Here is a 72,089-nt window from a genome sequence, read left to right on the forward strand (position 1 = left end):
TTTCCTAAAGCATAGACAGGATGACAACTCTCTGGCATTAAGTAAACAAAAACCCGCATAACACATTCAATGATACATACTAGACTTCAACACAGAGGTGGGATGACAGCCCCTCTAATGCTAAATATCAAGAGCACATGAACAAATGCATAACAGGCACAACCTAGAATAGAGTAGAAATGGAAAGTGAGCAATTAACAACAAAAGAAGCTTGTATTAGCTGAAAATGAAGACCAGTATCCAGAAGTTGAACCTTACATCAGAATAACAACCATCAACCTTGATTACATCTGTTTCTTGGGTATATGTAGAGTTTGATTACAAAAATGCTCTGCTATTCTACGCGTGGAGGGGTCATAATGGACCACCAACCACTTTAACTGTCTAATATGGGTCTCTGCCACTATCTGGCTGTGTCTGCGAACAAAATTGATCTTCTCGGATGCTCTGTTGTACTTCTTGAGCAGGCAGAGTGTAATATGGATGAAGCTCCATAACTGATAAATGTTTTATCTACTCGAGGCTGGTCCTTTCCCTTTTCGGCCATACTGTTTGTTGAATGCGGTGGTTGAAGATGAAATGCACCAGGTACGGGTGAACCAGTTACCTTCATTCTTCGGGAGCATGCAATGATGGGAGCGAGAGGAGTGCATGGCGGAGGAGCGATATCAGCCATTGGATTGCGCAGATGGACAACGGAATACACCATCGGGAGCACAAAAGGCAAAAAGACTGAGTATAGGAAAATACACTATCAGAGGCGGAAAGCGGACTTGAAACCTTATACAAGGGAGTGGTGAGTCGTATCGGGTCCAGCACCTGATATCGCATCAGCAAAATGGAGTGGTCTACATTAACAACAAGCCCTGACCCCGCGACTTGTGATCGTCGATGAATATCACATCCGTAGTTCGGAAACGGGCACGAACAAACGTGGGCCGTTGGATCTTGCGAGATTGATCGGACGGCAGAGGAGAGATCGCAATATCACAATCGGCGGAAGACAAGGGGTTTGGGTCTTTATACATATGCGATCGTCGATAGCGATTAAAGCCCGGACCCGACTACACCATTGTAACATGATTTAACAGCAATATCGCATCCGATATGGGCAATGGGTAATCAGACATCAGCAATGTTAAAGGCATGACTTATAAAAGACCTCCTGAAAGCCGTGATTGCGATTGTGAATGGCGACTGTGAAGTGGCATGTGGGACCTGAGGGAAAGCGAGTTTATTCAGGTTTTTTAGAAGAAAACAGAGATAGCGGGGCTATGGGGGTATTAGTGAAAATGAAGGAGAAGAAGGAAATGGACCACTGCGAGCTCCCTTTTAGCATAATCACACGACCAAGCTGGTATTTGGTCCTCCAAAAGCTGAAATATGTGGCAGAGCTAACACTGGCTCCTTCTGGGGATAAGATCCTCCCTGTGAGGTCTCAAGAACTTGCAAATCAATGCCTTTCCTATGAAAAACAAATTAGCAAAATTTCCTAGTGTTCCATTGGGCATCGAGTCTACTTTGCTTACACTAAATTGATAAAACAAAATATTTACAACTTTAAGGCCAAAAGACCTTAAACCACATAAATTTTCAGAACACGCCCATTGACCGGGCCATAAAAAACTGCTTCTCCTCCCATACTTTTCAGTATGAAGGTGTTGTTCCCTTGAATCTGAGAAATGATAAAAGGCCCTATCCAGAAAGCACCAAACTTACCATGATTGCCTTTCTTTTCTTTTAGTGCATCCCACTTCTGAACCAAGTCTCCAACTTGAAAATTATCTGTCTTTGTCCTCCTGTCAGAAGCTTCCTTGATCTTTTTCTGATGTGCTACAAACCTTTCAACCAGCTGTTCTCTGATTTGGTGTACCTCTGCTAAATTAGTGATCCTTTTTGCCATGTCTTCCTCCAGCTTTTTTATTTCTTTTTCAATCAGAGGAAGGAGCAAAGGGCTTATTGGTCTCAGCTTCTACTTGAAAGGTATGGTGTCTTTCTCTAAAGGAATCTTATGCGGAATTATATTCTTGTCATATGTTTTCAGGTCACTATATTCCCAAGCAAAAACATCAGCAAATTGCTTCATTAAATTGCAGTATTCAACATTTTGGTCAGTAGACAGATGAGTGGTCAGATTTATGTATCTAGGCTGACCTGGACTCCCTATATCATGCTTACAGACTGCAGACTGATCTTCATTTTGGACAGCTTTATAAGGCACATCATTCTGGTCAAACAGTCTTTCTAGAGGAATTAGACCCTTAGGAATATGATTGCTGGGAAGTTGGACAATGCCATCTTTGCCAATTTTATTTCTAAGCTGGAATTGGGGGCTTTCTTGCAAGGCTTCATTCTCTTGGTCAATTTGCATTTCAGAAAATTCATTAATGACTTGCAGGAATCTATTCACTTCATCATCATCCTCAAAAACTTTCCAATGGTGGACGTTATCAGGCAAGGACTTGAGCTGCAACGAGGCCTTCTGAGATTCTTCAATTTGGAGGATACATGCTCCAAAATCAGTGTCCACAACATAAATAGGATGGTTAGAAGGATTCTTCTCATCACTGACGACATATGCCAGCTGTGCTTCTCTATACAATCTCCTGCTTTCTCCTCCAAAAACTGGGACAATGGCATAAGATAGATCATTTTGTAATGGCCCACCTAGTCTTTTAATCCATCCTCTTGACAACAACATCCCAAATTTAGGAGGGACATCTGCTACCACAATATCCATCATCATACTCTTCATGGGCAGCTGAGTTAGGGTAATATCTAAATCTTTGATCAGTCCCAGGCAATTTACTTTTCTTGAATCAAAAGAGAATAAGTCATGATGTGGCCTGGTGATGTCAAAGCCTAACTCTTCCATGTCAGCTTTTGGCATTAAATAGTGGCTGGCCCCTGTATCTAGCAGGAAATTGTGGAGGATTTTATCATGAGTAGTCAAGGAGACATAAAATGATGGAGAATTATTATCAGCAGGTTCAGTCATTGGGCTAAGCACGACTGCAGGCCTATCATCTTGTAGATTGACAGAGTCAGTGGAGGTTTGTGTGGTTTCCAGCTCAAGAGCTTCAAGGATAGGCTTTCTAAACACTTCACTCTTTACCAACTCTACCAGAGGCACAGATATTTTTAACTTTTTGACTTCTGACTCAAAGCTGAAAGGAGAAGGGGACTTGTCAAGACCTCTTATGTCTTGAGCTGGAGCTTTGAGGATGACTGGATTAGCTGTTGGTCTTCTCTGTCTGATATTCTGTGACTCTGTTTGGACAACAACTCTTTGGGCAGGATTCTCCTTGACATTTTTTGCTTTTGACCTCAGATTATACCTTTGCCACTCGTCAGTTTGTAGAACAGCCTATCTGTCCCATCTTTGACTATCTTGTTCCTATAGCAAATATTCCTCATACACAGCGAAGGTAAAAAATGGAGCACTGCCTTTATCTTCCATACAGTGAATTTCATCCTCATCTTCAATATGTTCCTCCTCTATGACTACATTTTGGAAAGGAGCTTTAACTCTTTGATCTTCGTTAGCTTCTTTACCCCTCTAGATGATTTGCATCTATTCATTTGCTCTTCTGAATGGATTGGGATTTCTTAGAGCAAATGTATTTGGGAGCCTTGCCTTCCCAGAGTTCTGCTCCGCCTTCAGCTTAGATATTTCAGCAGCCAATGACTCTATCATTCTAGTCATTTTATCAAATTTGGGATCGGAAGGTGAGGTAGAGGAAGAAGAAGCCTCACCTCTCTGCCTCCTTCTATCGGCATGACTTCTGAGTTTTTCTGCAGCCGTAATGTTAGATTCTACCTCTAGTGCTGCATCCTGCATTTCAGCTAGAGTAGCACATCTTCTTTCTCTTAGCAGCAAACAGAAATCAGAGTCAAAGGCACTGGCATAAGCACGTTTGGTAGAGGTGGGGGTAGGATTTACTTTAGCTGGTATCTTACTATACATAAGATTGAATCTTCTATTAAAATCAGGCAATGATTCCCCATTTTCCCTCTTCAGGTTACCAAACTTAGTATGGTAATACAACAAGTCCTTCTTATCTCCCCAGTGCTTCAAAAATGCTTCATCTAGGGCTTCAATATCAACAATAGATCTAGGGGCAAATTATATGAACCACTTTCTAACCTCTCCATCAAGGCTCTGTACAAAAACTCTCATCCACACATCATTTTCACTTATATCTGAGTTATCAGCATAACTATAAAAAGCCTCGAGGTGTTCTTCAGCTGTTACTCCCTCTGTGCCAGTGAACTTGGGCATGTATTTATGATATTCTCCCGTAGGCATGGGATTCAAAGGAACATGCAAGACCAGGGGTCCATACCTAGCAGCTACAATTCTTTCTATCTTCGTAGGTGCTTGCTGGCCTGCCATGACTGGGGTATGTGGAAGGATACTGGCAGATTGAGTAGTATGGAACAATGAAATGGATGACAGAGACGAGGGGATGTTATGGACTGTATGGGACGCTTTCTTTGGACTAAGATCCAAAGGGGAACTAAATGGACAAGGAGCTTTATGAATCTCTGCAAGGGCTTCTTCACTAGAAATACTAGGCTTTAGATCCTCAAACTGTGCATCTTCAACTAAGAACTTCTCATGAAGAGACAAATAAGATTTCTTGGGCTTACCTGATCCTGATGCTCCTTTCTGTGATGTTTTCTTTGGGTTAACAATCTTCTCAGGGTCAGGCACTGGAACAGCTAGTGATTTCCAAGGATTTCTTCGAGTGTGTCTCACGGACTGAGCCAGGACTATAGTGTGGAGTCGCCAAAGGTTGGTCTTCCTCCAGTGGAGTCGCCAGATAGATGATTACAACTAGAAATGTGCCCAGACTTTGTCTATCATCAAAATCTGGAACTGTGTCGTTCTCCCAGGGAAGCTGAGCTTTAATCTCCTCTCCCCGGCAACGTCGCCAATTAATGTTATCACCCCAAGAAACTCTCCTAGGTTGTAGCTCAGAGATGCTCGGGAACATTACAAACTCAAAAAAATGTTGGAAATGGATGAATGGAAGGAATGATGCTTGTTCAAGCCATATAACCACTTCTACTATGCTTAACTCTAGACATGGGTGAACATCCCCAGACTACAAGGATTTAGACCACCAATTACTTACAGTTTGAGGATTAGGTGTACATGGAGAATACTGACCACACCAGCATATGCACAAGACCATGTGATGGCCAGCTGCAACCAGTAAAGAGGTCTGCAAATCCATTTCCTAAAGCACAGACAGGATGACAACTCTCTGGCATTAAGTAAACAGAAACCTGCATAACACATTCAATGATACATACTAGACTTCAACACAGAGGTGGGATGATAGCCCCTCTAATGCTAAATATCAAGAGCACATGAACAAATGCATAACAGGCACAACCTAGAACAAAGTAGAAATGGAAAGTGAGCAATTAACAGCAAAAGAAGCTTGTATCAAAGTAATGACAGTCTCCAGAAGTTGAACCTTACATCAGAACAACAACCATCAGCCTTGATTATATCTGTTTTCTGGGTATATATAGAGTTTGATTACAAAAATGCTATGCTATTCTACACGTGGAGGGGTCATAATGGACCACCAACTGCTTTAACTGTCTAATATGGGTCTTTGCCACTATCTGGCTGTGTTTGAGAACAAAATTGATCTTCTCGGACGCTCTGCTATACTTCTTGAGCAGGCAGAGTGTAATATGGATGAAGCTCCATAACTGCTAAATGTTTTATCTGCTCGAGGCTAGTCCTTTCCCTTTTCGGCCATCCTGTTTGTTGAATGCGGTGGTTGAAGATGAAATGCGCCAGGTACGGGCAAACCAGTTACCTTCATTCTTCGAGAGTATGCAATGATGGGAGTGAGAGGAGTGCATGGCGGAGGAGCGATATCAGCCATTGGATTGCGCAGATGGACAGCAAAATACACCATCGGGAGCACAAAAGGCAGAAAGACTAAGTATAGGAAAATACACTATCTGAGGCGGAAAGCGGACTTGAAACCTTATACAAGGGAGTGGTGAGTCGTATCGGGTCCAGCACCTGATATCGCATCGGCGGAATGGAGTGGTCTACATTAACAACAAGCCCTGACCCTGCGACTTGCGATCACCGATGAATATCGCATCGACAGTTCGGAAGCGAGTGCGAACAAACGTGGGCCATTGGATCTTGCGAGACTGATCGGACGGCGGAGGAGCGATCGCAATATCGCAATCAGCGGAAGACAAGGGGTTTGGGCCTTTATACATATGCGATCGCCGATAGCGATTAAAGCCCGGACCCGACTACACCATTGTAACATGATTTAACAGCAATATCGCATCCGATAGGGGCAATGGGTAATTGGCCATCGGCAATGTTAAAGGCATGACTTATAAAAGACCTCTTGAAAGCCATGATTGTGATTGCGATTGGTGACTGTGACGTGGCATGTGGGACCTAAGGGAAAGCAGGTTTATTCAGGTTTTTTGGAAGAAAACAGAGATAGCGGGGCGATGGGGGTATTAGTGAAAATGAAGGAGAAGAAGGAAATGGACCGCTGCGAGCTCCCTTTTAGCATAATCACACGGCCAAGATGGTATTTGCTCCTCCAAACGCTGAAATATGTAGCAGATCTAACAGGGCTACGTCCATAGAGAAACAACCAGTCCTTCTTTTTATATTATCCAACAAACTGAAGAGATACAACCTACAGTAGATCCTCTGTAACACCCTCTTCGCTCTCAATCTCCTCTCTCTTTCTCACTCAAAATACAGATCTGCATAGATGCAATACAATTCCCTCATATATAGTGAGGGGTTGCCTTCTAGGAAAAAAATCCCTAAATTAAACATAACTTCTACCATCAGATCTCTGCATTGGACCCCCCTTGTAGCGAATATTTTACGGGCGGTGTAGCCGCCCCATTTCGAATTGGGGTCCAATGCAGCGATACCTTTGAATACAGAAGATAATCAGGCTCCACACACAACAATCTCCCACTTGGAGACTGATTATAGCAACTCCACCGCTGCTTCATTTGCTGGACAATGACTCATCTTTGGACCTAGTTGTTTCTCATCTTCTTCATCATACTTGAAGTCCAATTAAAATTGAGTAGATTCTCAGTTTCTCCCTGGTTACAACTTTTGTTAGCATATCTGCAGGATTCTTGCTAGTGTGTATCTTTTTCAGCTTCAACTCACCATCTTCCAACACTGATATTATGAAATGGTACTTGAGCTGTATGTGTTTAGTCCTGGAATGAAATGCTGAGTTCTTTGCAAGATGAATGGCACTTTGGCTATCACTGTATAACGTGCCCATATCATGCTCCTTACCCAATTCACCCATAAACCTTTGTAACCAAATCATTTCTTTACTAGCCTCTGTAGCAGCAACATACTCTGCTTCTGTTGTTGAAAGTGCAACAACACTTTGGATTTTTGAAACCCAACTGACAGCTGTTCCACCTATAGTAAATACATATCCTGTAGTGCTCCTCCTGTTATCTCTGTCACCTGCCATATCTACATCAACATATCCCTGTAGAGAAATGTTTGAACCACCAAAGCATAATGCTTGATTTGTGGTGCCTTTCAAATATCTGAGAATCCATTTCACTGCCATCCAATGTTCCTTTCCTAGATTGTTCATGTACCTGCTTACAACTCCCACTACATGTGCAATATCAGGCCTTGTGCAGACCATTGCATACATTAAGCTTCCAACTGCTGATGCATATGGAACTTTAGACATATAATCCATGTCTTCTTGGGTCTTTGGGCACATTTCCTTACTAAGTTTGAAATGGCTAGCAAAAGGTGTACTAACTGGTTTTTGATTGTGCATATTAAATCTTTTCAACACCTTTTCTATGTACTCATTCTGAGACAATGTTAATTTGCGATTTTTCTTGTCTCTAGTTATTCTCATACCAAGGATTTGTTTTGCAGCTCCCAAATCCTTTATTGCAAATGAATTTGCCAATTTTATTTTGAGCACATTTATTTCCTGCATGTTAGACCCTGCAACATGCATGTCATCCACATACAATAACAATATAATATAGCTGCCATCATTTTGCTTTTTCAGATAAACACAATGATCAGAGTGACATCTAGTATAACCTTGTTCAAACATAAACTTGTCAAATTTTAGATACCACTACCTTGGAGCCTGTTTTAAGCTATACAAGCTCTTCTTCAACCTGCACACTAGTTTCTCCTTCCCTTTCACCTCATATCCTTGTGGCTGCTGCATATATATCTCTTCTTCCAAATCCCCATGGAGAAAGGCTGTCTTTACATCTAACTGCTCAAGATGTAAATCTTCAACTACTACTAGACTTAAAATAGTTCTGATTGAAGTCATTTTAACAAGAGGAGAAAATATTTCATCAAAATCAATACCTTTCTTCTGTGCAAACCTCTTCACCACAAGTCTAGCTTTGTACCTTTGTTTTCCTCCGTCTTCTTCCTTTAGCCTGTAAACCCATTTATTCTGCAATGTAGTTTTACCTGCAGGCAACCTGACTAAGTCCCAAGTCTGGTTATGCATTAAGGAGTCCATCCCTTCTTCCATGACTAACTCCCACTTCTTCCTGCTTTCAACCTACATTGCTTCTTCATAACATTCGGGTTCACCAGAATCAGTCAACAATAAATAATATAATGAAGGAGAGTATCGTTCAGGGGGTATACTTATCTTGGTAGATCTTCTAACACCACTTTCAGGTGTTTGGGGTCCCTGTTGCTGTTGTGGTGGTTGCTGTTGTTGTAGTTGTTGATTATTATTATTTTCAGGCACCTTTACTTTTTCAGTGATCTCATCAAGAACTATGTATTCCTTGTTTTCTTTTTCCTGTTTCTTTTCCCGCAACTGATTCTTATACAAGAAATTTTCATTGAATATTACATCTCTGCTCCTAATGATTTTGTGATTTTCATAATCATATAAGCGATAACCAAAATCATTAACACCATATCCAATAAAGGTACATTTCTTTGATTTTGCCTCAAGCTTTGTTCTATTTTCTTTATTAATATGGACAAAGGCCTCACAACCAAAAGGATTTAAAAAGGAGTAGTTTACCTTTTTAGTTGTTCATGCTTCCTCTGGAACACCACCATCCAAGGATCTTGAAGGTCCTCTGTTTATTAGATAAACAATAGTATCTACAGCATTTGCCCAAAATTGTAAAGGAAATCCTGCATGCAATCTCATGAACCTTGCAAACTCCATGATTGTTCTGTTCATCCTTTCTGACACACCATTTTCTTGTGGTGTTCTTGGAACTGTCTTCTCTCTACGAATTCCATGCTCTGAACAATACTTATCAAACTCTTTGCTGCATTATTCACCTCCATTGTCTGATCTGAGACACTTTAATTTCTTTCCTGTCTCAATCTCAACCAAAGTTTTCCATTTCTTGAAAATATCAAATACATCAGATTTATTCTTAATACAATAAATCCAAGTTTTTCTAGTTGCATCATCAATAAAAGTAACATAATAACGAGAGCCACCAAGAGATGATACCTGAGCAGGTCCCCATACATCTGTATGCACAAGCTCTAATTTTTCGCTCTTCTTTTCTTTCCCAACTCTGAGAAATTTGACTATCTTCTGTTTTCCATAAATGCAATTCTCATAGAAGTCCAAATCAACATTCTTCAAACCCGACAACAAATTCCTTGAGTGAAGGATCTTCATCCCCTTCTCACTCATGTGTTCGAGCCTATGATGCCATAATGCTGCGTCTGCTCCTTTGGAAGTTAAAGCATTAACAGAGTTAGAAATGCCATTGCATAAATACAATATACCAACCTTTTCGCCTTTTGCTATTACCAGGGTTCCTTTGGTAACCTTCCAAGCTTTATCTGTGAAAGTTGTCACACAACCTTCACCGCCTAACTGCCCTATTGAAATTAGATTTTTCTTTAGATCTGGAACATGCCTTACCTCCTTTAGTAGCCATTGGTTTCCATTCTGCTGTTTTACAAGAACCTTATCCATTCCAACAATTTTACAGGGTTTATCATCACCCAAATGGACTTGTCCAAAATCTCCTTAAACAAAGTCATGAAAGTATTTCTTATCAGGTGTGGCATGGAATGAGGCCCCTGAATTTACCACCCAGGAATCAATAATATTTTCGAAAGAAAGAATCAAAGCATCTTGTAACACCTCACCTGTCACATTTGCTTCATGATTGTTTTCTTGCTGTGCATCTCCTTCTTTTCCCTTCCGAGATCTACAATCTTTCTTTAGGTGTCCTTTCTTTCCGCATTTCCAACAAACTATCCCCGATCTAGACTTGGATCTGCCTTTCCTTGATTTACTACGATATCCTGAGCTCTTTCCTCTTTCCATTTTTCTTCCCCTAGACTCCGCACTCAAAGCATTACCTGATGTCTCACCGGAGCTTTTCCGTCGCATTTCCTCACTAAGGATAGCATCGACAACATCATCAAACTTTAAAGTACTAGATCCAGAAACAGAGTTACTAATGGCCATTACTAAACCATTCCAACTTTTTGGCAATGAGCACAAGAATAATAGAGCTCTAACTTCATCATCAAAGTTTACCCCTACAGAACTTAACTAACTTGTAACAATATTAAAATCATTTAAATGGTCTGCAACAGATCCACCTTCCGACATCTTCATATTAAATAACTGTTTCATAAGAAATACCTTGTTTGAGGCCGAGGGTTTTTCATATAGTTTCGCCAATGCCTTAATCAAACCCTCTGTCGTTGTTTCCTTCGAAATGTTGAAGGCGACCGATGCTGCGAGGCACAACCATACTGTTCCGAGTGCCTTTCTATCGAGAAGGTTCCATTCTTCATCTATCATACACGTCGACATCTTTTTTTTCCACCTAATGGTAGGTACAAATCTTTCTGATACAGATAATCTTCCATCTGCATCTTCCACAGTGAGAAGTTTTGGCCGTTAAATTTCTCAACCCTAAACTTACCATCTTCTCCCATTGCTCCCACTCGAACCAGGAACCCTTCTTTCCTGTGAGTTTATCAGCGAAATAAACCTTCGACTCTGATACCAGTTGTTAGAAAATGATATATTACAGAGAAATGGAACACATAAAATATTGCATAAATATAAACACAGAAAACGCATAAAACAAGAGAGACATAGATATATGTGGTTCACCCAGTTTGGGCTACATCCACAGAGAAACAACCAGTCCTTCCTTTTATATTATCCACCAAACTGAAGAGATACAACCTACAGCAGATCCGCTGTAACACCCTCTTCGCTCTCAATCTCCTCTCTCTTTCTCACTCAGAATACAGATCTGCATAGATGCAATACAATTCCCTCATATATAGTGAGGGGTTGCCTTCTAGGGCAAAAAATGCTAAATTAAACATAACTTCTACCGTCAGATCTTCGCTTAATGAACAACCTAGATTGACTAGAAATTTCTATACTTTTACAAGGCAATTTTACATCTATTCTTAGCTTTGGGGGCGCTACCCCCGAAACCCCCCGCTAGGTGGGGGGCTCCCCAAAGGTCACAACCGCCCCCCCCTGGACCCCCCCTGCAGCAAATATTTTATGGGCGGCATTGTCGCCCCATTTCGAACTGGGGTCCAATGCGGCGATACCTTTGAATACAGAAGATAATTAGGCTCTACACCCAACATTGTCTTCTTTCCCTACACTAATCCATTCATGTGTTCATTGCTTCTATGAGAATAATGGAGAAAGTTATGGAATGATTCATAATTAGGATTTTGTTATGAGTGATGATTGTCTTGTTGGTATTGTGTGTTCTAATTAGGTTTTTGATCCTATTTATGAGGAGTTTGTTTAAACTACTTAGATACTTTGTAATTATATATATATATATATATATATATATATATATATTTACTTTTTGGCTAAATGAATGTACACAATATATGGTCTGAGCCTTGCCTCCCCTGAGAGTCGCATCTATCATCTTCCCATCACTTTGTTTTCCATATTTTCTATCTTAGTATTAGAGCTTGGTTAGAGAGGCATGCAATCCTATGGAATTGTTGAGTCTTGGCCCCCTGCTAGGTGGGGGGCTCCCCAAAGGTCACAACCGCCCCCCCCTGGACCCCCCCTGCAGCAAATATTTTATGGGCAGCATTGTCGCCCCATTTCGAACTGGGGTCCAATGTGGCGATACCTTTGAATACAGAAGATAATTAGGCTCTACACCCAACATTGTCTTCTTTCCCTACACTAATCCATTCATGTGTTCATTGCTTCTATGAGAATAATGGAGAAAGTTATGGAATGATTCATAATTAGGATTTTGTTATGAGTGATGATTGTCTTGTTGGTATTGTGTGTTCTAATTAGGTTTTTGATCCTATTTATGAGGAGTTTGTTTAAACTACTTAGATACTTTGTAATTATATATATATATATATATATATATATATATATGTATGTATTTACTTTTTGGCTAAATGAATGTACACAATATATGGTCTGAGCCTTGCCTCCCCTGAGAGTCGCATCTGTCATCTTCCCATCACTTTGTTTTCCATATTTTCTATCTTAGTATTAGAGCTTGGTTAGAGAGGCATGCAATCCTATGGAATTGTTGAGTCTTGGGAATTTGTGTTAAGTAGCGCAGACCTCCTCTGCATATTGAAGTGGTGTTGAACTTAGGTAGGCACTATTGTTGCAGCAAGGAAATGTTGGTTTATGAGGTTTCCAAACTTGTTCATGAGTGGTGTGTCCCTCTGTGGTGTGTTGCCTAGAAAAGGAGGCATGTTCAACAAGAGACTATTGTGATGTGCATTTTGTGTCCCCTTATGGTTGTCCAACCAAGTGTAAAGTGGGTGACTAAGAGGAAGAAGGATCCTTGATCATGGTAGAAACAATGAGTGGTGTGTTGTCCATTATGACCTATTGCAATTTGAACTAAACACCTATGATACATTGGAGTGGCATGAGTGCACATTTTTGTAGCTATTGTGAATCCAAGGTTGTGGAAAAATAAAGGAAGTCTACAAATAAAATGCAGTGTAAGAATTTTTTACTTCCCCCTAGTGGTGGTGATAGTGGTAGCATTGAAAAATTTATAGACATCATAATGCAAGCAACAGTTATGAGATACGAATTGTGCCCCAAGAGCTCCAAGTTGGCATTTGAAAATATTTTTTATGACATAAGTTAGGCATGACTTGTAGATTGTCTGAGATAGATCTCCCCAGCATTGTGCTAAGCCATAAATAATCTGCACTGAATTAAAAAGTCTAGCGGCTAAATTGCAGAGAATGGTGCAAATGTATATCTTGGGGATGATCATTCATACCAAATTAAAGGATATGGTGATGTTTTTGTAACACTACCAAATGGTTGTATTAAAAAAAATTCATAATGTGATGTATGTGCCTGGCATTAAGAAGAACCTAATCTTAGTTTCTACCATAAAATATCGGGATTGAAGGTAGAATTTGTAAAGTCACATTGTATGATAAACTATATGCAGGATCACTCTAAGGTTATTACAACATATTAAAGAATTGGATATTTATATAAGCTTTATATCACAATCAAAAGTGATCAGGCATTGACATCCACAACCATGAAAAAAAGAAGCTCTTTGGCACCAAAGGTATGACCACCTTAATGATCATGACTTGTTGGTACATAAAAAATAAAGAATTGTAGAGGGATTTCCATTTCTTAAGAATGAATATTGTAGATGTGAAGGGTGTGCATTAGGGAGGAGTTCCCTACTAATACATATAGAATAAAAAGGGATATCCTTGGACTTATGTATACAAATATATGTGGGCCTATGCAAACAAGGTCTTTAGGTGGAGGATACTATTTTTTGATCTTTATCCATGTTCATAAAAAATATAAATGGGTTTATTTAATGAGAAAGAAAATTGATGTATTTGAATATCTTAAAGAGTTTAAAAACTTAGTTGAGAAATAAAGACGAAAAGACATCAAGATCCTCTGATTAGATCAAGGGAGAGAATATACATCAGGTACATTTTTCAAGTATTGAAAAGCCCATGGAATTGTACAATAGTACATAGTGCCACATACTCCACATCAAAATGTAATATCTAAAAATAAAGAATTGAACCTTAGTGGAATGTGCACCAAGCATGTTGAAAGGTAAAAACCTTTCCAATGATTTTTGGGTTGAAGTTGTTAGTACTGTTGTTTATTTGAATAATAGAAGTCCAAATAAATGTTTAGATCATAAAACTCCCTCTGAAGTTCTTTATATTTATAAACCAAAAGTAAGTCATTTAAGAATATTTGGAAGTAAAGCATTTCCTCATGTTCCAAAAAAGATAGGAGAAAGTTTGAAGCAAACATTAGTAACTGTGTTTTCATTGGTTATTATTCTGATCATAAAGCATATAAGATATTTGATCCCTCAACACATAAAGTCCATGGGAGCTTCACTCAATGTACCTCTGACATATCATGTGCATTCGTGGCATACTAAATGATACCCTTAATATGACCACATAACGGAAAACACATTTAAACTTCACATTATTTAACCCCCTATCAATACGAACCCAATACATCTTCCAATTTAAAAAACCCTTACTTTTACTAGATATTGTAGGTATCCATTTTTTCATTAATATTTTTTATACCCCTTTATATTTTCCATTACCTTTGAGCTCCATTTTTTATACCCGGAAATATAAAAACCCTTTACCCCATATTATATGCTCAATATATTATGTCATTTTTTTCTCAATATATATCCCCCAATATGAACGGATGTGGTGTTTATGATAATGTTAAGGAAGAATCAGATGATAAACATGAATAGAAATAGGAAGAAGAATCCAATGATATGTACACCTCAAGCAACCACAATACACTAAGCGAAGGAGATGATTCACCACAAAACAAGAGTAGAGATGAAAGAAGTGAGGAAACAAAGAGCTCATCATGTCAAACTCAACCACTAGTAAGATTTAAATATTATGTCTTAATGACTAAAGTAATGAATTGCATAAAACCTTTGATTTTTGATTAAGCTAATGAGAAAAAAGAATGGAGAGATGCAACGAAGGAAGAATATGAGTGCATAATGAAAAAATATACTTGGGAATTAACTTAATTTCCTAAAAATAAAGTACCCATAGGATCCAAATGGTTGTTTAGACCCAATTTTAGTGTTGATGGAATCGTAGATAAATATAAAGCTAGATTGGTTGCTAAAGGTTACTCACAAAAAGAGGGAATGATTGTGATGACACCTTTGTACCTTTATCTAAGTTAAATACAACCAGTTTAATGATTGCATTAGCTACAAATATATATGGAAATTACATTAGCTATATGCTAAGTCTATTTTTTTGAATGGGGTTCAAACAAGGAAGTATATCTAGTTTAGCGAGAAGGATTCATAAAGAAGGATCACGAGCATCTTGTTTGTAAATTAAAGAAAAATTTATATGGGTTGAAATAAGAGCCAATATCTTGGTATGCGAAGATTTAATCTTTATTTCTTTAGAAGGTTGTATGAAAATCAAGAGTGGTCTTAACTTGCTTATCAAGTTAGATCAAAATGGGAATGTTGCTTTGTTTTCCCTACACGTTGATGATCTTATTATGAAATGCATTTAAGTTGATTGATGAACTTAAAATAAATCTGTCACATGTTTTTAAAATAGAAGAACTTTGTGAATTTCATTATTTCTTAGGTATTGAAACATGAATAGATGCTGACTAAATAATAGTTACAAAAAGCAAATATACAATAGAGCCGCTAACAAGGTTTCAAATGGATCACTGTAAGGCATTGTGAATACCATTATAACATGATGCCAAACTCTACAATGATGATGGGATAAGAGAGGTGTATGGTACACTATATCATCACTTGGTGATAAGTCCAAAATATCTCACAAAAACCAAGCTAGACATATCATATTCAGTTAGCATTCTTAGTCATTTCACAGACAAGTCTCTTGAAAGCCATTAGAAAACAATGAAAAGAGTCCTTCAATATCTGAAAGGGACTACTAATTTTGGTGTTAAATATACTAATATTTTTTATGTCGAGTTGATAGGTTATTTTGATTTAGATTGGGCCAAATATCCTAATGATAAAAGATCAACTTCAAGATATGCATTCAACGTTAGACCTAGGATCATCACATGGAGCAACAAGAAACAATCAATTATTTATTTTCCATCAAAAGAAGTTGAATATAAAGATTTGAGTAGTTCTACATGTGAAGAGGTTTGGTTGAGGTGAGTTCTTGAACATGTGAGAGAATAATAGAAAACACCAACGATCATCATGTGTAGTAATCAAAGCTCCATCAACTAGCCAACAATCTTATGTACCATGCAAGATCGAAACACATTGAGACTCGTTATCATTTTGTCAGGAAAAAGAAGTAGTCTAAGGAAATTGATTTAGCTTATTGTAATACTAATGAAAATGCAACTTCCATCTTTACAAATCCTTTTATAAAGGAAAAGTTAGAGATATGTATGAATTTGTTAAGTTTGGTACAGCATTCCTCCATTAAGGGGGAGTGTGAGAATAAAGGAGAATGTTTTGGAATGGTTCATTATTTAGATTTTGTTGTGAGTGAATACTCTCTTGTTTGGATTGTGTGTTGTATTTAGGTTTTAAATCCTATTTATGAGTTTTTTCAAACTGCCCAACTACTTTTTAATTCTATATATTTAATTATTTTTTTGACTTGATAAATGCAAAAATGTGAGTACAGGGTCTTTAGACCTTGCCTCACTTGAGAGTTGTATCTTTCATCTCACTTTATCTTCCATATTTTTTTGTTTACTTCTTAGGTATGTTCACTTTGCATTACTTCATTCATGTACTTATTACCTTATGGCTGTTTCCATCTACATCTAATTTTAATTAGATATTCACTCTACAAAATCTCCAATATAAGCCAAACTTAAGCCCGACCAAATTATATCAGTGAACCCTTTATTGAATGAATGTTTATAAGGGAATTATTCCCACTCTTTAGGCTTTTATGTTTTTAAGTTTGAACTGAAGGGTAAAGAAGATGTAATTATGTACTTGGGCTACTCTAAAATATGCATTTTCTTTGAACATGCTTAGTCATAATTTCAGAGGGTCGTATATCAATCCATTAGCATTTCAAATTGTAGGTATTGGAACAAATTTTATATTATAAAACATATCCATTTTCTGAACAGGAATTTTGAAGGAGTAAGCACATGTCTTTTTTTTCACCATGGAAATTTGGTTTGATATTCAATATCAACTTTGATTCGATTACCAGTGTAAAAATCATGCAGAATGAAGCACGTCGATGAAAATAGTCATTCACCACCTGGCTATGGGGTTTGATGTTGAGAATGCCATCTTCCATTAAAACGAGAGTTGTAACTTAACTCGTGGCTGATGAACACCGATTGCAACAATAGTAGGAGAATGTTGGAGGGTCGATCGTGTGAAAAGCTCAAAAGGTTTGTGACTAAAGGTGATCAACAAGTGACTGCAACAACGTTGATCATGACTAAGAAACCTTGATCTTCTTGATGATTTGACGATCAAGAAACATATTAAATGATAATGAATATAAAATTAGCATAATAATATTAAAATCGGTTCATCTATATGGATCGAGCAAAATGAGCACAATCATATTGTTAAAATTAGTTGATTTATATTATCCAGAAACACATTTTATGTAATGTTATTATTTAAACAAATTATTTTTAATAATAGAAAGAAATTGTGGTAGTAATAACTAATTTTCTTGTTAATAACATACATAACTTCTGGTTAGAGTTTATCTACCATTTTGTTAAGTGAGTGAGAAAGGAGTAAATAATGGAGAAAAATAAGTCAAATGGAATAAAAGCTAAAAATGAAACCAAGGTAAAAAGTATTTTCACATATTAAAATTATTTAAATTAAAAATTAAAAAGTTAGTCAAAATTAAGTTTTGAGTTTAATTTCATTTTTTTATATTTATTAAATCTCATCCATATTTATTATTTAAAAAACCTATATTCAAAATTCTCTCTTTTAAGTCAAAAGATTTTAGCTCAAGTGGTTTGGTTTACCATTTGTTTCCCAAATAAAAACAACAAAAAAAAAGTCACTTTTAAAAGATGTGCAACATGTTAGTAGTGCTAAGAGAAGGAGTTATTCTCTACCCCAAATATAAAACAAAGTCTCAATATGCTTGGGGTCTAAGAGTAACATCCATTTTTATGAGTAATTCTATAAGAGTAGAAATAACAATAAAATATACATATTTTATTATTATTGATACATAATATATTTTTTATTTAATATTTTAATTGTAATTTATTATTTTAATTTTTTTATTTAATTTCTCATTCTCTCAACACACATATATAATTTTTTATCAGTACTTTTATTTAAATTATTTTTTTTACTATCATATTTAAATTAATTAGAATTTTCTAATTTATAAAATAGAAATACTATTATTAAAAAAATCGCCATTATCATTTAATCACTCATAACATATTTTTTTGGTATAATTATAATCTTTTATTAATATTTTTATTAAAATCAAATTAACCTTTATTTAAATTAACTACATTTTATTATTTTTAAAAATAAAAATGCCTTTATTTTAACACCAAAAACTTCCAATCTAAAAAATTATCATCTTATGATTCAAAATACACGTTTAATTATCTTCAAACTTTATTGTTGGACAATTGGCAATTTCTAGATGGTTGGTGGCACTCACTATGTTGGCATTGATGTCAATTGGACTAACACTAAGGATACATGAAGCACTTGTTGGCATTCATGAGCATGTTGTTCACGGGAGTCCCATGGTTGCTATAGTATTCTGTAGAGAATCATCACAGTAGCTTGCTTACTATATAAGCCATAAAAATATGACTATGATGGTCGGGGAGTCCCAGAATTTGGAGGTATTTATGCCCCATGTGTTTAGTTCATATGCTCTTGGTAATGGCATAGTTAGATAGTTCTTTGGAAGAACTTTCCAATGGTATGTTGGAATCTAGAAAAGGTCTTCTAAATCAGGAGTTATAGCCAATTGAAGTTGGTAGACAGAAAATCTCATTCTCTTAGGACTTAGGCATATTTTGAATTAAGGTTTGGACTTAGGTGAGTCAGGCTAGTTAGAGGTCAGGCTGCATAGCAGAGTCAACAAGAGGACAAAGCCTCGACCCCCAACCTATGTGGGACCAGCTCCAAGTCGGTATTCAGTAATCAGATTGATCCAAGGTTGGGCAGGGAAACAAAGTTTAGGATGAAGAATGAAGCCCCGACTCCCGACCCCTGACTTATGTGGTACCTAGTACAGGAAACGTGACATATGATGTTAGCGTGATGTGTAAGTACAAAGGACACGTGGCATACAATTTTGGCATGTTTGGATGGCCTAGTGGCCCAGATTTAGGTGGCACATGTCACCCTACAGAAGTAGCCATGTGGCCTGGACGATGTCAACATGACATACACTAATAATGTTGCAAAACCTCGAAGTTTGCACCTAGGGTTTGTTTTGTGAAGTTTTTCTTGTGTATTTAGTTGTCAACATTGAATGAATAAAATAAACCCAAAAGGGTAGAAAAGGTTCGTAGTCAGGCTTACGGGAAAGTCGAGGTCGAGGCTAATACGGGTGCACAAGCAGGAAAATTGAGCTGACTCATGACCTCCCGACCAAAATTGAAAGGCATGCCCAAGAATTAGTTTCACATGGTCTTCATGTGTTATTGGTGACTTCATAGACAAGATAGTGAGGACCTTAGCTTGCAGAGAAAATTTAATGGGTCTGGCTCAAACAAAACTAGCTTTCCCCGATATTTCTTGTATGCCATGAAGAATTAAATGAAAAAATGACTAGCTGAAGAAGAGATGACTTGAAACAAGAAAACCATGTCTGAGGTACAAATTATTCACTAGGATCAGTTTGTAAGCATGGAACACCTCTCTGGAGTGCATGCTTTTACTGAGAATTAATACTGAGAATTAATTCTCAGCATAGGGAATCACTCAAAAGTTCATCCTTTGAATTAAATTAGCTATTGTGACTGAGAACACATGTTACAAAATAATCGGGAGCCATGTTGAAGTGTGCAAGCAACCTGATTAAGCAACAAAAAACAATACAATGTTGTAGCACACTATTGGGTACAGGGACATCATCGGTCACAACGTAGCATAGGAATAAAATAGTGGAGAGTAGTTATGCAAGTGGGGAATGCATAAGTGTTGAGAGTTACAAAGTGCATTATTGTGGGTGTGTGACTCATCTAAGCGCCACTGAAAGGAGGTATATCATAGGATTAAGACCTAAGATGGTTGAGCAAAAGAGAGAACAATTCGAAGGAGAACTAGGGAGCTGAAGGAAAGGAACTAGTACTAGAGCAAACCATATTTGTATTTCTATGTAAATGCATTTGCCTCTGTTTTCAGTTTGAAAATTGTATGAAAAGTAAAACAATGGCTAGAGCAGGTAGTTGCCTGCATTCATAAGAGGTTGGTGCCTCTTGGTAAGTAGTGGTTTTCTATCTTAAGGGGGTCGGTGCCTCCTATGAGTGGGTGCTCACAAACAAATTTATGTAATTAAGTAGGTGCTTAATTTACATCATAACACTAAACATATTGATAGTTTTCTCCCTTTGGGTTTCCACATAAAAATATTTGTGTCAATATGTGTATGATGCTCATGTGATGGATTGTATGTACATGTGAATGCCTTATCTTGATGTTTATTTATATTGTGAATGAATGCTATCACAAGTAACTGATAGTAGTGAAAATAATTAAAGACTTATACTTAAAGTTTTAAGAACCTTACTGTTACTAATTCACCCCTCTCAGTAATTCCTTATTCCAACATTTATATTCAAGGCCCGAAATATATTTGAATGGGAAAATGATAAATTACCCATCACCAAGATGCCATTCCATGTTAGTACTTCCAATCTAAAAAATATCATCTTATGACTCATAGGATGCCCTTAATTATCCTTAGTTTTTATATTGAAGACCCAAAATCTTGGAAATAACACTTATTTGAATTTTGTTAATTAATTAAGAATTTGTTTTGACCCTTTATGATTTTCTGGACTCTATTTTAATATATGTATAAAGAAATAACATCTATTTTATAACCAATAGTCTACAACTAAACATTATTAAATATTAATTTAATTAAATCAATGACTAATTCCTAACTGCTAACTCTGGACCTTGATGCATCCCTGTTATTTATTCTTTAGGACCTATGGATTTTTTCACCTTTGTCATGAGGGTGAACCACATTAGTTGGTTTGAAACGTCGACCAAATGCTAATAATGTGATTAATCTGAAAGGCATTCTCAGTAACACTTACATTAGTAAATAGGTAAGATTTGGTTGGTTGATTGGTTTGGTTTTTGAGATATTTTCTCAATAATCAATCTCTTAGTTTAGAAATTGTTGGATCTCATAAGCACTTTATATACTTTATGTAATTGTGTGATTTGACAAAGAATATATGAATTGTTTTGTGAGAAATATGTGCACCATGTTTACTTCTAAAAATTCATTTCTGGTATTAGAGAAGGTATGAGCTTAACTCCCTCACAAGAGGGCTCAGGAAGATGAAAGATATTTGAGATTTGATATTCTGTACATAGGGTAGTTAGTGTGTGAGAATACTTTCCAATTGTTGATGTGATGAATTTGACATTTGTTTTTTGGTTTGTCTTGTCGAGTGTGATTGTGGGAAGAAGCCAAAAATAACAAATGACTCTCACCACTATGTCAGGGAGTTCTTGCTCTGTGGTGGCCTGAATTTATTTTATCCAATTCCTGAATTAATTGGGAGTAGGTTCCTTCAAGCCAGTACTCTATGGATTCTTTCATTAACTATTTATAATAACAAGTTTAAAAGGAATCCGTTGTATGCATTGTTGATTTGTTTTTCCTTTTAGTCGTGCTCATTGTGCTAGTGGCTTTCACTTGTGGATCGCCTGGTCCACGGTCTTCTATAGAAAGGGGAATGAAAAGTGTGATGTACGATGTAATCATGGCTTTTTGAGGCTAGATCAACACCCCTAAACATTGTACTTTTGCAAATATTTGCATTGAGAATCCCTTTTTGTCCTAGAGTCTCATCTTCCACTTCTGTGATTTAATTATGCAAGTTTGTTATATGTTGATGGGTCTTTTTGTGCTTCGGGCTTCAAGAGCATGAGTTACAAGTTATTTTTATGAAATCCATGTGTGCGAGATAGGTCAAGTTGTTTGATCAACTTTCAAACACATTTAGTATCCAGACCACCCTCCTAGCAACTAATGGATAACCGAAAGAAAAATATCGGATAGATGGTGGTTGGTCCTTAGGAAAATGAATTCAATTGCATTAAGAAATGATGGAAACTGTACATATAAATACAACAGTGAAACTATTGGATTTAGTTTCCAAGTTTCAAGAGCATCGATTACAGGTTATTTTTATGAGATCTATGTGTGTGAGACATATCAAGTTGTTTGATCAACTTTTGAAGACATTCAATATCCTAACCACCCTTCTAGCATTTGACGAATAATAGAAAGAAAAATATCTGACAGATGGTGGTTGGTCCATCGGATGGTTCATTACTCCACAACTTTTATCATGAAAGCCCCGATGAGTTGAGATGTCACTATTGTTGATCTTGCAGAGTTCGTCAACGATGGTTAGCGGCAATTATGTTTTAAATGAAGGTCAAGTGAGAGATAAAAAATGTGGTGGTGAAGAAAGAGCAGTATTTATGAAATTCTAAAGTTAATAATATAAACATTAAAAGAAAAATTTATAAATAATGCTTATATTACTAAATAAATAAAATTTAGTTTGTTAATTAATTTGATTGTTGAAATATTTTATCAACAATCAATTTCTTAATTTAAAAAATATTAAATCTCATAAACACTTTATACCTTGATGTAATTATATAATTTTACAAATAATAGATTTTTTTAGTTTAGAAATTATTAAGTCTTATAAACACTTTATACATTTATACACTTAATGTAATTATATGATTTTACGAATAATATACTAGATCTCATAAACACTTGTGAGTTTATCCAATAACCTAATAATAGATTAGGAAAATGAATTACAAAATAATAGAAATCATTTTATTGAATACCACACAAAAATATTCAATTTCCCGTATCACCTACCTACTGGTCCATAGTCTTTCTTCTGTACATCACCTTTTTCACGATTGTTCTTTAATTTGTCTCCTTTTCCGGTATGTACGTAAATATTGATAGATGTTTGACAATAAACCTATCAGTATTTACCAACTGCTGTAACTATAAATATGTTACCGTAGACTAACCATACCTATTTACTACCATTTCATTGCTGGTAAAAAATGATTACCGTTTCAATTGCTGGTAAAAAATGATTACCATTTCAATTGCTGGTAAGAAATGATTACCATTGGGTGGCATTCTGTATTACTAAATTGCAGTTTCTTTAATGACTATAAACAACTTCTATTGATGGGGAATAGTTTAATTGTTTTATTAAATTTACATCAACCAAAATATGTTATAGCACTTAAAAATTAATAAATATATAACTAAGATAATAAAAAAATAAATCAACAGACCGCGGAACTCTAGTGGACGGGAAAGCGGCTTACCTGTTCTCGCTGCGCGTTGGATCTTCGATAATTCCGTTTTCAAGCAGCAGAATGGAACGGAGTTTTTACAAATGTTCTAGAAAGATACAGCCGAGTCCCGACCAATTCAGTCTAACGTGTTTTTCTTGGAGTCGTCTATCATGGTGGAGGAATTACCCGGACTGTTAAAAGTGGCCGGAATTCGGGTAAAAAATTTCAAAAAATCTTGTAGAGGCAGTGTTTGAATCTTGTTTTTATAGTGGAAATGGATTCAGCACCATCAAAAACGTACACCTAAAATTTTAAAGTTTAACTATTGTTGAAAATATAATTTCAACTGCGATCGCCGATATCGCATCGGCAAAATGAAGTGAAGGAATTATAAAGGAGCCTTTGTGTTTGCGATAAGCGATCGCCGATATCGCATCGGCAAAATGAAGTGAAGGAATTATAAAGGAGCCTTTGTGTTTGCGATAAGCGATCGCCGATATCGCATCGGCAAAATGAAGTGAAGGAATTATAAAGGAGCCTTTGTGTTTGCGATAAGCGATCGCCGATATCGCATCGGCAAAGTCGAAGTGAAGGAATTATAAAGGAGCTTTTGTGTTTCCGATAAGCGATCGCCGATATCGCATCGGCACATCGCTATCGGCAATGTCATAGAGTCGGGGTCTTTGACATGAGAAAAGTTGCGATGCGATGCAAATAAAGTCAATGGTTAAAGTACAGGTCAGCAGCAAATAAATTTGACGTGAAGTAAAAGTTCCTTTACCGCCAGTAAATGTCAGTAAAACAGTAAATGCAATTTACTGTGGGTTGGTAAGTTTTGGTGAAGTTTTTAATTTTATTTCAGCGGGAGTATGGGCAAAGTAAAAGCTATTATGACCACAAGTAAAAGCCGGTAAAATCATTTAATTTTCATTTATTTCTTTTACGGAAACATGGCAAATTTAAAGAATGGTATGGGCAAGTCATCGCCTTATCTTTAATGTTTTTTTTGGTATATGTTTCTAGTGAGTGCTCATTTTTGTAGATGAGTGAATTGCACATGTAATTAAAAATGTGAATGATAACACACAGCAGCGTGTGAAAAGATAGAACCAGGTGATGTAATTTTGTGTAGGGTAATGCACAGCAGTGCGAAGTAATGAAATTGAAGAGTGAGGCACAGCAGTGCGATGTATTGAACACACAACAGTGTGTAAAAAGAGAACCAGTAGATGTAATTTTGGTGTGGTAAGAAAACCATGTGTGGTTTTTGCACAAGCAGTGCATAAAGAAAATGGTGAAGTTTTTTTTGTAAGTCTGTGTGAATTTTGTTTACAGCAGTAAACTTATGTAACCTTTTATTACAGCAGTAAGTTGTTTTTACAGCAGTGAATGAAGATTTTACACAGCAGTGTAAAAATCATTTTGTAAAAGAGGCAGAGTATTTTATTTTGAAAATCCCTCTGAGTGAAAGAGGATGAAGTTTGTATCAGGCTTTGTATTTTAATCAATAGAAATATTTTCTTTGGCTGTGTAATACTCTGTTATGAGTCATTTTGTTTTAAGAGGTTCCCTGTGCAAAGATCCTGGAACAAAGGAAACAGAGCATTGCCTCTGTATGTTTATATGTTTGGTTTTAGTATTACCCCATTTAAAAAAAAAATACCCAACAACTATTATAACTTGGATTTACAAGAATCCTTGTCAAATTTTCTCTAAATATAATCAGAATTTCCATAACTTTCCCAGCAATTTCTCCAACTAATTAAATTAGCGCGTTTTTCTCTTTCAAATATGGCCCAGTCACACGTGTCACGAACGGTATGCCCTGCCTGAGAGAGTTTTAATTATTATTTTCATTCTTACCAACCCTATAAATATGTACAAAAATCTCATAGTTTCAACATTCAATCAAATATTCTCTGCTTGCCTCAGGCCCTGACTTCAAGTTTCATTGAGTTCTTAGTTTGCTGAGTGTTTGAAAGAATGGCTCACAGCAACCTTCCCAGTCGGGGTGAGTCTTTTCTTACGGTCGAGAGCGTTCAAGAACTGGCGAAGAAGCAGCAGGAAACAATACCAGAAAGGTATATGAGAAGGGACGAAGAAAGACCAGCACCAACTTCAATATTTGATCATCAGCTGGACATCCCCATCATTGACATGGCCAAGCTTTCAGAAGGATTGCACAGAGATCAAGAGATGAAGAAAATTGCCCAGGCTTGTGAAGAATGGGGATTCTTCCAGGTATGATTTTAGTGATACATTATTTCTTGGTATCATCAAGTGTTTGGGAATAAATAGCTAAATATATTGTGGTGGGTGTTTTGTAGGTTGTGAATCATGGGATCCCAAAGTCCTTAATAGATGGTATTAAAAGAGTTGGAAAGGAGTTCTTCCACCTTCCTTTCGAAGAGAAAAGAAAGTACGCAGTAAAGCCAGGAGATGTTGAAGGCTATGGCCAGAGGTTTGTCGTGTCCGAAGAGCAAAAGCTGGATTGGGGTGACTTGATGAGTTTGACACTTTTTCCTTCCAAACTTAGAGATTTGAATGTGTGGCCACTTCAACCCACGGATTTCAGGTACTTTTTTTTTTCTTTTTTTCCATACAAATTTCACTCTATATGATCAGTAACTAATTACAACCTTTGAGGGTGCATATTCAGTTTCCAATACGATATGGCAATACTGATTCGGATACTGAGTTCATAATACCCATATAAACTATAGGGCCAGTTTCACCCATTATTACATCGACCTGTGTTTTTGGTTTTTACATAGCACAATTCCTTTGGTGAATTTGTACATGGTGCAATTCGGGATTGCTGGTGTTTTACTGATGGTAGTGTGGGTTGCTAATTGGCAGGGAAATTGCGGATTCATACGATACTGAAATTAAAGGATTCATACAATACTGAAATTAAAAGGTTTGCTGGGAAGCTATTGAGTTTAATTGCAGAGACATTACAGTTGAAGCTTGATTTCTTTGAGAATAAGTTTGGAGAGGCATACCAAAGAATGAGAATGAATTACTATCCTCAGTGCCCCACGCCAGATCGGGTATTTGGGTTGAGCCCACATGCAGACATGACTGGCATTACACTCTTGTTGCAGGATGATGAAGTGGTAAGGTTAAATGTCCGCAAGGATGATCAATGGATACCTGTGCAACCAATTCCATATGCTCTGGTCATCAACGTTGGAAACTTGATAGAGGTAAACTTGTGATCCTTACAGATTGATTTACCTCTTATCCTGATTTTGTTTCACGAAAGTTTGAATCAAAATAATATGTGGGTGGTTTTGCAGGTAATGACGAATGGAAGATACAAGAGCGTAGAGCATCGAGTAATGACAGACCGTTGCAGGGATAGGCTATCGATTGCGGTGTTTTATGGTCCTGAATTCGATGCGGAGATCGGTCCAGCTCCGGAACTTATTGACGAATCTCATCCATGCTTGTTCAGGAATTTCATTCATGCAGATTACTTGAAACATTATTTCTCTCGTGGGGTGGAAGGGAAGCACGCATTATACGATTATGCTGGAATTAGTATTCGTTAAGAGTATTGTGATACTGTCTGTTAGTTTTAGTTTCAGTAGTTGGCTGTTGTTATATGAATATATGCGTTATGGGTTAGTTCGATTATGGTCGTGCTGGTTTTTAGTTCGAGTGTTTAATGTTGTCTGATACGTTAGAATTTGAGAGTTAAATCTTAGGAATGACTGCGTGAAGAAAAGAGTTGCGTTTAATTCATATTTACATTTAAGTGTTGTAGATGTATATAAATACCAATAAATGAAAAGAGGGTTATATAGTAAGCAGTATTTGGAGTTGCAGTTTGGGTTAACTATAGTTTAATTAAACTAAAAAATAATAAAATAATTAATAAAATATTATATTTTTGAATATCATCAATAATGTTATTTATATTAACATATATACGTATTTATATTAACATATATACGTTTTAATATATATGTTTACTTTTTTATATTTATTTATCTGTTTTATTTTTTACTAATATTTATAATTTTTTATAATTAAATTTATTAAAATATATTTTTAATATAATAATAAATCATTTTGAATTGAAAATATGAAAAAAAATATTATAATTTAGAGAAATAGAAATAATAAAAAAAGAAATAAAACTAAAATCAAAAAATTAGTAACTAACAGAAATGGAAGTTACTAAACGAAGCATAATAACACCTCAACCAATCACCTTACAAATAAATACATTTATATAATAATAAAAAATAACAAAAATTGAATTCATAATGTTAAACTATAGATAAGCCACAATTTTTTTTGTCAAAGGTAAACTAATTGACAATCAAAGACAAAACTTAATGCATAATACCATGTCCACAGGTATAATAAACAATATATTTGACAACGATAATCACTAATCTTCAAAAACCAATCATTTAATTAACTAGGAAAATGATACAAGTGTGATGAACCATAAATAAAGATAATTTAGATGTATATCAATACGAATAGATAAAAAGTATTTATTATTAAATTTAAACAAGGGTTATATAGTAGCTAGTATCGTTGGGTTAAATATAGTTTAATTAAACTAAAAAATAATAAAATACTATATTTTTTAATATCATCACCAAAAATTAAGAAATATGATTAAATAATATTGTTTATATTAACATATATGCGCTTCAATATATATGTTTTTTTTTTAATATATTTATTTGTTTTATTTTTTATTAATATATATAATTTTTTATTTTTTATTAATATATATAATTTTTTATTTTTTATTAATATATATTATTTTTTATTTTTTATTAATATATATTATTTTTTATAATTAAATTTATAATTTTTTATATTGAAAATATGGAAGAAAAAATTATAATTTACAAAAATAGAAATAATCAAAAAGGAAAAATAAATAAATATAAAAAGGTTAAATAAAAAAAAAAAGTAAACCCAAAAAATTAGTAACTAACAGAAATGGAAGTTACTAAACAACACATAATAAGACCTCAACCAATCACCTTACAAATAAATACATTTATATAATAATAAAAAATAACAAAAATTAAATTCCTAATGTTAAAGTGACAATTTTTTTTGTCAAAAACAAACTAATTCACAATCAAAGACAAATACCATGAGTGCAGGTATAATAAACAATATATTTGACAATAGATTTTTATAAATACTTATAAAAAGTTCATTTTTATAAGTATTTACAATAGATTTTTATTATAAAGTAAATTAAATTAAATTGTAATGTATTATATTATAGTATAGCTTCTTCGTTTTTATGATGATTTTTATTATAAATTAAATTAAAGTATATTATATTATATTATATTATATTATATTATATTATTAAAAAGTAGATTATTAAAAATTAATTTAGTTTTTAAATAATTTTTTTTATAAATTAAATTAAATTAAAGTATAGTATATTATAGTATAAGATTATAAAATAGATTATTAAAAATTAATTTAGTTTCTAAATAATTATAAAATTATAAAAAATTACTTTTATAAGAAAATATTGTTTTTATCATGTTATTTTAATAGTTAATGGTAAAATTTAAGAATATAATATTTTTATAAAAAAATTATTAAAATACATAAAAATATTATAATAAATAAAAATAAAATTAAATATATTACTTATTATCATATATATATATATATACCAATGCAATTTAATTATCATGAAGAGTTAGAGATTTCTTATATTATTCTGAACATTGTTAAAGTTATCCAAGTCTTAACCGTGGTTGGATTAAAGATGTTTTCGTGGTCTAACTATTGAGAAAGAGTGAAAGACATATAAATATGGTTACAATCATTATCATAACTAAATTTAACATATGGTTACAATCATTATCATAACTAAATTTAAAAAGAAAAATGTTAAACAATATAAATATATAAACTAATCATTAGAAATCATTTAATTACTAAATAAAATGATTAAGTGTAACTTAAAATTATTAAGTGTAAGTTAAAATATTAATTTAGGAAAAAAAATATTACAAAGATTTGAAAAATGATGTGAACATCATAATAAGACAATGCATTGAATAATATATATATATATATATATATATTTTTAACAAAATCATAAAATTTGTAAGAAGGATAGTGTAGAGAATGACCAACATTTTTTTTCAAGATATAAAAATATGAGATTTATTTTTCAAACTATTTATAATAAAATGAAATTCAGCGAATTTGTAATTCATAAAAATTAAATAATACTAGATTATATTTTTAATGTATTGTATTGTTGAAACACTTCCATAAATCAAATTAATTATTGGGACGAGAGGCACTCTACAGTTCTGTATGGGAGAGATATTGTCACACAGTGTTACATATAATAAAAATAGTAATAACAAAATAAATTAACATCTCTCATGAAGTAGTAATATTGATATTACATGATGTGTCAGGAAGTAGTATTATTGATATTACATGATGTGTAATTACATGTGATTATTTAAAACAAAAACATAATAATAAAAGAAATATTTTATTGTCAATCATAAGTAAAATATTTCAATGTCCATATTTAACATAATTTTATGAGAAAATTAAAATAATTAAAATTTATTTTTTTCTTATATTTTCACTTTCCATAACTAGGGAGATGTGTAATTTATTTTATTTCTAATATAGAGTTGATATACAAGATTTTAAAAATATCAATAACAAAGAAAGATTAAGAGATTTCTTATTCCATTAATAGTTTCTTTCTAATTTAATGTATGAGGGATATTTGTAATTCTTTCAATGCTTAATAGGGATTCGATATGTAATATATTAACAAATATTAATAATAAAAATAATTAAATGTATGCTCATAAGAAAAAAAATATGAGAGGACATGTTTTAATATTTTAATGTCAAGAATATGAATTATAAATAAAATATTTCAATGCCAACTACATATATATTATACCAACCTAGATCTATCTTAACTCTATATCTACATCAAATCTCTTTTCATTCCAAAAGATGTTTACATCTCAAGAGATTTGATCCCTCTCAGGGTTTGGTAGATCCATAGATAAAATGAATCTAGGCTCATTTAAATATATAAGTCTAATAACTATTTCTTCCCTTAGTGGATGGTGATCATCCTCATCATCATCATTATCATTACAAATGAATAATATACTAATAATTAAAATATAACATTGAATTGATGCAAGTTAAAGTTTTCCTTCCATGGCATGTTAGACATCTAGAAAAGCAATATGTTGATTAGGAGGAAATATTGGAGGTACATACACGAGTTATTAGAATATAGTGTAAAAATATTAAATGTACTATACAAAAGTAGCTCATGGAGTATAAAACTTTTATTTATAGAAAATTTGTATAACAAAATTATCACATTCTTTAAAAAACAATGTTATGCTACTATCTATGTTCTCAAGAAGCCATCATTTATTATTTAAATGATGAAATTTCATGAAACAAATTTACATAATTATAAACTATAATGTGTCACTATTTTTTACATATTTTTAATGTTAATTTTAGATATATTTAAAAATATTAATATTTATTTGGCCAGTTGCTTGAAATTCTCCCGCTCTGTCACAAGTTATTCTCTTCACATTTGACTCCCCCAAAAGATTTATCTAGTTTTTCTCTGGTGCATGGTTGGCTCCTCCCTCAAGGATAGTGGAATTGTTCTGTGTGCAAGTCGTCTTAGTTACCATGGGGTTATCTACCCTATAGTTTTGCTGGTGTGGGAGAATTGGGTTGGTTTTCAGCTAGCCGATAGTGGGTGTGTTAGGAACGCTGTTTTTCTATTGTTTCTTCCTAGTAGCCAATATATTCTTGCTTTGATCCCTGTAGTCTAGGGGAAAAATCATCCGGTTAGTCACCCTCGGTCAGGCATAGGAACTATCAGTACTCTTATCAAGCCTTAGTGGAGCCAGTTCATCATTATTGCGAGTTATTGTTGACATGGCTTAGCCCTGTCAAGTCAAACCAGAGGTATTTGCAAGCTTCCTATGTTGATTCAACGAGGTCATCCCTGTTGGGGTGGCGACTAGTAAGGTAGGGGAGAAAGAAGACAAAGGAACCTATCGACGTACAAAGTTGAGCTCGATGTGCCACAAGGAGGCTCATCTGGTCATGTTGATTTGCCACCTCTTTTTGATTCCATCAAAGCCCAGATTTGCCTTATCCAAGTTTTAGTGGACCATCTATCTCAAGACCGCTAGGAAAACCATAATGAAGTTATTAGATTATTTTCTGATATCCTACACAATCAGGAACACTATTATGCAACCAATTGACAAAAAGTTAGATCAAAAACTTAAAAAGTATCCTCTTCTAGGGGGAAAACTCCTTTACGTTACATAAATGAACAATTCTTGGATGATACAAATGAAAAGACCTCCTTTGTATATATAGGAGTCTAAGTGGTCACAATATAGTCAAAGCCTACATAATAATAATAATGTAAGGGCACAACAATAACAATAGTGGGCTTATATGGGGCACATCAATAACAATATGGGGGAGGGGGGCTACATGGGCACAATGATAACAATAAGGGGGATACACTAGTATTATGGGGAGCTAACATTCTCATCTCCTTCAAAAAAGTGTTGTCCTTGACGCTTGAGTAGTTCTGGATGCTTCTGTATAAAATTCTCATCCTCCCATGTGGAATCTTCAGCTGGTAAGTTCTTTCACTTAATGAGATACTCTGAAATTTATTGATTCCATAGTTGTCATGTGACTGCTTCAGGCTCAAATATGATTTTTCCTTCTTCATCAAGTTCTGGCAACACTGTTTGAACTGGAATCTTGTCACTGATAACCTTCTTTAAGCACAAAACATGGAAAAATGGGTGTACTCAGGAAGACGAAGGCAGCTCCAATTTGTATGCCATAGTACCAATATTTTTCAACACCTTGTAAGGACCGTAGTACTTGGGCGATAATTTATTATCCTTCTTAGCTTGCTTGAGAGACACTTTTTTGTATGGTTGTAGACGTAAAAATATCCAGTCACATACATCAAAACTTCTTTCATTGTAATGTTGATCTTCGTTTTGTTTCATTTGATTCTACGCTAGAGTGAGGTTATCCTTTAAGAGTTGGAGAACTTGTTGTTGATGCTCGATGTGATATTTTACTTCTTGAACCTTAGAATTTTCTCTTAAATATGATGTGATGGATGGTGGATGGTATCCATAAAGTGCCATAAATGGGGTCATTTTTGCTGCAGTATGGAAGGAAGTGTTATACCACCATTCAGCTAGAGGTAACCACTTGACCCATTATGTTTGTTTATCATATACAAAGAAACGAAGATATCCTTCCAAACATTTGTTGACTATCTTAGTTTTCCCATCAGATTGAGGATGATAAGATGAAAGATGAGTTAATTAAGTACCCAGACAAGAAAATAATTCCATCCAAAAATTTCCAGTGAAAATGGGATCTTTGTCACTTACTATAATCTTTGGATTTTCATGAAGCTTTTGAATTGTTTCCATAAATGAAGGAGCCACTGTACTAGCTTTAAAAGGATGAGATAATGCACAGAAGTGTGCATACTTAGTAAGTCTATCAACTACCACCATGATGTCACTCTTTCCTCCAGACTTGTGTAAACCTGTGATAAAATCCATTGAGGTCTCCTCCCAACACTGACTTGGAATGACTAAAGGTTGTAACAGACCCAGAGTCTTAATTGTCTCAACTTTATTTTGTTGGAAAACCAAACATTCTTCCACAAACTTCTAAATATCAGATTTAAGGCCATCCCAAAAAAATTCCTTCTTAACCCTATGGTAAGTTTTTAAAAATCTTGAGTGCCCTCCTAAGGGAGAGGTGTTCATTTCCAAAGGAATCTTTTGTTTGAGTTGGGAATTCTTACAAATATATACGCGATCTTTGTACCGTAATGAATCATTTTTCCTAATAAATGTATCAGATGTATTGGGATCTTGTTGCAACCTTTAAATGAGTGACCACACCTCTTCACCATTCTTCCGTTCATCCCTTGCTTCAGCTATCCACTCAGGTTGGATAATATAAATGGCACAAAGAAATGCTTACAAATCCTCATCCTTTTTAGTGAGTGCATCTGCAACAACATTTTGCTTCCCTTTTTTGTAGATGATTTCAAAGTCATAACCCAACATCTTTGTGACCCATTTTTGTTGCTCTTCTAAAGATAAGTTTTGTTCCAAAAATTATTTAAGGCTATCATGATCTATTTTTACCTTGAAGTGTCTTCCCATTAGATAAGGTCGCCTTTGCTTTAGTGCATGTAGTATTTCCAACATTTCCTTCTCATAAATAGGTTTGTGTAAATACTTTCCTTTGATTGGAGGACTTTGAAAAGAAATGGGTATTCCTTCTTGCATTAAAACAATATCAATTCCATTGACTGAAGCATCACATTGCACAATAAAAGTTTTTGTGAAGTTTGGCATAGCTAAGGCCGGTGCTTGGCACATTTCATCTTCAAGATGTTCAAAGGTCTTCGTTGCTTCTAGGGTCCAAGAAAATGCATCTTTATTCAATAATGATGTTAGAGGTTCTTCTATTATCCCATAATTCTGAACAAACTTGCAATAATACCCTGTTAACGCGAGTCCATGAAAATGTATCTTTCTTCAGTAATGATGTTAGAGGTGTTGCTATTATCCCATAATTCTTAACAAACTTACAACAATAGCCTGTTAACCTGAGAAATCCTCGAATATTATTTATGGTTGTAGGGATTTTCCATCCTTAATGGCTTTAATTTTGTTAGGGTCTACCTTAATACCCTCATGAGATACAATATGACCCAAATATTCCACTCCTTTACTCCAAAGAATTTGGAGGTTTTTGCATCTAATTGTTTCTCCTAAAATAGTTTGAGTACCCTGTCAACATGTTAAACATGATCCTTCCAAGATTTTATGTAGATTAGTATATTATAAAAAAATACTAACACAAATTTTATAAGGAAGGGTTTGAAAATGGAATTCATCAAACCTTGAAATGTGGAAGGTGCATTAGTAAGGCCAAAAGGAATGACCAAAAATTCATAATGACCCTCATGAGTTCTTAATGCTATTTTTAGAATGTATTTAGTCTTCATTCTATTTTGATGATATCCTGAACGAATATCCATCTTGGTGAAGTAAATTTCTCCATGTAATTCATCAAAAAATTCATCAATAATTGGAATGGGAAATTTATCTTTAAAAGTGATCTTGTTGAGCTCCCTATAATCTGAACACATATGCCATTATCCATCCTTCTTATGCACTAATACTACAGGAGAAGAGTAAGAACTTTGATTAGGTTGAATTATACCCGCCTCTAGCATTTCTACAGCCATATGTTAAATTTCACTCCCATATGTTCAATTTCACTCTTTTGAGCATAAGGATATTTGTAAGGCCTGATGTTTGGAGGAACACTTCCTGGATCAAGTGAATAACATGATCATGTTCAAGAATAGGTGGGAGGACTTTGGGAGTCTCAAACACCTTAGAATGATTGTCTAAGACATTTTGGAAATATGGAGAAATAGATGATCTCAATGTTTGAACCTCTAGTGAGCATAATTGTACAATTATGCCCCATTTTTCTTGTTGAGAAATCTAGGGCATGAATAGTTAAAATATTTCTCTACTTGATAATTTCTTGTGATATACTTTTACTTCTTAGCTTATATTATTTTCTTCATTATGTTATTATTGTGTTCTTTTCATCAAGACAATTACCAATATGCACAATAACAGACAAGTGACACAGTATGTAGGCTTGTCAACTAGGGCCAAAACCTCTCACCTCTTGAGGGGAAAACCTGATCCAAATTCTTCTTCTAGATCTCAATTGACGAGTACCAAGGCCATTACACAGACCCTTAACTCTAGTATCCTTTCAAGAACCTTTTCACTAACCTTGATGCTCTGCCTCTTCCCTTTCTCGATGTTCTTATTGATCTTGAACTCCTCTCCTCAGCTCCTTCTAGAGAAAATCATTCTCTATTCTTTACACTACATATTCTCAACTTCTCTTAGAGAAACTCGGTCTCTATGATATCACTGGCTTCCTCTAAGAATCTCAGTCTATAGATATATATCTCGGTTCCCCGAAATAAGTATCCAGAAGAATCCTTCCTTCGTTGCCCCATAATAAGATTCCTTTGCTGCCCTAGAAGAAATATCATCTTCGCTGCCCGAGAAGAATCTCTTCTTTGCTATCATAGAAAAAGCCTCCTTTTTGTTGTCCCAGAAGAACTAATTTCTCTATGCCCATAAGAATCTCTTTCGCTGCCCCAGAAGAAACCCTTTTTCTCACTTCTTCACACTTCTCTTTGTAGCCTTCTTCTTCGCACTTCTTCACCAAATGTAAGTCAAGTTGCCTGCCTCTAAGTGAGGTCGAGTGTGGTTATATATACACTTATTCTCATGTCCTTTAGTCCGACATGATCTGAAGAGTGAGGTCGACTTCTTCTAGCATGTTCTCCCATCGTTGTAGGCTAACTTGAAGAGGATAAGTGACAAGGTCTTGGAGGATACTTTACATAGACAAGTTTGAATCTATCATTTTATGACTAGATGACAAATAATTGCTAAAGACTCTCAATGGGAGTCTTGATTCAAAAATAAAATCTCTTGCTCATGAAACCCATGAAGCAAGTCAGTACAATAATTTTACTTTTATTCTTTACAACACATTACATAAAATAATAATTACATATCATTATGAAGACCAAACCTAGTTACACTTTTCAACACTCCCTATTAACTAGGGAGGTATTCATAATGGTACTTGGAATTTTTCAATCTGAAGAATTTTTGATAAGAAGAATTCAGATTAGTAACTCATTTGTATAACATCATATCAATCGAAATTGTTACATAGAAAGGCCTTGACTAGCAACTCATTATCTCCACAAGATCTGAGCTCAATGTCGGCGAGGAAAATGATTTATAGACACCAACATCGTTGTCTCTCTCAGAACATCGCCTACTCGGGTAGTCAGGGTGTGGTCCATGAGGACTATTCTTATCTTGGACTTCCCAACCCTCAAAGAATATTGGTCCTCCACGACTACTCTTCTGTTGGATGCCCTATCTCATCCTCAAAGAGCATCAGATGCCAAATGATTACCCAATCTTCCATTATGTCTTCCCAGGTGAAGACTAGAATGACATGTCTCTCTCTCCCTCTCAAAATGGGAGGACATATTCCAATAAAGGAATGTACTGATTCCTCCCAAAAAGGAATGTACCTTAGCTCCCTCTTGGCTTAATAATTTCCAAGTTTCTTCTAAGTAAGAAAATTCTTTGCAAGATCCCTCTTAACTAGGGACCTACAACAACTCCTCATGTGGACAACCAACTACTTGAAGAACTCATTTATTTATTGATGTCATAAATTTATTTTGTCATGAGGTCTTGAACTTTTGGGTCTTCTTCATAGGGCACAGAACATCCATCACTTTCATCCATGATTTAGTCATGGTTTAATTTCATCAAAAAGTGATCCATCAGTGTTTCATTTGGCTTTACTTGATGTCATTCTGCTTTCATGCCATATTTTCCCTAAGAATCTTACATCCTCCAATATGGTCCTCTTGGAAGTCATCCATGGATCTTCCCTTTGGCAGTCCTACATAAGCCCATCCAAATATTAGTTCAAAAATGAATGAACACTTAAATCAAACATTACCTTTGTGATGGTATTTCATCATGACATCTTCCTATAGCTATTAGCATCCTGCATACAGGTTGACATATTTCCCAAAGATATTCATTGTCAAGGGTCTCCATCCTTTTTCGACTCCTATCACTGTCTTCATATCTTTCTGGGAGATATTCTAGTCAGCTCTTCTTGGTCTCGGACATTGAATTCCTTCTACCCTTATTGAATATTTTCACAATCTCGTACTTTATTTTCACACAATTCATTCATAGGAGCTTCCAATCATATTTCCTTAATTCTATTAAGCTTCCTCATGATTCATATGATAACATATTATGTTGATTTCATTTAGTGTGACTTATACTTTTTCTACAATATTTCAGAGGAGGAGATCCTTTCTTCTTTTGATCATATTTCCCAAGATTGAAATAGTGATCCATATTATCTGCAACCATACGACATGACTTTCATAACAACCTATTTAAGCATGCATACCTCATATTTCCTTTCAGTCATCTATATTTCTTGTAGTAGCTTCATTTGAAAGAAAGAACTTTATCCTTTAGACCTGATTTCCTATTATGTCATCATACCATCATCCCTTGAATCCCATGAGTTGGAATTCCTAATGAAACTCTTGCTTCCTTTCTAAATTGGTGAATCCTTTGATAAGGATTCCATCAAATAAACTTGAGGATATTTCATATTCTCAACTGAAAAATGTTTCTTTATTGACTATTGTATGATGATCCCAGTCAATGATGACCACTACTTCTTTCTATAAGTATCACTTGAGGTTTCAATGAGGATTCCAAGAGCTCTCGTTCTTTGTAAACGATAGAATTTATTCCAGACATTCTCTATGCTTCCCATGTCACGAGCTCTTACTTCCAATGCTTCTATCATGATGCTATTTTATATTTTGATGCATCATATCTTATTTACATTGCTCCCTATATATAAATTACAAGTGAAAATTACCTTTTAGTGAAGAAGATCATCTCAGTCATAGTAGAGAGCTTTTACTTATTCATTCTTAAGCTTCTTTGACTCAGGCTTTTTCACTTCTTCAGTAATGTGGGCTTCTTCTCTATCCCTCTTGTCCTTACTGTGTTTAGGACAATCTCTTCTATAGTGACCAAATTCTTGACATCCATAAAATCTTACCTTATGCATGTTCTTCCTTTTCTTTTGAGGACCAAACTTTCCAAATTTCCCTTTTCTTCTTGCCATAACAACATATGCTTGATTCTTCTCATTTGGTCCAACATCAAACTTTGCCTTCAGTTTGGTTTCTTTGATCTTACATAGTGACCATAGATCTTGAAATGGAGTACTTTCTTCCTTCCCATATAATCTTGAAGTGAAGTTACCCCATTCTTCCAGTAGTGCATTCAATACCACTATGGTCATCTCTCTACCAGACATGACTTCTCCTAGTTCTTGTAGTTGATCTCAAATTTCTAATATCCTCATAAAGTATGACGTTATTCCATATTCCTTGGATATCTTCAGTTTGTAGAGTTATTTCCTTAATGAGATTACTTCTCTTGCAGTACTTGCGGAAAACAACTCTACCAATTTGTCATATATAACTTTTGCAGTCTCCAACTTTGATACATATGGTATTAGAGAGTCTTTTATAGATTCTATAAGAATCCTCTGGGCTATTACTTCTCCCTTCATGAATCTAGCATGTGCTTGAGTATATTCTTTTGAAGGCTAGGTTATCGATCTATTGATGTGATCCCTGACCTCATTCTCAATAAGATTTAGGTCTATCCTTTTCTTCAATGCAATGAAATTTGTAGTCCCAACCAATTTATCACTTTCCTTGCAAAAAGACATTTTGATATTATCAGATATAGTCATAGACTTACTTGGGAGATTGATGCTTGCTTCCTCCTTAATCTTGATGTTGATAGAGTATTTTATTTTTGAGAGAATTGATAAGAGAGAGCTTGATTCATGATCCTCCTTGAATGATTTAGTATTCCTTCCTTCTTGAAGAAAGTTTCAAGATTCTTGCTAGTGTAGATTTCTTCTATCTAGGGTTTTGAAGATCTCGACCTTAGTTTCCCTTGAATCTTCTATGATCACTGCTTGATTTCTTCTTGTTTGAGTGCCCCTTTTTTACTTCAACACCTAAGCTCTGATACCATGTTGATAAATCTAGGGCATGAATAGTTAAAAGATTTCTCTTCTTGATAATTTCTTATGATATACTTTTACTTCCTAAATTATAGTATTTTATTCATTGTGTTATTATTGTTTTATTTTCATCAAGACAATTACCAATATGTGCAATAAAAGACAAGTGACACAATATGTAGGCTTTTCAACCAGGGCCAAAACCTCTCACCTCTTGAGGGGAAAACCCGATCAAAATTATTCTTCTAGGTATTTAGTTGATAAGTACCAAGACCATGAAATAGACCCTTGACTCTAGTATCCTTTCAAGAACCTTGTCACTAACCTTGATTCTATGCCTCTTCCCTTTCTCAACTTTTTTCTTGATCCTGAACTGCCCTCCTTGGCTCCTTCTAGAGAAACTTGTTCTCTATTTTTTACATTTCATCTTCTCGACTTCTCCTAGAGAAGCTTGGTCTTTATGATCTCACTTGATTCCTTTAGAGAATCTTGGTCTTTAGATATTTATCTCGGTTCCCCAAAAAAAGTATCCAGAAGAATCCTTCCTTCGTTGCCCCAGAAGAAGTTTCCTTCGCTTCCCCAGAAGAAATCTCCTCTTTGCTACCCTAGAAGAATATCTTCTTCATTGTCCCAGAAGAAACCTCGTTTTCATTGTCCCAGAAGAATTACTTTCGCTATGCCTAGAAGAATCTCTTTTGCTACCCTAGAAGAAATCCTTTTTCTCACTCCTTCACACTTCTCTTTGTAGCCTTCTTCTTCACACTTCTTCACCGAATGTAAGTCAATTTTCTTGCCTCTACATTAGGTCGATTGTGGATGTATATACACTTCTTCTCATGTCCTTTAGGATGACATGATCTCAAGAGGTAGGTTGACTTCTTCTAGCATGCTCTCCCATCATTGTAGGATGACTTGAAGATGATAAGTGATAAGGTCTTGGAGGATACTTTACATAAACAATTTGACTCTATAAAAAGTGTAACATGACTTCATTACATGACAATGACTCTATCATTTTATGACAAGATGAAAAATAATTCATAAAGACTCTCAATGGGAGTCTTGACTCAAAAATAAAATATCTTTCTCATGAAACCCATGAAGCAAGTCAATACAATAATTTTGTTTTTATTCTTTACATCACATATTTACATAAAATCATAATTACATGTCATTATGAAGACCGAATCTAGTTACACTTTTCAACAATTCTTTCTTAAGAAGATTTGTCATGCCATTAGAGATGATTATCCTTCTTGGTTTCCCTGTGAGACCCCTTAATTCAACTTCCTTTCCTTCCCAAAAAAATTTCAAGAAAAGTTCTTGAAAATTGAAATCTATCGTCCCCAAAGATTGTAACTATTGGACTCGTAGTACACCATCAACACCAACCATTGGAATGGAAAACATTGGACTATTCAATACATATTCCCCCATAGTTAGCTTGATATTATGGCACTTTCTATATAAATTTATAGTTCCTCCATTTGCAACCATCACTTGACACTCTGGTGCTAGATATAGGAAGCAATTCAATTCCTTGGCTATCTTACAATGAATAAAATTATGGGTACTACCTGAATCAATCAACACTATTACTTTTTTCTTCTTGATATATCCTTCTATATTGAGAGTTTGAAGAGTGGTAAATCCTTCTAATGCATTACAAGATATGTTCGGATTCATTTCTTCTTTCTCTGGGGTTGGCTCCTCATGTATATCCTTCTCTTTTGATGTTTCTTGTTCCTTTTCTTCCTCCTGTTCACAATTTATGTAGAAAAAATTCTTCTTAGCACACATATGGACTTTAGTGTATTTTCTATCACAACTGTAACAAAGCCCTTTTTCTCTTTTTTCCTCCAATTGTTTTGGTGTCAACCTTGTAGGTTGTGGAAGACTAGGAGTAGTAACACTTCCACCTTTATAGTTGTGAGTGGTAGACTTCCTTGTTGCCATAATTTTTCTTTCAACTTTTCTTGCCAACCTGAATGCCTTCTGAGATGAATCAAGCTCCCAAAGGCGAACCTCATGTTGGATGTTATCTTTTAAAGTCCATATGAAGACATCAATCCTATGCTCCTCAGGAATATCGGTTACCCTAATATTCAATTTTTGGAAGTCTTCAATGTGCTCCGCCATTGAACCCTTTTGTATGAGATTTATCAATTAGCTAAAGAAGATGTTTCTCTTGGTATCTTCATAATGTGTTATCATTTCCTCCGTAAAAATTGACCAGGTGAAAAGTGGTTTATGAGAACAAAGCCATCTATACCATACAAACTGATTGGATTCTAAATATAAATATTCAATACATACCTTTTGTGAGGGTTGCACATCCTGTAGATCAAAAGATGGCTCCATCTGTAACATCCATGATACCAGATCCTTTCCATCAAACTTCCTCATATCTATCTTTGGAATTTGGTGGTTCTTAAACCCCACATTGGAGTCTCTAAAATCGTAATTCATATTCCTTTTTTCCTCATCATGATTTTCCTAGATTACCTTGTCACCACTGAGAAGCCTTTCTTGCAACAACTTTGTCAGACCTTCCATGTCTGATTTTAAACCATTCATGTCACCTTTTAAACCATCCATGTCACCTTTTATTTCTGATTTTAAGCCATCCATGTCCCCTTTTAGTTCATCTTTGCTTTTTCTTTGTGAGAGTGAAATTTATTGCACTTGGCCCCGTAATTTTGATATATCATGTTGCAATTCTTCCTCTTCATGCATCATAGTAGAGATTTCAAAGGGCTTAATGGGTGTAGAATTATTTTTCTTGGTAGTGATCCTAGAAACCAATACTGATATATATACTATAATACGTCCTTTGAATCTCTTCAAACTAATTTTTCAAACAAAAGTTATGCAATTTTAAAAAAAATACACACCTTTTTCTTGCTTTTAGGAGCTTGATCTTGAAATGGTTGTAACTGTGTAATTTTATATCTCCAAGTTCTAAAATTTCTTCCTATAGTATCCCTCTGAGTTTTCTTTCCGACCCTACAAGTCTGATCAATATTTGATTCTTCAAGAAAGAGTTATGCCAAATCTTCCACGATGATTTGAATATGGACTGGTTCAGTAGAGTGAAGTTATATGAGATGCCATGTGTCACTGTTTTAACCTTTTGCCTTGAAATTGATACAAGAAAAACTAAAATTTGTGCACTTTCAGTTACTTTTTAAAAAATTCAAATCTAATGCCCGAAAGAAAATTTATGAGGAAAGTTTACCATGGTTGATTTTCATATTGAGATAATATTTGTGACAATGCAACGTTGGAGCATGGTTGACCATGACTGACCATGGTTGAACATGATTGATTTTAAAAAACATGGTTGACCTCTGTTGACCATGATTGACCATATTTGACCATGATATTATAAACTCAATGGAATAATAAACCTAATGGATTAATACTAAAAACCCAAGTGATTATAGATGTTGATTTGGGGTAGCATCGGATGTGCTCTAGCCACGAAATTTGGTGGAGAGGTTGGGGAACATGAGATCTCAAATACTCAGAAAGGGTTTGGGTAGATTCTAAACAAATCAGGATATATTAAAATAATTAATATTTTTAATGGAGTCCCTAAGTCTGACCTTAGGGAAATTAAAATATTAATGTGAATTAATATAAAACCGTGTGAGAATGGTCCAAAAGACATGGATCAAGCCTGATCTAATCTTTGTTGTCGATTAGGGACTTAATCTTGGCCATTGGTTTGTCAACGAGAAAAGTATAAGAGGAGGCTTGAGGGTCAGTTGGAGAACACACCAGAGTGTTCAGTCATTCTATTCTCTAGAGCAGGGTTTGCTAAGAGAGATAGAATCAGTGATTGGGAGATGAGCTGAGGGGCATTGAGTACAAAGAAATAGAGAAGGCAGAGATTGTGCTAGGAGAGCAGTGCAGCAGCCAATGAGAGTGACACAAAGACAACAAGGGCTCACACAGGGCCACACAGAGGCAACCAAGTGCTACGTAGAGCACCAGAGGGGCCAGCGTGGCTGATGCAGATGCTCCTAGAGCTGACGCAGAGCCTCCAGGGGTTGACACAGGCCAAGGAAGGCTAATGCAAGGCCAACGCTGGGCTAAGAGTGGCTGACACAATCTAGATTGGGCAGATTTTGGGGTTGCAGAGCAATTTTGTGCTGAGGAACTGCCAGAAGGGCTTTCCGGGGTTTCAGCCAGGAGATTTCTCTCAAACTGTGAGGTATAGCTGCTAAGGAAATTCTTTGTTGGGTAGGCTAGTTTCAACACCCAGATTATACTCTAATATTGCTTAATAAGAAAACCCTTAGATCGCTGCACCAGTTTTCCTGCATTGGGTTTTTCCGGGGACATTGGTCCAAAAACAATGGTTTCATGTGGTGTGTTTGTTCTTGTTTATTTTGTTTTCTGATTTGTAATTTGTTGAGCATGCACTGGTGTTTATTTTCAGTATTTACTTCGTAAATAACTTATTAAAGAAAAATAACAAGTAGGTAGGAATAAATCATAAAAAGTGCATGAAGGGTTTCTAAACTAACTTAGAAACTTCAACATGGTATTGGAGCGTGATTGCAGATCATAGGAGGACTAAAAGACATCAGCCGAGCGGAGAAATAGCAGCAGAAAACAATTGTCCTGAGGTGACCAAATCTGTTTCTAGCAGCGCGGAAGCCAAGAAGTGTGACGCAGAGCCAAACTGAGCCATGCAGAAGAAGCCGGGAGTTGCGTAAAGCCTCAGAGAGGCTAGCATTGCTGACGCAAAGGGCTGACGTGGGGCATCCCAGGGTTGACGCAGACCCATTTGGGGTGATGCAGAGCCAGCATGAGGTAGAGAGGGGCTGACGCAGTTCACAGAGAGGCAGTTACTGGAGTTTAGAAGGCTGCAAAAATTTTGCAGAGTGGAGATAGTGAGGTACTGTAGATAGAAAAATACCTGACAGAGCAGGGCTAGAGGAGTTGTTACCGAGGGTTTCTAGTCGAGGAACCTGGATCAACAGTGCAATTGCATAAGACGATCAGAGTAGAGGGCATCTCGACAAGCGGCATAAGGATTTCCAGGAGGGAAATCAGGACTCAGAGGAAGTCCAGAAGAGAAATTCCAGACAGGAAGTAGAGACTCAGAGGAGTCAAATAGAGAACTTCCACGAGGGAAGTAGAAGAGCGTCATGGCACTACACGGTGTAAGAGACTAAGATAGACTGGACAGAGCATCTAACTTCGCAGTCTGGAAGGCCAAAATCTTATCAGTGCTTGACAAGAATCATGTCAAGAACTTCGCATTGAAGGTTATAACTATCCCAGTTGACCCCAATGATAACGACAAGTATGAAGAGGCGATGACGAGGGCCAAGTGCATTATCCTTGACGGGGTCAAGGATCATGTGGTAACCACATATAGTCGAGAAGGAAATGATACTTGAGATGTGGGAAGCTCTCAAGAACCTGTACCAGCATACTTCTATGCAGAGAAGAATGCTGCTCGAGAACCAGATGAGGTCGTATCAGATGAAGAAGGGTCAATTGATAGACACATTCCTCGGAGGACTAAATGAGATCCGAGACCAGATGACTACCATAGGAGTGACACTGGATTAGGAGCTTATGGTGAGGACAATCCTGAATGCTGTCTTAGAAGATTGGAAAGTGTCTGTCCAGACTATCTTGGGCAGAGGGACTCTCCCACCTTGGGATGAGATGTGGGCATCTCTTCGCCAAGAAGAGATCAGACGACAGTCGCAGATAGGTAGCAGTAGCAAAGGGATCAAGGTCAAGCAGGAGGAGGAGGATGTGGCCCTAGCATCTAAGGGAAAGCAGGAGAAGCAGAAGAATAAAATTCTCTCCGATATCAAGTGCTTCCACTGTGTGGAGATGGGTCATTATGCGACCTAGTGCCCAAGGAATAAGAGTAAGTGAGAGTCTTATCAGACTAAGGTAGCACAAGCACGAGTAGAGAAGGAAATTTTGACAAATGATGACTGTGCCATGAGTGCACACGCACCACTTGAGTGGAAGTGGGGAGACATCGAGCTGTAGTCAGATGGACTACAGGCGATGAGGGGCAGGATCCTCGAGGTACCTAGCCTCTTGGATTAGACCTTGCTATGGGAGCCCTGACGACAAGTAGTAGGACTGGCTGGGTGGGTAGAGACGGATGCAGATGTAGCGGTAGAGAGAGCTACAGTGCATGAGTCCCAAGACACCATAGAGCTAGCAGGCTGCAATAGTGCAAGAGGCACAAGAGTGTTGCACCAGTGCAGGAAGGCGCAATGAGGTGCGCAATGGTGCGAGATGTAGGGAGTTGTTGCAACAGCATAGAGTTCAGAGAGAGGGAGCTTCAGAATCAATGGGTATTTCTAACCCAACAGGGAGGTCAGTTGGGAGATCAGTTACTTACTTCTCAGTAACTGAGTTGCAGTGCAGCAGTGGGCAACACGATGCAACATGATGAGAGGAGGTGCAGTGCAGATGTAGTGTGAGAGGAAGGACCAACAACATCACGAATGCAGAGGGAGCTATCATACAGATGCAACAGTGGCAGTGGTGTTAGAAAATTATATATTACGGAGCAATGGAACACATAGAATATAGCAGAAATATAAACACAGAAAACACATAAAACCAGAGAGACACAGATATATGTGGTTCACCGAGTTTGGGCTACGTCCACCCCGAACAACTAATCCTTCCTTTTATTATCCAGCAAAATGAAGAGACACAACCTATAGCATATCCGCTGTAATATCCTCTGTTTTCTCTCACAGTCTTGCCTCTCTGTTTCTCGCTTGGAGAATCCACATCTATTACATAGCCTCATTACAATGCCTTACTACAAAGAGAGGGGTTTCCTTCTAGGGAAAAAACCCTAAACTAAACATAAGTTCTACCGTCAGATCATTCGCCTAATGAACGGCCCAGATTGACTAGAAATTACTATACTTTTACAAGGAAATTTTATATCTTTTTTTAGCTTCGGGGGCGTTGCCCTTAAAACCCCCGCCGGGGGACCGCTGGTCCCCGGACCCCCTATCTGGGGGGGATGGGCCCCCTCGAACCCCCACGAGGGGGACAAGTCCCCCCCGCACCCCCCCGCGTGGAGGGGTGTACAAATTTCCTGGCATATACATCTGGCTGAAACAAAGACCTCTAAATAATCATGCTCCACACCCAACAATATCCCACTTGGAGAATGATTGTAGCAACTCCACCACTGCTTCATTTGCTGGACGATGACTGCTCTTTGGACCTGGCTATTTCTCATCTTCATCGTCATCCTTGAAGACCAATTGAAACTGAGCATATTCTCAGTTTCTCCCTGGTTACAACTTTTGTTAGCATATTTGCAGGATTTTGGCTAGTGTGTATCTTTTCCAGTGTCAACTCTCCATCTTCCAACACTGATCGTATGAAATGGTACTTAAGCTGTATGTGTTTAGTCCTGGAATGAAATGCTGAGTTCTTTGCAAGATGAATGGCACTTTGGCTATCACTGTATAACGTGCCCATATCATGCTTCTTACTCAATTAACCCATAAACCTTTGTAACCAAATCATTTCTTTACTAGCCTCTGTAGCAGTAACATACTCTGCTTCTATTGTTGAAAGTGCAACAACACTTTGGATTTTTGAAACCCAACTGACAACTGTTCCACCTACAGTAAATACATATCCTGTAGTGCTTCTCCTGTTATCTCTGTCACCTGCCATATCTGCATCAACATATCCATGTAGAGAAATGTTTGAACCACCAAAGCATAATGCTTGATTTGTGGTACCTTTCAAATATTTGAGAATCCATTTCATTGCTATCCAATGTTCCTTTCCTGGATTGTTCATGTACCCACTTACAACTCCCACTGCATGTGCAATATCAGGCCTTGTGCAGACCATTGAATAGATTAAGCTTCCAACTGCTGATGCATATGGAACTTTAGACATATAATCCATGTCTTCTTGGGTCTTTGCACACATTTCCTTACTAAGTTTGAAATGGCTAGCGAAAGGTGTACTAACTAGTTTTGCATTGTGCATATTAAATCTTTTCAACAGTTTTTGTATGTACTCATTCTGAGACAATGTTAATTTGCGATTTTTCCTCTCTCTAGTTATTCTCATACCAAGGATTTGTTTTGTAGCTCCCAAATCCTTCATTGCAAATGAATTTGCTAATTTTCTTTTGAGCACATTTATTTTCCTGCATGTTAGACCCTGCAACAAGCATGTCATCTACATACAATAACAATATAATATAGCTTCCATCTTTTTGTTTTTTCAGATAAATAAAATGATCAGAGTGACATCTAGTATAACCTTGTTCAGACATAAACTTGTCAAATTTTAGATACCACTGCCTTGGAGCTTGTTTTAAGCCATACAAGCTCTTCTTCACCCTGCACACTAGTTTCTCCTTCCCTTTCACCTCATATCCTTGTGGCTGCTGCATATATATCTCTTCCTCCAAATCCCCATGGAGAAACGCTGTCTTTACATCTCACTGCTCAAGATGCAAATCTTCAACTGCTACTAGACTTAAAATAGTTCTGATTGAAGTCATTTTAACAATAGGAGAAACTATTTCATCAAAATCAATACCTTTCTTCTGTGCAAACCCCTTCACCACAAGTCTAGCTTTGTACCTCTGTTTTCCTCCATCTTCTTCCTTTAGCCTGTAAACCCATTTATTCTTCAATGTAGTTTTTTCTACAGGCAACCTGACTAAGTCCCAAGTCTGGTTATGCATTAAGGAGTCCATCTCTTCTTCCATGGCTACCTCCCATTTCTTCCCGCTTTCAACCTGCATTGCTTCTTCATAACATTCGGGTTCACGAGAATCAATCAACAATAAATAATATAATGAAGGAGAGTATCGTTCAGGGGGTATACTTATCCTGGTAGATATTCTAACACCACTTTCAAGTGTTTGGGGTGCCTATTTCTGTTGTTGTGGTTGTTGATTATTATTATTTTTAGGCACCTTTACTTTTTCAGTGATCTCATCAAGAACTGTGTATTCCTTGTTTTCATTTTCCTATTTCTTTTCCTGCAACTGACTCTTATACAAGACATTTTCATTGAATATTACATCTCTGCTCCTGATGATTTTGTGATTTTCATAATCATATAAACGATAACCAAAATCATTAACACCATATCCAATAAAGGTACATTTTTTTGATTTTTCCTCAAGCTTTGTTCTATTTTCTTTATTAATATGGACAAAGGCCTCACAACCAAAAGGCTTTAAAAAAAGTAGTTTACCTTTTTACCTGTCTATGCTTCCTCTGGAACACCACCATCAAAGGAACTTGAAGGCCCTCTGTTTATTAGATAAACAATAGTATCTATAGCATCTGCCCAAAATTGTAAAGGAAATCCTGCATGCAATCTCATGCACCTTGCACACTCCATGATTGTTCTGTTCATCCTTTCTGACACACCATTTTCTTGCGGTGTTCTTGGAACTGTCTTCTCTCTGCGAATTCCATGCTCTAAACAGTACCTATCAAACTCTTTGCTACAATATTCACCTCCATTGTCTGATCTGAGACACTTCAATTTCTTTCCCGTTTCAATCTCAACCAAAGCTTTCCATTTCTTGAAAGTATCAAATACATCAGATTTATTCTTAGTACAATAAATCCAAGTTTTTCTAGTTGCATCATCAATAAAAGTAACATAATAACGAGAGCCACTGAGAGATGATACCTGAGCAGGTCCCTATACATCTGTATGCACAAGCTCTAATTTTTCACTCTTCTTTTCCTTCCCAACTCTAAGAAATCTAACTCTCTTCTGTTTTCCATAAATGCAATTCTCACAAAAGTCCAAATCAACATTCTTCAAACCCGGCAACAAATTCCCTGAGTGAAGAATCTTCATCCCCTTCTCACTCATGTGTCCGAGCCTATGATGCCATAATGTTGCATCTGCTCCTTTGGAAGTTAAAGCATTAACAGAGTTAGAAATACCATTACATAAATAAAATGTACCAACCTTTTCGCCTTTTTCTATTACCAGGGCTCCTTTGATGACCTTCCAAGCTTTATCTGTGAAAGTTGTCACACAACCTTCACCGCCTAACTGCCCTGTTGAAATCAGATTTTTCTTCAGATCTGGAACATGCCTTATCTCCTTTAGTAGCCATTGGTTTCCATTCTGCTGTTTTACAAGAACCTTACCCATTCCAACAATTTTACAAGGTTTATCATCACCCAAATGGACTTGTCCAAAATTTCCTTGAACATAGTCATGAAAGTATTTCTTATCAGGTGTGGCATGGAATGAGGCCTCTAAATCTACCACCCAGGAATCAATAATATTTTCGAAAGAAAGAATCAAAGCATCTTGTAAAACCTCACCTGTCACATTTTCTTCATTATTATTTTCTTGTTGTGCATCTCCTTCTTTTCCCTTCCGAGATCTACAGTCTTTCTTTAGGTGTCCTTTATTTCTGCATTTCCAGCACACTATCCCCGATCTGGACTTGGATTTGCCTTTCCTTGATTTACTGCGATATCCTGAGCTCTTTCCTCTTTTCATTTTTCTTCCCATAGACTCTGCACTCAAAGCATTACCTGATGTCTCACCGAAGCTTTTCCATCACATTTCCTCGCTAAGGATAGCACCGAAAACATCATCAAACTTTAAAGTACTAGATTCAGAAACACAGTTACTAATGGCCATTACTAAACCATTCCAACTTTCTGGCAATGAGCACAAGAATAACAAAGCTCTAACTTCATCATCAAAGTTTACCCCTACAGAAATTAACTGACTTGTAACAGTATTAAAATCATTTAAATGGTCTGCAACAGATCCACCTTCCGACATCTTCATATTAAATAACCATTTCATAAGAAATACCTTGTTTGAGGCCGAGGGTTTTTCATATAGTTTCACCAATGCCTTAATCAAAACCTTTGTCATTGTTTCCTTTGAAATGTTGAAGGCGACCGACGCTGCGAGGCACAACCGTACTGTTCGGAGTGCCTTTCTATCGAGAAGGTTCCATTCTTCATCTGTCATACCCGCCAGCATCTTTGTTTTTTCGCCCAATGGTAGGTACAAATCTTTCTAATACATATAATCTTCCACAGCGAGAAGTTTTGGCCGTTAAATTTCTCAACCCTAAACTTACCATCTTCCACCATTGCTCCCACTTGAACGAGGAACCCTTCTTTCCTGCGAGTTTATCAACCAAATAGACCTTCGGCTCTGATACTAGTTGTTAGAAAATTATATATTATGGAGCAATGGAACACATAGAATATAATAGAAATATAAACATAGAAAACACATAAAACCAGAGAGACACAGATATACGTGGTTCACCCAGTTTGGGCTACGTCCACCCCGAACAGCCAATCCTTCCTTTTATTATCCAGTAAAATGAAGAGACACAACCTACAACAGATCCGCTGTAATATCCTCTATTTTCTCTCACGGTCTCACCTCTCTGTTTCTCGCTCGGAGAATCCACATCTATTACACAACCTCAATACAATGCCCTCATACAAAGAGAAGGGTTGCCTTCTAGGGCAAAAAACCCTAAGCTAAACATAAGTTCTACCGTCAGATCATCCGCCTAATGAACGGCTTAAATTGACTAGAAATTACTATACTTTTACAAGGAAATTTTACATCTGTTTTAGCTTTGGGGCGCTACCCCGAAACCCTCGCCAGGGGGGATGGGCCCCCCCATACCCCTGCGGGGGGGGGACAAGTCCCCCCCGCACCCCCCGCGTGGAGGGGTGTACAAACTTCCTGGGTTATACATCCAGCTGAAACAAAGACCTCTAAATAATCATGCTCCACACCCAACAAGTGGCATTACCATGGGTAGCAGTATGCGATGCAGCAGTGCATAGGATGTTGGGTAGGAAGGCCTAGCATCAGCACAGGTACCGATGACAGATGATCAGAGTAATACTTAACGAGGACTATTTCTAAAGCACAATCCTCGCTAAGAGGGAGTGTTGATTTGGGGTAGCATAGGATGTGCTCTAGCCACGAAATTTGGTGGAGAGGTTGGGGCACATGAGATCTCCAATACCAAGAAAGAGTTTCGGCAGATTCTAAACAGATAAGGAGATATTAAAATAATTAATATTTTTAATGGAGTCCCTAAGTCTAAACTTAGGGAAATTAAAATATTAATGTGAATTAATATAAAGCTGTCTTAGAATGGCCAAAAAGACATGGATCAAGCCAGATTTAATCTTAGCCATCGATTAGGGATTTAATCTTGGCTGTTGATTTGTCAACAAGGAAAGTATAAGAGAAGGCTTGAGGGTTAGTTGGAGAACACACCAGAGTGATTAGTCATTCTATTCCCTAGAACAGGGTTTGCTAAGAGAGATAGAATCAGTGATCGGGAGAGCAGTTGAGGGGCATTGAGTACAGAGAAACAAAGAAAGCAGAGATTGTGTCGGGAGAGAAGCGCAACAACCAAGGAGAGTGACGCAGAGCCAGCAAGGGCTCACGCAAAGGCAGCCAAGTGCTGTGCAGAGCACCAGAGGGGCCAGTGTGGCTGGCGCTTAGGGCTGACACAGGGCCAATGCTAGGCTAGGAGTGGCTGACACAGTCCATATTGGGAAGACGCTGGGGTTGCAGAGCAGTTTTGTGCTGAGGAACTACCGGAAGGGTTTTCTGGGGTTTCAACCAGGAGATTTCTCTCAAACTGTGAGGTATAGATGCTAAGGAAATTCTTTGTTGGGTAGGTCAGTTTCGGCACCCAGATTGTACTCTGATATTTCTTAATAAGAAAACCCTCAGATAGTTGCACCAGTTTTCCCGCATTGGGTTTTTCCGGGGACATTGGTCCAAAAAAAATAGTGTCATGTGGTGTGTTTGTTCTTGTTTCTTTTAGTTGCTGATCTGTAACATGTTGAGCATGCACTAGTGTTTATTTTCAGTATTTACTTTGTAAATAACTTGTTAAAGAAAAATAACAAGTAGGTAGGAATAAATTAGAAAAAGTGCATGAAGGGTTTCTAAACTAAGTGAACTTAAAAACTTCAACAATAAACCCAAGGAAAAAATATTAAACCCAAAGCAATAATATTAAACCCTAGGAATATGAACCCTTAGATTAATAAACCCAAGGGAATAATATTAAACCCTAGGAATATGAACCCTTATATTAATAAACCCAAGGGATTGATATTATAGACCCAAGGGAATAATAAACCCAAAGGATTTATTCTAAAAGCCCAAGGGATTATGAACTGAAGGGAATAATATTAAACCCAAGGGATTAATATTATAAACCCAAGGTATATAAATCGTAAGATAAATACTATAAACCTTAAAATAAACAATGTTGACCATAGTTGATGATGATTGATTTTCATATTGAGACAATCATTGTCACAATGCAATGTTGGACCATGGTTTTCCATGGTTGACCAAGATTGATTTTCATATCAACACATTCTTTATCACAATGCGACATTGGACCATGGTTGACCAAGGTTGATTTTCATATTGAGACAATATTTGTCACAATGCGAAGTTGGACCATGGTTGGCCATGATTGACCATGGTTGACCATGATTGATTTTATAAAAAATGGTTGACCATGGTTGAGCATGTTTGACCATGGTTGACCATGATTGACCATGGTTGGCCATGATTGATATTAGAAACCCAAGGGAATAATATTAAACCCAAGGGAATAACATAAACCCAAGGTATATAAACCCTAAGACAAAAATTATAAACCCTTAAATAAACATGGTTGACCATGGTTGATTTTCATATTGAGACAATATTTGTCGCAATGCAATATTCTACCATTGTCATCCATGGTTGAACCATTAGATTAATAAACCTAAGGGAATAATAAACCCAAGGCATTAATACTAAAACCCCAAGGGATTATGAACCCAAGGGAATAATATTAAACCCAAGGGATTAATATTATAAACCCAAGGTATATAAACCCTAAGATAAATATTGTAAACCCTAAAATAAACATGGTTGACCATGGTTTACCTTGGTTGATTTTCATATTGAGACAATCGTTGTCACAATGTGACGTTGGGCCATGATTGATTTTATAAAACATGGTTAAACATGGTTGACCATGATTGACCATGGTTTTCCATGATTGATCATGGTTGACCATGATTGATATTATAAACCCAAGAGATTAATACTAAAAACCCAAGGGATTATGAACCCAAGGAAAAAATATTAAACCCAAAGGAATAATATTAAACCCTAGGAATATGAACCCTTAGATTAATAAACCCAAGGGAATAATAAACTCAAAATATTTATGCTAAAACCCCAAGAGATTATGAACCCAAGGGAATAACATTAAACCCAAGGGATTAATATTATAAACACAAGCTATATAAATCGTAAGATAAATATTATAGATCCTAAAATAAACACTGTTGACCATAGTTGACGATGACTGATTTTCATATTGAGACAATCATTGTTACAATGCGGCATTGGACCATGGTTGTCCATGGTTGACCAAGATTGATTTTCATATTGAAACATTCTTTATCACAATGCGACATTGGACCATGGTTGATCAAGGTTGATTTTCATATTGATACAGTCTTTGTCACAATGCAACATTGGATCATGATTGGCCATGATTGAAAATGGTTGGCCATGATTGATCATGATTGATTTTATTAAAAATGGTTGACCATGTTTGACCATGATTGATCATGATTGATATTATAAACCCAAGGGAATAACATAAACCCAATGAATTGACCATGGTTGACCATGGTAGATTTTCATACTGAGACAATCTTTGTCACAATGTGACATTGGACCATGGATGACCTTGTTTAACTATGATTGACCATGGTTGATTTTCATATTGACAATGATTGATTTTCATATTGCAACAATCTTTGTCACAATGAGACATTGGACCATGCTTGACCTTGATTAAACCCTTAGAATAATAAGTCCAAGGGTTTGGTATTATAAACCTAAAAGAATATTATTGTAAGGAAATAAAACATTTCATATTATATAACAAAAGTAAAATGTCAATTTTTTTTTCATATTAAACATCTTAATTATCATATTAAACATGTCAAAATATGTTTCATAAAAAACAATGTCCAAAAAATAGTTACATCAAATAAAATGAAAAAAAAACATATTCAACCAAATTACTGTCCAACTATATTATGTTACTTTAATTCTAATAATATATTGTTGATTACATAATAAGTGCAAATTTTTATTATTTTTATTTTTTCCGGTCGATATTCGTGTGCTCTAAAGAAATATAAATCTTCATACCATACAATGATCCTTCACAATCTGACAACTTTTCTGTGAATTTTGGAAGCTCTTGTCAAGCATCTAGTAGATCTACAACACCAAAAAATTATATTTTTGCTTCATAGCTAGACGACTCTTAGGGAAAATGCAACCTTACAGGATCTTTAATTACTTTAAAAAATACATAAATATCTAAGGTAGAAATTACTAAATGTAATTGATATAGAAATTATAGTAATATAACGCTCACGGCCATTACCTGATGTTTCACATCTTGATGGATATGCACCAAACATTTTAAGGCTAAAAATTCTGTAACAAGCCCATGTCACTATTTTCTTTCATCAAACTGCAAAAATCATATTTGTATACAAACACATTACGTTTGAACGTCGATGTTTAAAGGGATTTGTTTTTTTGAATAATAGAGCAATTTACAATTTGGCATCTTGATACTGGTAAAAACCATTTAGCTATTCATTTCAACACAAAATTTATTAAATAATCTTTTTCCAGGAATCCCTATGTATGGCTACCAAATATTACAGTTTCTCGACTTATTAACAACTCTCCAGTAGAAAAATTATGAAATTCAGAATCATATTATTTAAAACAATTCAATAATACAAAAAATAGAAACAAATATCTAGGAGTCAGAATATTAAAAGGTCTAGGAGATATTAGAGATCAAAACCATATATAATTTACATAGACTTCTGAAATTACCTAGCAATCCCTAATTCGTATAACTACATGCATACTAAGTTTCCTTTCGGTTTCCTCAGCCACCACGTTACGAGCGGCAGAGCCAATTGCAATAAAATTTTTGGCAAGAAATAAAATTTAATGTTTTTTCCTTGTCACTTCACGTTTCCTCCTAGAAGAGCCATAGATATGTGACTCGGACGACGCATCCATTAAAATTTCTGAACACTCATGATTACCTTGATGTGCCGTTGGTCTCAGGTTAGTCATTAGTAAATTTCCAAACTTTTACCGTTACCTTATGTGTGGTTAGTCTTATGTTTCAGGGTGGTATTGGTTTCCAATAAGGTGAACATAACAGTTATTCCACCACCCCGAGTCAAACACAACTACAAAATCAATCTCAATCCAAGACTTTGATACCATGTAATACTCACCTGGAAAACACACTCTATCAAATAGAATTACACACTTATCTCTTTTATTGCTACAACTTTATTTTTATATGTCAAATGAAAATTGCAGTTCAATTCAATTTAATGATATCGTTGATATCGTTGTAGTATATATAATGGAGTCCTCTAGCTCTGCAAAGGCAATATCTTATTTTCAATAACCTCTTTTTTAGTCTCATTTTTTACTTGTTTTTATGGTATGTATATATATATAATTTAACAACACTAATTTGATGAAATTATTGTTGTTATAAAATATTTTGCTTAATATAATTTTTTACTTTTCTTTTAAAAAATAATAAAATCTAGTGAAATTAAGGGTAATATATATATATATATATATATTTTACAAATTCAAGTTGTGATTCAAAACAATCTTAATGTGAAATAAATTTTACTCTATTACACTTTTATATAATAAATTTTAAAGTAACATGGAGTCATCTCTTACTATTTCTTAAATGAATGCAATTAGTATCCTCATAGAATGTCTTACAAACACTTACAAAAGTTAAACATGATTTTATTTTGGGAATAATTAGTGATGTATAATAATCATGTTTTTTTTTTGTACATAACAAAATAAAAAGAACTTTTTGAAAAAGTAAATACTAAATAAAAAAGTAAATACTTTTTTCTATAAGATAATTTGGCATTTAGGCATTTACCAAAGATGACTTTTCCAATTCACATATTAACCTAGACCCTAACTTAAGGAATGCAATTTTTTTTAAGCATTATCAATTGTTGTATGATATAGTATGAAACATTACCACACAAACAATCTAAATTCAAAACACTATGGAACACAATTGCAAGCTTAAAGTCGGAGCAAGACTCTGTTACCATGTATTACTCACCATATCAAACAAAGTTACTAATCATTAATTTAATTATATCTAAACTAAGTGGAAGAGACTAGCTACTATGTAGCACTTATTAATTTTGGTTTGATATAAATGTTATAATAACTTTGTAATAAAAAAGTATTGACTAGAAATGATTTTATAATATTGTGTATTTTATTTATAAATTAATATAAGTATTATTTTTTTTCTTTTTATAAAATTGAAAAAACAATCTAAATTATTATTATTATATTATAGAAATTTAATAAAGAAAGATAAGTGAAAATACTTTAATTCTCCATTGTCTAGGAGGTGTTTTTATTGAATATAATCTATTAAATGAGGACATGTCCTCCTTCTTTTTCATACTTTCCCCCTTTTTATATCTTTGGTGATTGTGAACCTCGTTTATTATTGTCTAAATATGCTACAAATATATTTCTTGTTCTTTATAAGATTTATGTCGATTTTAGTTAACATTGGCCCTCCTCATTAATATTGTTTTTTTTCATTGTTTTATGATATTTATGGAAAAATTATAATTCATCTTACCCAATGTAGCCTTTGCTTGTCAATGTTATCCCTTTACTGAGTACTCTATGGGATCCTTGCAACATTTATTGTTCATTTAAATTAGTGTAGTATCTACTCATCAATATTATCCCTCTACTCAACATTTTATAGGAGGGTGATGGTGTTGTTGGAATTGACTATTCATTGGATTGGTATGTACATTCAATGTTGTTATCTTTGGCATAATCAATAGTGCTTATGTGTGGCTATTGTTTCATTCACCATCACCCTACTCATTAGCATTGTCCCCTGAAACTTGACATTCTATGGGAGGTGAAGATGATTTTGCTGGTTTAGTTAGTGTTGTGCTCTTTGGAATGGTTTGTGGATGCTTATGTATAGTTATTATTCATTATAGGTTAGCATCAATGATCCTTATTGTTGTCCCTGTGGTGGGTGCTATGTAGGCTCTTACAACTAGGAAGGCGAGGATGTTGTTGATAACAATTTATTGCTTTCCAATGTTGCCATTGTCTATTTGTTTAGTATTGACTATAAACAATTTTCAATATTCCTAATCTTATTTTCCTATGTCGGAAAAGGTATTTGAATTGAATCTCCCTAGTTTAATGGTTTTCAGTAGTGGTTCTATCCTTGCGTAGAAATAGTTTTGAGCTGCATTTGATTTTCTTGTGTGAAGAGCTATTGTAAAATTACAAGGAAAACATGGAATTCAAATATGGGTTTCTTGTTGGGTTTGGAATAAAAAGGTCATTTTCTTGCATTCATCTTTCGACTATTTTGAATAATTAGGAAAATATTTTATTATTATTGTTGTTTCTCTATTTTTTTCCCTCTTAGTTATTTTTTAATTCTCTCTTGAATTTAAGATCACAAATTACTAATTAGTGTTTACCTTCTACTTGATATTGTGTGGGATCTTGCTTGCATTCATTCTTTAAGAAAGTTGTTAATAACTTGGTAGATGGTCTTATATGGAAATAATGTTGGTTCTTGTTTAGGTTGAATGAGGATGTCTGCCTTATTATTTTTGTTCACCTTTTTCTACTTTATTTTCTCTTTTCTCTGATTAACATTTATTTTTTACGCTTTCTTTCATCTTTAACGAAATATTTAATTTAACCAATCTTTTTTATTAAATTATATATATATATATATATATATATATATATATATATATATATATATATATATATAAGAAAAGAAAATTACTATTTTCAGCACTATTTAATTATCCCAAGAATAAAAATAAGATCAATATCCTATTGTCACCCACATTCAAATGCCTAATCATACATGATATAGAGTGAATTTAAGATCCAAAAACATGGGAATTATTCAAAACCAAAAACATGTACGAGATAAAAAGTAAACTACCCATTAAGAGAAGGCCACTTTATTTCAATCATCTAAAAGTTACAAAATAATAAAAGACACTTATGTGCAACATCGTATCTGGTAAGTGCATTTTCTGTGTCACCTATATGTTCCATATTGTCTTTTCTCCTTGCATTAATTTATTCATATGTTCATTGTTTCATGGTTGTGTTACTATTTTCTTTCTCTACACTAATTCATTCATCTGTTCATTGCTTCTATGAAAATAATTGAGAAAGTTCTAGAATGATTCATTATTCAGATTTTATTATGAGTGATTATTGTTTTGATGTGTTCTAATTAGGTTTTAGATCCTCTTTATGAGGAGTTTGTTTAAATTACTCAGCTACTTTGTAATTCTTTATATGTATTTTCTTTTTCACTAAATGAATGCAAGTGTGAGTGAACACAGTCTCTAGCCTGAGCCTTGCCTCCCTTGAGAGTTGAATCTATCATCTTCCCATCACTTTGTTTTCCATATTTTCTATATTAGTATTAGATCTTGGTTAGAGAGGCATGAAATCCCATGGCATGGTTGAGTCTTGGGAAGTTGTGTTAATTAGCGCAGACCTCCTTTACATATTGAAGTGGTGTTGACCTTAGGCATAAACTGTTGTGTCAACAAGGAAATGTTGGTTTATAAGGTTTCCAAACTTTTTCATGAGTGGTGTGTCCCTCTATGGCATGCTTCCTATTCAAGGAGGCATGTTCAATGAGATATTATTGTGGTGTTCATTGTGTGTCCAACCAAGTGTAAAGTGGGTGACTAAGAGGAAGAAGGAGCCTTGATAGTGGTAGCTGCAATAAGTGGTGTGTTATCCATGGTTATCTATTGCAAGTTGAACCAAAAACCCGTGATACATTGGAGTGGCATGAATACACATTTGTGTAGCTATTGTGAAGACAAGGCTATGGAAAAATAAATGAAGTCTACAAATTAAACGCAGCGTAATAATTTTTTACCCGCCCCTAGTGGTGGTGATAGTATGATAGCTTTGAAAAATTTATAAACATCATAATGCAAGTAGTAATTATGAGATGCGAAGTGTGCCCAAAGAGATCTAAGCTAGCATTATAATATATTTTCTATGAAATAAGTTAGGCATGACTTGTAGCTTATTTGAGATAGATCTACCCAACACTATGCTAAGACAAAAATAATCTGCATTGAATTAAAAGGGCTAGCGACTAAATTTAAGTGAAAGTTTTGGGGCTCTATTGAGGTTCAGAGATACTATTCAAGAGCAAGGATTTCACAACATGTGTGAATAATTGTGATTGATTGTTGTTCCCATTGTTGTAGAGAAAAATTCTTGGCATATTCTTCATACTCTCAATACCATTGTAAAAACTATTATTGTCCTAATGCAAGAAGCAGTCATCTAGTTGAATGAATCTACCCTTGTTAGTTGAATGAATCTTTCGATTAGAATTGGGAAAACCAAGTTGGGAGTGACCTGCTTAAGACTTGGGGAAGTGGATCATGAAGTATGTGTGGCTTTATCGTACATAAAAGACACGAGTGCTTATATAAATCTATTTATGTATCAGAGCCTTGGCACAAGTTTGATTCCCAAAGTTACATTTGAGGGGGATGTTGGAGTAATTAAAACTAATGCATGTGGGATTTGATGTATCGAAAAAATTTAATATGGTATAAGAGAAAGTTTGAATATTATTCTAGAGATTACCGTGAGAATGAAGTACCATGAGTCCAGACATAGAAAAAGAAGGCACATTAGTCATTTTGCAGATAGAGGAGAAGCAATAAATGATGACTTAAAAAATATTAGGTTTTTTATTTCATATGTTTCACTGTCTACTAAAATAGATGATTCAAATTCATGGCTTGTTGATTCCAGAGCCTCCATCCATATGTCTTGTGATAAGGATTGCTTTTAAAAATTTTAATGAAACCAATAATGGTGAAAATATATATCTTGGGGATGATCAATAATACTAAATTAAAGGATATCGTGATGTTTCTTTAACATGACCAAATGGTTGTATTAAAAGGAATTCATAATGTGATGTATGTGCTTGGCATTAAGAAGAACCTAATCTTAGTTTCTACCATAAAATAACAAGGTTGAAGTTAGAATTTGTAAAGTCACATACTATGGTAAAATATAAGCAAGATGACCCTAAGGTTATTACAACAGATTCAAGAATTAGAGTTTTATATAAGCTTTATATCACAATCAAAAGTGATCAAGCATTGGCATCCACAACCATGAAATAAAAATATCCTTGGCACCAAATGTATGACCACCTTAATGATCATGATTTGTTGCTACATAAAAAATAAAAATGGTGGAGGGAATTCCATTTATTAAGAATGAATATTATACATGTGAAGGGTGTGCATTAGGGAGGAGTTCCCTACTAATACATATATAATAAAAAGGGATATACTTGAACTTATGCATACAAATGTATGTGGGCCTATGCAAACAAGATCATCGTGTGGAGGATATTATTTTTTGTTCTTTATCCATGTTTGTAAAAAAAATAAATGCATTTATTTAATGAGAAATAAAAGTGATTTATTTTAATTTCTTAAAGAGTTTAAAAGTTTGGTTGAGAAATAAAGAGGAGAAATAAAGAGGGAAATACATCAAGATCCTCTGATTAGATTAAGGGAGAGAATATACATCAGGTGCATTTTTCAAGTATTGCAAAGCCCACGGAATTGTACAATAGTACACAGTGCCACATAATCCACATCAAAATGGAGTATCTAAAATAATGTAAACCTTAGTGGAATGTGCACCAAGCATGTTGAAAGGTAAAAGCCTTGCTAATGTTTTTTGGGTTGAAGTTGTTAGTACTATTGTTTATTTAAATAATAGAAGTCCAACTAAATTTTTAGATCATAGTAATCACTTTCAATATATTTATATTTATAAACCAAAAGTAAGTCATTTATGAATATTTGGAAGTAAATAATTTTTTCATATTCCATAAAAGATAGGATAAAATTTGACGCAAACATTAGTAACTTTGTTTTCACTAGTTTCTATTCTAATCATAAAGCATATAAGATGTTTGATCCCTCAACACTTAAATTCCATAGGGGCTTCACTCAATGAACCTCTAACATATCATGTGAATTCGTGCCATACTAAAGAACACCATTAATATGACTACATAATGGAAAATACATCTAAACATCACATTGTTTAACCCCCTATCAATACGAACCCAATACATCTTCCTAATTAAAAAACCCTACTTTTAATAGATATTGTAGGTATCCATTTTTTCATTAACATTTTTTATACCCCTTTATATTTTTTCATTAAATTTGAGCTCCAATTTTTATACCTGCCAATATAAAAACCCTTCCCAAGTCAATCCCTTGTGATAAATTCTTGCAAGTAGAGATGTGTTTTTTGATGACCGTGTAGATGAAGGCCATAAGAAGTATAATTTTTATGTATGGAATATTCCTCATGATTATGATAATGTCAAGGAAGAAGTAGATGATAAACATGAATAGAAACATGAGCAAGAATCCAATGATATGGACACATCAAGCAAACACAACACACCAAGACAAGGAGATGATTCACCACAAAACAAGAGAAGAGATGAAAGTAGGGAAGCACCAAGGATCTCATCATGTGAAACTCAACCACTAGTAAGATTTAAAGATTATTCCTTAATGACTAAAGCAATGAATTGCATAAAACATTTGAATTTTGAACAAGCTAATGAGAAAAAACAATGGAGAGATGCAACGAAGGAAGAACATGAGTCCATAATGAAAAAATATTCTTTGGAATTAACTTAATTGGCTGAAAATAAAGTACTCGTAGGATCCAAATGGTTTTTCAAACCCAAATTTAATGTTGATGGAAGTCTAAATAAATATAAAGATAGATTGGTTGCTAAAGGTTACTCACAAAAAGAGGGAATTGGTTATTATGAAACCTTTGCACCTGTAGTTAAGTTAAATACAAACATATTAATGATTGCATGAGCTACAAATACATATGGGAATTACATTAGCTAGATGTTAAGTCTACGTTTCTAAATGGGGGTCTAAACAAAGAAGTATATCTAGTTTAGCGAGAAGGATTCATAAAGAAGGGTCAAGCCATGACATTGGTGTAGTTTTGATGCAAGGAAGGCACCATTCCTTTGAAAGTAGTGAACCTAAAGGAATGAAATTACTCAAAGCCATCTATGGAAAGGAAATGTTAGCCATAGTATATGCAATTAAGAAATGTTGTCCATACCAAATAGAAAGACACTTCAAAATAAAAACAAAGAATGATAGTTTGATGTAATTATTGGATCAGAGACAATCTTAAAAATAACAAAAAGGAACGGGTTACAAAGATGTTAGTTTATGAATTTAAAATTATATAAAAAAAGGGGAAAAAATATTGCGGAACATGCAATCTCAAGGAAAGAGGAAGACATATGGTTTTACTATGTGCTATTTACATTCCATAATCTGACTGGGGTGGAAGAGGAAAGAATAAGATGGAAGCAAGATGAGAAGTTATGCAATATTATTCAACAACTACAAGTGGACCCCTTTGTAGTAGAAAAATTTATTTCGATGAATGATTACGATTTTGGAATCAAGACCACTTATACTTATGTAAACTTTTTTAACTCAAACAAAATTCCCTTTTCGCATTACACACTTATCCTATATTAGGAAATTCAAGGTTCTTGAGAACATTACCATAAGATAATTTTTTTTTTTTTTGGAAGGTCTTAAAGTAGATGTGCAAAAGTTTGTGGTTGAATGTGTGGTATGCTAATAAAATAAGGAAGGGAAAATCAAGACCTCGAATATTCTATAACCATTAGCCATACCAAGTTAGTGCTGGGAAGAATCTTAAATGGGTCTTATTATAGGTTTACACAAATATAAATGAAATATTTTCACTATGGCAGTGCTATAATGAATAGCACATTATTCCCATTTTGATCTCTTTCTCATCCTTGTAAATCAAGTACAATGGAAAAATCATTCATGGAAACAATCCAAAAGCTACATGGATTTTGAAATATCATTGTAATTGATAGAGATCCAATTTTCATTAGAAAATTTGGGACTAAATTAGTTTTTTTACTTGGGTACTGAATTGGCTCATAGCTCGTCTTATCATCGTAAATATAGTCGAAAAACTATGGTTATGAATAAATTTTTAGAAGGTTATATAGGTTTATTTGCATTTTATAAAAAAGACACAATGTGTCAATTGGTTTCCCTTGGTAGAATGGTGACACAACACATCCAACCATACTTCTTAAAAAATATCCCCATTTATGTCACTTTACAGATATCATTCTCCATCCATCATGTCACCCTTGAAAGGCACTATAAATGCTTAAGTAGTGGAAAACCACATATGAAACGAATAATAGGTTCTCAAAATACTGAAGGACAACTTGGATAAAGAAAACAATAAGATGAAATAACACGCAAATCAACATCATTGTGAAATGGAATTTGAAGTGGGGGTTTGGGTATTTGTGAGATGAAAACCATATTAAAAGTATGTTCATCAAGTAACAAAAGCAGGAAAATAGATTAGAACTCAAATATTGTTGTGGCTCCTAGAGACAACCCCTGGGTTGAGGATGGGTCAATGCCTAGGACATCTTAGTCTCTCTTGAATATAAATCAGTGCAGCTCAAGAGATGGATGCAAATTGCTTTGGATTTTAGTTCAATTACCTTTCTTAGAGACAAATTCAATATGCACATGAAGAATGTATCATTCCCCAAGAATAAATACTCAGTTCTAGTGGATGACACACAAAAAATGCAACTTAATTTTTTGTTGTAGTAAAGATGGAAAAGATAAATAGAAGAGAGGAACTTGATGCAGAGGGCCAGTTAAACACAAAATCCCATGTTATAAATCCCAGTAGAATAATGGAGAGATAAAGGAAACAAAATGCAGAAATTATGGAGCACATTTTAAGGTCTCCAACTCAATATATCACTCTTATAGCTTGCAAAACATAAATAAATCTACAATCTAGTAGGTATCATCTGCTATCACATAACATTAGTAAATCTGTGATTTAAGAGTGAATCCAACAACTACAATTACACAATTTCTGAAGAAGAAAAATAAACATATGAAATGACATATAAAGGAAGAACACATAATACATATCTCAAATGCTTGGAATCACTAGAAACTTCTTCATTAATCTTCAGGAATGGAAAACATGTCACCGGCCCAAATTTTGTGATTTTAAAAACAATAACAACCCTTGAAACTTGGAAAATCGAACCCTTCCTATTAAGTTCCTCTTCTCTTTTATAGGGAGAGAGTTCAAACAAACAGTTACAAAATATCTTGAATGCTCCAACTGTCCGAGCATGCGAGTGGACTAACTATCCTAACATATTTTGATTCCTCTTTGAAATGAAATATTTGCAAAACATAAACAAAACATGATGTGTCATGATTGACATAGCAAAATATCTCCCTTGTCGATTCCTCTGATTTCCTAAGGTGGACTCAGGCTCTATTATCTAGGTTCGTGGTGGGCTAATGAGTTGGAGTTGTGGGGCATTGACAAAATGTTCACATTTATGCATCATCAATCACTGAGAATGGGCCTTTGACTGAACTCAATACTAAGAATTAATTCTTAGTCACACTGCACAAAGATCAACTATACAACAACATGGACTCTATGATCTAATGGCACTGTTCTTCATTTAAACCCCTGTAACATGCACATGATATCAAGGATGGCTCACTTCTCAACACAAGACATAACCAAACTTCTCTCTGTAGATCGTGGTCCTTCTCGCCTTGACCCAACAATCTTTGTAGTTCATTAGGGGAATTTTGAGGTCTAAAATGGGCCTCCTAAGAAAAATGTACATCCAAAGCAAAATTTATAAGAACCAATAGTACTGAAGATGATGATGTCAACCATGGGGGATGATTCACCATTTTTGGAGTAAAAAAGTAAAAAGATTAAAAAATAATAAAGTAATAAAACTACTTTTTCAACTCATATTTTCAACTTATCTCCCTAAGGTTTTACTCAAATTTCAAGCGAGAGTACTCGTTGGATGCAAAATTGAATTCCTCCTCCATGGAGTCCCCATCATGCATATTTTCAATTGACCCTGCTACATGAAAAATGAGAAATAAATGAAAAAATGTGATTGCAATCATTTTTTTTAACGTATTTCTCAATTTTTGTGTAGAAGGGTCCATCGAAGTATGTAACATGGGTACTACTTGGATGAGGAATCAAATTCTGCATCCAAAGAGTGTTTTCTCTCGAACTTTGAGTAAACCCATAGGGAGATAAGTTGAAAATACGAATTGAAAAAATAGTTTTTTCTATTTTTCCCTCTAAAGTTTGAGGATGTAATCTAATATTATTTTATTATTTCCACTATTATCTTATAATTTCCTTAGGAGGCCCATTTTAGACCTCAAAAATCCCCTAATGAAAATTACTCATGTGACACCAAACTCCTGCATGTATTTAATTAGCTTCCCACCCATTCATATGTTGTAACCTCTATGCTGTAGTATTAGGCCTCAATGTATTGTAACTCTTATTTGAATAATGTTACAAAATCACAACATTTCGATGCCCTTAACTCCTTTTTTCACAGCCCCATTTTTTTTATCCTCCATGGGACCTTTTCTCGTGACCACCAGTGTAGCGCTTAGGTGCTACGTTATTAGATCCTTCATCCATCATAACTCTATTAAGATAAAAGTTACAAAATCGTAACATTCTAATGCTCTTAACTCTCTTCTCTTGGCCCTCTTATCGCAATTTCACCACAGAACTGGGTGTCGTGATTAACAGCTTAATGATTGGGTGCTAAAGCCTTCAGGCTCTTTTGAGGGGCTTATTTCCCTTTCTAATCATGCTCTCGCTTTGGTTCTTTTGAATGATTGCAACCGAGTGTCTCTCCCCGTCATAGCTCCTTTCATCGGAAGGTCTTCAATTTAAAATTAAAAAAAAGTTACGATGTATCCCACTTCTGATGATCTTAATAACACTTAGGCGCTCGACCCTCTTTGGGCCATTGGTTATTTTGAATCCCCATGACCATGTGTCGATAATCTATCAGAAACCCCTTCATCAGAACAAAACTTTTTCAAATTGGCATTTATGCTAGAGTTCTGATAACTCCCACCTCTGAAATAATATCATGCTGACATCATCATCTCCATGTGGTACCTCCTGAGTGGTGACACGTGTCACCCAAATTTTCCTTATTAGGTCCCCAAAAATGTCGAAACTAACTGCTATGTGTGCACCGTACAACCATGCCATAATGATGTCATCTTCCACGTCTGCTCCTTGGGGCCAATCACTAGCTGCCATGAGTCTTCTTCGGAGGAGAGAGAAAGGGTTTCTTGGGTCCTTGGTTTTTCAATGATTTCCTTTATATTTCCTTTTATCGGTAACCTCGGGGCCTTCAAAGGAATTTCATTTGTTAAGGAGTTACGAAACTCTGATGTTCCGATATCACTTTGCTCTGAGGTATTCTCCTTCCAATATTAGTATCTAAAATGCTGAGCCTTCGATATGCCATTTCAGGCCCGCTTTTAATATAAGCCGCCAAGGTCTCCATAGTCCTTCCTTTTATATCTTGAAATACCGATACACTACTTGCTAGTAATTCCGAAATTGACTCCTAATATTTCGGCCACCTTTTGATTTTGACCTTCGATATTTCGGCCTTCCCTGTGACTTTGGCCTCCAAAATATCGACTCTCTTTTATGGCTTTGAGAATTAGGCTCTCCCTTTTGGTTTTCCCTTTCGAATACCATGACTGCACCCATCCTTCCCTGCACTAGGGATGAAGAATAGGACCGTGTGACACAAATACAAGAAGGTATGACAACTGACAATAGATATTATGAACCCTATAAGGTGTTGCAAAGGATTGTAAGTGTGGAGTACAAATTTAAGTTGCCTCCATATTCACATGTACATTGAGTCGTACATGTTTCTTTCATAAATAAGGAAATTAATGACAAGATTCTAGACCAAACTATTTTACCAGAGATTAATAAAGAGGAAAACATCATATTAGAACCAAAATAAATCTTATAAACAAGGATTAGGGAGTTGAGAAATCAAGCAACTACTAGGTAACTCATCAAATGGAAGAATATTCCAATGGAATAGGAAACATGGAAACATGCGTTTTTCATGTAGAAACACCCACAATTAGTCAAGTGTTGAGTTTAACACTTGGTTGAAGGGGAGGGGCATGTTAAGCCCTAAACACACTCGATGTTAACCCTAAAACCCCTTATTAAGCCCTATATAACGAACTATTAAATCTATATTAATACATTTTAATGTAGGATATCACATTTCGTTATACCCTTCCATTATAATTTGACATTTTGTCTCCTACACACACATACATACACATGCACACACCAGGGAGACCTAGTTTGAGGATCACAAAATATTATCTTATACATTGCATTGATTTTAAAATGAGGTTACCCCCTTGAAGTTAATTGTAATTATTGGTTTCTTAATATTTTTAAGAGACATAGTTCTTAACATCCAAGTATCTCAATTTTTTTGCAAGATGAGGCCACAATACAATAAATAGAGTCACATATGGAGAATACTAAGGAAACTTTGACAATTCTTAACGAAAAAGTTCAAATGATGTGAAACATGATGAAACAACAAGTAGATCAATATCAAAGTGAAAGACACTATGAGGAGGTTGATTGTGTATTTTTGAGACAACAATCTTATAAGTAATCTACCCTCAAACAAAAGAAGAATTGGAAATTAGCTCCAAAATTTTATGAAACCTACAAAGATTATTTGGAAGATTGGAAAAGTGGTGTATGAGTTATATTTGCCTTCTTCTCATATTCATTTTTTTCATGTATGTTTCCTCAAAAGCGTTTGAGACAAATTATGCTAGTGCAAACAAAAATTTCATAATTAGATGAAGAAGGGAAGTTGATTCTTGAACTAGAAAAAGTTATAGATCTACATTCTCTATCTCATTGGCATAGATTCAAGAGAACTATAGATGTACATTCTATCTCACTGGCATAGAACCATTATGGAGTATCTAATTTGAGTGGAAGAATATGCCTCTAGAAGAAGTCACATGGAAAACGAACAATTCAAGAAGAAACACCATCATTTACAAACTTTGAGGAAATAGATTTCTTAAATAGGGGGGTTATGTTAAGGCCCTAGTTATGATTTATTATTAGGTTATTATTTACGTTTAGGTTAGCTCAATGGTAGGTTACATTATGTTCCATTTATATCCTATTTATAGTAAAAGGAGATTCATTTGTCTATTATCTTGTCTTTTGCATTGGGTTCATTGTAAAAGGAGGTTCCCCCTTGAAATGGATTTTTATTCATTGAATTTATAGCATTATCTAGGTACATAATTTATTATTTTTCTATTCTTATATTATCTATGGATTTTAGTTCATAGTAGGAGCCTTGAATTTTTTTGTGAATGAACGCATGGTTCCTTTATAAGCGTTATTTTCAAGCCTTATGTGTGATACAAATGCTAATGAGTAGGTTTTTTGTATTATGAATGGATCTTGATCATGATTAGATAAGTATAAAATGGACCTTGTACATTTAATAAATCTTCTCAAGTACAATTATAATGAATTATGTACTAAAATGTTACATAGGGCGTTTCCATGGGATCTTTGGTCTCTAAGTGGGGTGCAACTTCCATTGATTAGTTTTGGGAATAGAAATGGGGCTAGGAACCTAAAACATGGCCAAACGAGAGAGCACGAGACTTATATAGGAAAATGAACCTCTTGTAGCCACTACAATAACACCCAAAATTTTTGGGCATATACAAGATTTTGGGTCCCCCTCTGCTCACCCTAGGCTATTAGGGTTTTGATAAGGTCTTCAACTGATTACTCTCCCTACGACCCTTCCTACCAAACCCTATTGATGTGCATATTCACGCTTCACATATTGAATCCACACATCATGTGTTGTCTCAAATACTGACCTTATGATTGCATTAGGGTTTTGAAGGTTTGTCGCTTTATTGATGTGTTTAGAGTCTCCCATGAATTCAAAACTTAACTTTACATAATATTCATCACCAATTAGTGGAGGCACTATGTGTGGACAAACAATACTTCAATCTGGCTTTCATTATGTTGACCATACTAGGGTTTGGGAGAAACCCTAAATTGGAAAAAGAGTGATCCCCTTCCTATTTTAACCTAATTCACATGCCTCTAGGGGCACATTCTCATCGACATTGCATGACATCATGGTGAGAGTCATTGCAGAACATATTCTCCTAGGTTCTTGGTTGGTCCTACATCTCAACATGTGCATTAGGGTTTGCGAGAATTATATATTCCCCTTGCATCCTTGTAACCCTAGACATATGTGATTGAAGGTCCAACCTTGCTTTGAATTAATCCTCACTCTCTAGAATGTACCTTCATTTCAAGGTAGTCACATGATAATTACCTCATCACCATGGGTAGCACATAAATGTCAAAGTTGCTTACAATTATAAGGCCCATTAAAGTTCCCAAATGTTGAGTTGATTTTTGGATTTGAGCATCTCTTGTTCTACTTGTATAATTTAGTTGCAATTTTACTATCACCTCCAAATGAAATTATTTTCATTGTTTTAATTATTTATTCCCTTTTTGTTGCAGGGATGTAAATGAAGCTGCATTGGGCACATATTAAACAAAATGGTCATCACAATACATCCAAAGGTCACATGTAAATAATTGTTCGATTTAAATCCCAGTGGTCACCATAGAAATAACACGTACTCCAAAATGCATATGATGCAAATGGTAAAGAGTGTTGGTAAGCTATGGTTAAGGGGCGTTATGAGAGAAGAAGCATTTCTTTTCTTTGGGTTTATTTAAAGGCAAACAACTCTTTTGGGCTTCGTTTTTGAACATAATCCCCAAAGGGTGCTCAAATCCCAGATGACTAGTCGGTGTAATAGTGGCATCTTACAGATATATCACCAAATAAATATTAGGGAAGTGTTTCCTTTCACAAAAGCATGAAGTCCCAGATTTTTGTGGTGTGGTGTACATGCATCACAGGACAAGGTAATTGCTTGAGTTCGTTGGACGTCCAAGAATCCATATGGAATCACATCAGATCAAGGGGCATTAGGACTTCAACCACGTGGAACAACTTAGAAAACACATTGCACCAACACATATTGTGACCAATATCATTAAGGGACAAAGAAATAAAAATGTTCGACACTCTGTGTCAGGAATCATCATTTCCAAATTTGTTGGCATGCTCCTAGCCACAAAAGAATGAAATCATCGCTCCTCGGGTCACATTCACACTCCCTAAGTCATATTTCTAGTGTGAGGTGTTTCTAGTCACATTACAAAGCAAAGAATTCCCATCCTTCTTCTTATAGATTGGATAAGATAAATGAACTTCTTGTAGAATCTGAGATAATTGAACATTGCTTGAATAGAAAGGCACACAATAATCAACTTTGTATACATGAACTCTACTTTAAAGCTTAACTTTTATAATCGTCTCATAAGGCATTAATCATGTGCTTCATCTCAACCTGTCTTCTTGGATCAAGATCCTTGAGTGCTCTCTTAGTAAGCACATGTGTGTTATGGCACATTGACTTTCTTACCTTTGGAAGCCTTTTCCAGATTTGGGAACCTCAGGTTCTGAGCATGCATCATTTTCCTCTGAGACAATAGCATATTTTTCTCCTTCAAGAGAACATACCATAGTTATGAAGATCATCCCATGACTTGAGGCAGAGCTCAGAGGCCTTCCAGCCTCGCCCATAGACCTTATGTTTTTCATCATCCAAAATTCGATTTGCCACAAACAAAAATAAAATAAAATAAATCCTCAAGTAGACTATGAGTCATTGAAGCTAGGGTTGCTGTTGTATAAGATTTAGAAGTGATTGCAACAAAAAATGGCCTAGATAATTGAACATTGCTACCAACTTGGTTCTCACAAAGGTATATATTGGTTGTTCATCAAATAAGGAGGTGGCGTGATGAATCCTATTTGAAATTTGAGATCGTTGGAGGCTCTCTAGTTATGCTAGTTCAAGCACAACACCAAATAGTGGTAAGAAAGGTTGTGGAATGCTTCATGGTGAGATTGAAAGAGTTGTGGTCTGTAGGGCACACAAACTTGTATATGATTGAAGTTATGCTTAATATCCATGTGGAAATGTTGATCCATGCAGAGGGAAGACAAGCCAAGATGGAAAGTTGCAGAGCGAGTGGGCTCATCTCCTCACTACATAATCCTTGAGTGTGACCCTCAAGAAGTCATATCTCTACACTGATCTCTGCACCGGTCACGAAGTTGCATGGATAGCTCAAATTACACTTGGAAAATGCAACTTGCATTGGGTGTGACCATGCAACCTCTCTGAGTTGTAGGATCATATTTTGGAGCC

The 72,089-nt window shown here is 35.3% G+C and overlaps 1 protein-coding gene across 1 annotated transcript; it reads left to right on the forward strand.

Moving 5' to 3' along the window:
• Positions 1-17,098: 17,098 nt before the first annotated feature.
• LOC149216887 (protein LATERAL BRANCHING OXIDOREDUCTASE 1-like) lies at positions 17,099-27,188 on the forward strand. The gene is made up of 5 exons (XM_089390073.1): positions 17,099-17,121; positions 25,626-25,872; positions 25,959-26,206; positions 26,516-26,840; positions 26,934-27,188. Exons 1-5 carry the CDS (start codon positions 17,099-17,101, stop codon positions 27,186-27,188), a joined length of 1,098 nt encoding a protein of 365 aa, XP_089246199.1.
• Positions 27,189-72,089: the final 44,901 nt, after the last annotated feature.

Source organism: Pinus tabuliformis, chromosome 1_1, assembly GCF_031772625.1.
Source record: "Pinus tabuliformis cultivar Carrire ecotype Pingquan chromosome 1_1, CPIR1, whole genome shotgun sequence".
NCBI lineage: Eukaryota > Viridiplantae > Streptophyta > Pinopsida > Pinales > Pinaceae > Pinus > Pinus tabuliformis.

Excerpts from the sequence above, each read along its gene's own strand:
- LOC149216887 (XM_089390073.1), top strand. The coding sequence starts at position 17,099 with ATGCTTAGTCATAATTTCAGAGG. Across the intron at positions 26,207-26,515 it reads CTTCAACCCACGGATTTCAG|GAAATTAAAGGATTCATACA; the intron begins GTACTTTTTTTT and ends TCATACGATACT. Across the intron at positions 26,841-26,933 it reads ACGTTGGAAACTTGATAGAG|GTAATGACGAATGGAAGATA; the intron begins GTAAACTTGTGA and ends GTGGTTTTGCAG.